General features: G+C 39.1%; 2 protein-coding genes across 3 annotated transcripts in view; both read right to left on the bottom strand.

Annotated features, from left to right (window-relative positions):
* Window positions 1-30,704: 30,704 nt before the first annotated feature.
* plod2 (procollagen-lysine, 2-oxoglutarate 5-dioxygenase 2) lies at window positions 30,705-61,714 on the bottom strand. 2 transcript variants are annotated; one of them, XM_051410569.1, is made up of 20 exons: window positions 61,227-61,714; window positions 49,862-49,953; window positions 48,621-48,757; window positions 46,097-46,260; window positions 43,742-43,854; window positions 43,578-43,641; window positions 43,152-43,249; window positions 42,060-42,161; window positions 40,042-40,167; window positions 39,803-39,924; window positions 39,006-39,110; window positions 37,962-38,087; window positions 36,586-36,727; window positions 35,759-35,821; window positions 34,361-34,474; window positions 33,993-34,058; window positions 33,685-33,789; window positions 32,223-32,369; window positions 31,864-31,989; window positions 30,705-31,732 (listed from the first exon to the last, which is right to left on the bottom strand). In XM_051410569.1, exons 1-20 carry the CDS (start codon window positions 61,327-61,329, stop codon window positions 31,577-31,579), a joined length of 2,271 nt encoding a protein of 756 aa, XP_051266529.1. In that variant the 5' UTR covers window positions 61,330-61,714; the 3' UTR covers window positions 30,705-31,576. The 2 variants fall into 2 exon arrangements, with proteins under 2 accessions (XP_051266529.1, XP_051266530.1); XM_051410570.1 differs by lacking the exon at window positions 35,759-35,821.
* A 7,599-nt stretch (window positions 61,715-69,313) lies between these two features.
* si:ch73-206p6.1 (phospholipid scramblase 1) overlaps window positions 69,314-72,089 on the bottom strand; it is a 5,905-nt gene continuing 3,129 nt past the window's right edge. Inside the window, exons 5-6 of the mRNA XM_051410603.1 lie at window positions 71,900-72,061; window positions 69,314-71,432 (exon numbers count right to left, since the gene is read on the bottom strand). Of these exons, the coding sequence (XP_051266563.1) occupies window positions 71,403-71,432; window positions 71,900-72,061 (192 nt within the window). The 3' untranslated portion in view covers window positions 69,314-71,402. The remainder of the gene's footprint in view (window positions 71,433-71,899; window positions 72,062-72,089) is intronic.

Genomic DNA, 72,089 nt, shown 5'->3' with positions numbered 1-72,089 from the left:
ATGCAGTCATAATACCAACCCAGTTTTTGGGATCAGTTGTCACTCTTGTTTATGTTTCCTATCTTGATCACGGCAGCCCGGGAGAATTACTTGAAGAATTGCTTGAAACCGTGAACAAAGAGAAGTTATTGTCATAGTTTTATATCAGGAAGCACTTTGGCAACAAATCTTCTTGGTATAACAGTCTTGTTAACAAACCCACTTTCAGCATGTGATTTTCTAATTATAAATTTGAAACCTGTAGCCTGTTAGCTTAAGGTAGTTCAAATTATTTTACCTGATTAAAGTGTGAGGACAGAAACACCATTTAGAACACAATACAAGTGTTTGACAGTGTGTGTGAATGGAACCTGACTACCAAGCTACTCAAATCCCATGAGGCCTATTTATATAGCCTAATTTAGGGCCCTCTGGTTCTCATTTAGTTCTTAGTTCTCATTAGGAGTATTTAGTATAGTTTTATGTATATAGTCATAAAGCCACAGGGGCTATTGGAACTTGGAAACCTATGCAGGAATCAGTGGTTATAAGGATCTGAAAATGCTGATTTGATTCCAATAAAGAGCATGTTATTATCCCAATTCAGCTCTGACAGAATAACAGTACAAATATGTAGCTCTGTAACATTTTTCTTATTAAATCATAATACGTCTTCAGCCATCTGTCAGTGTCACATTACCTCAGAAGAAGAAGCAAGTGTCACAACCCCCTTCTGTCTAGATGCTCCTGCTAGGTAGTAAAAACTGGTTTCTCTTATCCTTTTTCAAGTCCAGTTTCAAAATTCCTCCCTTGCGTCATTATCATAACATGAAATTCTGAGTGTCTGCATAGAGAATACGTCCAGGGTTTGTCACCTTCCTAATTGGCCAAATCAACGTGCAGTACATGCCCGTGGATATGCTTTATTAGCCTAATCAGGTCTCTAGAGGCAAGACCCCCAGCATAAGACCCTTCTCAAGTAGTTAATAAGGTGCTTGGTTGAGATCAGGTTGTAGCACTATAGCATGCCAACAATATAACTGTGGGGAGAAGGGTGGTGAACACTGTATGTCTTTCAGAGAGGATTAGGGATTTTATGTGTGAATGGTAAGCAAGTAATATATGCAAGAGCATTCAGCAGTGCTGACGCTTTTTTGTACAGACGACTTAGCTGAGCTCAGCCTCAGGTTGAAAAAGACCATTACATTAGAAATGTACACTCAAGGCTGCAGCAAGGGCCCTGGACAATAGCTGTGTGGAATCGCTCCTCTGCTATCCACAATAAGAGCTCGTGCACTGAATCACTATTTACTGGTTTAGTCCCAAGCTAATGCAAATGGTTGGCTATAAAACAACAAAACACAATTAATGCTATATTGTCAGCTAGGAACTCCGAATTAATGGATGTCTGCATAAATGTTTCACCCTTTCCTTTAGCACAGGGCGATGTAGAAGGACGTAATGGCGGCACCCTTCTTTAATGTTTGGCACAAAAAAAGCTTGTCCTTAATGCTGACTGGTATCCACCTCACTGAAAAGCCTCCAAATAAAATACAATGAATGCCTCTTTTCAGCTGCAGTAGCTTGAATACCTCTAAATAGCCTACAATTTTTTTTTGACTCTGTGCCCTCTCTGAAGCTAAATCAGAGTATATCACACTAAATTGCAAAGCTCACTAAATGCTAAGAGCATGCCTATATTCCAGAAAGCCTTCACTGCTATTGTAACTAATGGTTGTCAAGTGTGTCCACACAGCGATGGCAAAATTCAGCACCATGGACAGTGATTTATGCTGCATCTGTGCAAAAGGCCACGGACAAATCAAGAACATCACTGCAGGAGGGAACACTTAAGTACCCTGCTTCTTTGTCCACCGTTTCTGGCCTTCACAATCTTTAGAATACCAATCGCTTACTCCAAAACTGCACTGTTTTAGTGCACAATTTTTACAGCTGCCTACGCTTAGAAAATGAAAATGCACCTTAGTTGAACCACTTGGTTCATAGTTTTCCAACACAAAATGGTATTCTTTGTCAGATTTTCACAAAGGAATTTCATAACTTTAATTCTTAAAAGGTCATTATTCTTCAAACTTTAAATTTAACTCCAAGTATGCCTAATATGTCTTTCATCTATTGTATTCCAATGCTTTAACTGCCTCTTCTAGTAGTTTTGATTGCTGCTGGTGGAGTCCACCTTTCGTGCACGTAATTTAGATTGTCAAGCCTTCTTTATTTAAACAACATGGTATTATGGGTAAGAACCATGTTGTAAACAGATGCACATCTTGCTTTTGCATTTCTGACAGAGGAGTTACTCAAGGAATGTTTGCTGCACTATTTCTAATTACTCTAATTAGTACTCTAAGTGTAATAAGTATTCGTTTTTGTCTTGTACTGTCAAATAATTTGTCCTTTAACATTGCAAGTCTTTTTCTAGTATGCTTGCAGTCTAGTTGTGGTTTTCACTGAACAGGGACTCCGCACCATGACATAGGCATGGCTTATGGCTCAGACTGGCCCCATGTCACTGCTCTGCCTGTTTGCTGCCCGCCCGCTGGCTTGTGCCTTTCCCTGCCATATGCAGCTGTCTCGCACGCCTCCTAGCAACAGCTCGTCTCAGGCCCCAGCTGCTTTATAAAAACCCCAATACAGGCAGACAGACACACATGTGCACAGACACAAGCTTACTAGTATACACTCTTCTCTTTAACACCATATTCATATCCATTAACACTCTCAATCATGAAAAACTTGTTTGTTGTTTGTTTGGTACAGACCCCCAAAATTTTCACATCATCAAGATTTTTTGATCATTCCCACATAATCGTGAAACACAGTCTGTCAAAATAATCTCAACATGATGTTTATACCATATCCAGCAGTCCTAAAATATACACACACACATATAGGCCTAGATACAGTATAATGTATATATTAAATCCAGTCTCCCTGCTAATGGTCCTGTATTTATAAATGAAAGCATATGCCAGGGTCTTATCTATCTATCTAGCTATCTAGCTAGCTATCTATCTATCTGCCAGGTAGACGTGAAGGATAGATGCAGGTAAACCTCGCACTGCCCTGCTGTGATTGAAATGTCTCTATAATGATCTAACCATACTGACCCAAACCTCTATTTACTTGAATCCCACGCATGGTCAGCCAGTCTGCTCGTGTCTCTGTGTGGTGATTGACAGTTCAGTCCACCACAGCAGCTATTCTCAGGGTATCGGGATTTCCCGTGTGCTCACACTTATATATTTTTTTTCTTTTGGCTGTCTCATATTGACAAAATGCACTAGATTTTGACGTGCATCAATATTCAATGCTTGAGTAGCAAACAAGGAAAAATGAGCTGCTCGGGTGCCAAGGGGGGGCCTCGTTGTTCAGCGGTACAAAAAGCACAGAAACAGAAGTAACAACAGGAGCACAAAAAAACAACAACCTGCTGCATCCCAAACCTATTGTCAGGTGTACATCATCTATTTCATATAAATATGCTTCAGTTTAAATATTAAAGATAAATTCATAGATACTGTGAAGTCTTTGACATGTAATACAGCAGCTATTGCAGCATTTGACCAGAATAGCACAAAAAATAGCCACTGCTCTTCTGACATGTTAATAGTTTTATCAGATGAGATGTATTTAAGCACAAAGATGCCAAACAATTATTCTCCAATGACGGCCTCAGATGTCTGACAAGTGTGATATTTGTCTTTGTCTACAAGCAACCAGAAAAAAAAAAAAAAAAAAAAAGAAAAATTATTTTTGCTTCAATTACTAAAAACCTCATTTGGCTGATTACTGGTGTAGAATGAGTCAATTCTGAAAGCACACTTGGCTTCAATACCTGTCATGATGTCACTGAGCAAGTTGAAAGACGTGCTACTTGGAAGTGGCAGTGTGGAGTTGCATTTAATAAGCATTAAGCCATAGTAGTCTGGTTGATGAACTACTTGTATAAAACAATAATTTAGCCTGTTGTTGATCATTGCCAGAGGGATAACAGTCATATCAAAATGTCATCAAATTTACTGCAACCTTTAAAGACAAACAAATCAATCATTAGAAACAAATTATGACATGCCCACTGGAGGCTCATCAATATTTTACGTAATATATATTTTTTTTTATTCTGATTAATTTATTTTCATTATTTCTATGCAGGGAGGCTGGTTGGATTATCCGCAAAAATCCAAAGGATATGACGTTTATGTGCATTCTCGAGTGTCTTTTCTCTCCACTACACTACAGTGTCAACAGATAACGGCTCATATTAGCTTATAAATGGAGGGTTACACAACCAGTTCTGGAGCCACATGCCCCAGTCTTGGTGGAAAATAGAGAATTTAATAATACTGTCAGCTAGGATAACGTTATTCAGTGTGGCTGAAAATGGCATGCTGACCTTAACCCTAGTTATTGCGAGCAAAATACTATCGGAGTAGATATGTTAGTTGGCGTTGGCTTGCAAAATTACTTCCCCAGTTAACGTGATCCATGATACTAACTTATGTTTTATAACAAACTGCAAACAATTGCTTTCTACTAGCCAAGAGTGATGCAAGGCAAGGTCTTCCAACTAACTGCAAATAAGCCTAAGGTTGCACATTGTGGGTCTGGTGTTGCTTGCTTCACGGTGTTGGCTGATGAGCTGATTTGTAAATGGCAAGCTAGTTAGTAGCATGGAGTCAGCTGTTCTTTTTGGAGTCATCTGTAGCCTTGATATTTTACTCGCATCACACCAGTGTTGCTAACCTGTGGCTGACAGCTGAATACAGGAACTCAAAAGAAAAGGCAATTTGTGTAGAACAACCATTTTCCAGGCAGTAATTTGGTCCGCATATGAGGTCAGTGCTTTTACAGGCTAGCACCAGTAAATTGGCCACACTAGCTGTACTCTTAAACATGTTGTTAGGCATAATGCATTCTTTTATCTATGGTAGAGAAAAATATTACGAGGTTACATGCTTTAGTAAATGACGTGCAGTGATGCCACAGTGCAAAGGGACCTTTTCACTCTGTTTAATGACAATACTTGTGTTTGTGAAACAGACTTCTTTCTTCCTCTGTTTCGGTCTTTCCTTCACCATCTTTGAGCTTATTTCATGCTTTGAATTTAATATAATTCACCTCAACGGTGTATAAACACGGACACATAATGTCCCACTTGCAGTCTTTTTCTTTTGACGTCAATCATGTGGCACAGATTGCAGCTTTGTCCTTCTTTTCTGCAGAACGATGTATCTTGATGACCACTGAATTGAAGCCACAGTAGTTATGATTCTTCCACCGTGCTGTCACCACACAAACACTAGTCCTGCATCCTGCAGCGTGTGATGCTAGTAATCAACCAACCAGTGGGTTAGATAGACACCAATCAGCCATGGACTCTGTCTCACCCAGCATGACTGCCCATATCAGAGATGGTCGGTACCACCCACAGGGTGCCATCTGCTCTACATTTCATCTCAAAGTGCCTTTACCATCTTTCTGCTCGCTTGGTGCACACTTGAAGTACTCTTTGAGGAATCAGAGTTGCAGCTGGATTGTGACGTTCTGTGGCTTTAGTGTGGAGCTTTTGTGTCATTTATACTGCCCTAAACGAAGTTGCATCAATACACTGTCAATCCACCTCATTCAAGGAATGATCACTTCACGATTCACTCACTTCATGATGTAAAAATTGCACCATACACTGATGGAAATGGACAAAGTGTCACCGTTAGTTAGGGAATAAGCCTAACATTATATTTCGTATTGTCAACAAATCTTATAAAAAAGACCAAAACCAACAACGTGTTAGTCTTGTAATTGTAGTCTATAATTGTAGTGTGTTTCTCAGTACAACTTCCCTGCCTGTTGAACTCAATAACAATCCCATTTATTCCTACTGAAAACACAAATCTTTAGGTCACAAATATATTATTTCAGTAATTTCCTAAAACAGCTGGGAACTACAGCAGGGTTTCCACGTGTCCTGAAAAACCTGGAAATTTAGATGCTAGTCATGCAAACACCTGGAAATTGATTAAGATGGCCTGGAAATATTGAATTGTATTTTAGCCCCTCACTCAAATTGCCTATAAAAATCTAGGTGCCTATTTTGTTTGAATCTCAAATGTTGGTATGATAAGCAGTGTGGTATGACACTTCAAAGCGGGTTTACCAGATGCGAAGTGGAATGGACTCTTTCTGCCGTCCAGTCTGTTTTTTTCCCAGTGCCACAGGCAGAACTCAGCCCAGTGACAATGCTGTAGACGGTCATATCTACATGTGTACAGCCTATTAATGATCACATTTACAATGGTGTTATGGTTGATAAATGCATGCACAGCAATGTTACTATGTGCAACAAATCCTTTTTAGTGTGTCTAGATTAATTTTAATTTTAAAATACGTATAAATATGAATAAATAAACTGTAATTTGCAGGAGTTCACTAATGGTTTTGGAATTAGTTGACATTAAAAACATCACAGGATGTCCCCATAGTATTCTTTGAGCTCAGTGAATTTGCATCCACACTAAAACATATAAAGACTTTGGTCAAAGATGTATAATCACAAAATACGGGCCGAAGAGGAAAGAGGATGTCCTGTCTTTGTACTAAGCACCGTCCTTTTCAGAAGCGCCCTATTTGGTCTTTTAATTTTTAGCCACCAGCCTGATTGATTCTGTTGTGGCCTGGTATTGACATCATTTACCTTTTGAAATGTCAAACATCCGCACTCTCTTTTGAATGTTCCAACACTGAAGAGTTCAAACCAGAGTCAGTTTTCAAACTTCAAAGACGGCATCCACTGACTTACAAAAAAAACACAGTTTGGATCCAGAATCAAAATTAATAGTATGCTTCTATCCATATTATACACTCCAGGGGGCCGGCTCATTGAAAGGTAGCTTATAAAAAAATATTTCAAACCCCAGTAGCATGTGTTTGCGTGTGTTCCTATACTTGAGGAAGATAAGTGATTTTATTTTTTTTCCCGTAACTGCACATTCGACACAACATACTATACACTGACATTCATTCTCATCTGTGTCATTCCAACTGAGGATTATTTTGTGCAAACCAGATCCAATCAGCATGCCGAAACAATAGTAACATTGTCTGCTGCACTCCATTGTACTGAAGATTATATTATTCCTTGCCAAAACTACAGCAGCACAGGAATACCTCAGAGTCTGCTGGCGGCCTTGACACAGGAACCCTTAGATCCATCATGCCATATCTTTGTCTTACGGTGCTTTGTTACATTTTAGGGGCCTGCTCTTGGGTGAAGATAAATGCTGTAAACACTGCTTTATGAATGAATAAATTCCCCTCGCGCCGACACTGCTCCATGGCCCACCGTTAATAAACTGATTCATGGCGTAATCCACTCTCTCAAGCGTTCACAGCCCCTTTTTATACCCCCTATTTATGTTTGCTGTTATTTCAGAGAGTCAGCTGAAAGGAACCGCAAGAGGAAGAAGATAAATCACATTTCCCTGCTTTAATTTATGGAGGTGAGCGGGTGTTATATGAGCAAATTCCATCCCACAACACCACTGGTGAAGATCAGTGGAGGGAAACCTGAAAGGGGAAGTCCGAGTCGGGCACAGCATCTTTCTCAATAACCTGCGAGCAGGAAAAGTGTGCGAGTTCATTACAAACCTCATTGTCCGTAACCATGACAGAAAAGAAAAGTTAGTCCAAAAGCGAAGAATATATTGCACTTCAGCCCCTAGAAAGAGCATGTCTTTCATCATTGTTATCCACAGTCATGAAAAATTGAGGGCCTTTTTTCACAGAAGTGAAATCATTTTGCAGAAATGCTGACAGAAGCATCATAATTTTTAGAGCTAGTTCCTGGGGAAATATTTATGGCTTTAACAAATTTGTCAGAACAAATGATCGTTCTGTTAAACCTCTTACTTTTGGCAAATGTAGTATGTCAGTTACATTTCTCATTTCACAGTGGATGGAAAAATACTGTTTTGATAAGGTTAATCATGTTTCACCAGAGGAGTGCAGCTTATTTTGACATGACCTTGCCATTCTGACCCTAGCTCGGAGAGCACAGTGCAACATTTAGTGAAGAACAAAATCACCGAATCACTGTGTACCGATACCAATGTAAACCAGTGTCAACATACAAAAAAAAACCCTTGGATCTGAGACTTTATCCCTACTGGTATAGTTACTGTACAAACCACTGAACCACAATGCCTCCTGTGGGGAATTATTTTTCAATTAATACCTGTATTTATACATCTGACACTCTATACATAGACACAAAATACACCAAGTGCTCTTTGAGGATGAGTGAAACATGTGAGGGCAAGCTGAGCGACTCCTGCTCAGAGAGTGATTTGATATGCAAATAATGTTGACCCGTGGTCCAGGTCTGACAGAGTAGCCATCTGTTAGCAAGCCACAGAGAGGCTGGTGGATGAGACCTCCAGCAGCAATCTCTCTGCCTTCAGCCCTCCACAAATAACCTACCTTCCATGTTTGTTGTTCTATTAATGCAGCAATAATAATGCAAATGCGTTTTGCACACTCAAGTTTTTGCTGTTTGTTTTCCGTGTGTGTGGACTGTTACAACATATATCAGTACGTGTTCAGGGGCCACTTTCAAAAATACACACATATTGATTATGGCACAGATTCTTCACTGCCATGACACTTTATGCATATGCACTGCAGTATATGGCCCTCTGCAGAATCTGAATTGAATTGGCACATTACTGTGTGTGCATTGTTTATATTATTAGTTTCTCATCTCACTGAAGCAAAGGGAATAAAACATTGTATGCACTTGACCCTTGTAGACGGTGAACAATATCTGCGGCCAACAACAATTAATTATTCATAAGGATCATTCCTGCCGCCATCACCTCTGGAGAATGTATTATGAAACTTGAAAAGCAGTGAACACACTGAGAGTGCATGCCGAATATTCTCACAAATAGCAGGATGATTGTGTTTTTTTCATGAAAACAGTAGGAACAGGCCTTGAAGTCTTTCTATAATGCATCCCTGTGCTTTAGTATTTAAATATGAAGTGCACTAAGATGTGCAGAATACACCTGATATAAGATCTGACAGTTTGAAGCTCAGAAGCAGAGGCTGAAAAAGGAGGCAAAGGTATGAATAGTTCTCCAAAACTACGCCACACTGTAAATATATACCACACAGTTTAGGCAAACGTAAACACATTAAATACATTCTATAGAAAACGAATTGGCTAATCCTTTTTAGTGTGTAAACTGTAACTATGAAGAGCCACAGTACAACAGTTAGACGCAATCATAGAAACCTGGAACATGAAGAACAATAATTACGCCATAGACCAAAGTCAGGTCAGCTGCATGGATATTGATTACAGACTAGAAGCTGCACAGCTGAACACAATCAGGCTAATTAGCTATTCCATTACAACCACTGATTGGCCATGTCTTCCGGACTCAAGACGAGTGCCAACTTGGATGAAATGAGGACCTAACCATGTCTGACCATCTACGGTAGCTCACAAAAAAATCCTTTTCAGAAGAGAGGATTTAAGTACCGGGGAAGCTTTGTTAAAACGAACCCAAAGAGCTGCCATGGACATTTGAAACACCATTATTACTGAATTGGGCCTAACATTATATTTCAAAGGACCAAGTAAAATAATATTGTATAATATGTCTGAGAGGTCATAACACAAGAAATGGAAATAATGAACCTTTAGGTTAATTAGCATTTATTTATCTTTGTTTTAAGTCTGTAAAACTGTTACAGAGATACAGTTCACTATATAGAAAGCAGGATGTTTGTGCTGGAGGTTATACTGGGGCGGGGGTCATTGGTTTGTAGCGTAATGATTTGTAGTGGGTGTCTGCCACTGAAATCCACAGCTGAAGTGAGAGCACAGTGAATGTTCTCTGCACCAGATCTGTCCAAGGCATACAGTAACTTGATATGAGAACTGAGCTCTAAGGTGCAAAAAAAGAAGAAAATTTAATGTTTTCCATCTACTCTGCTACCAAAGAAAAACCTTATGCCCCTCATTTTCCGCATTGTGAAAGGCAGAAATAATGATTTCCTATTTGGTATGCATTTTTCCGCTTCTCTCTGGTGGAATGTTGATTCTCGGGGAGGAGAAAGGCAGTGTGGTGCCAGTGCCTTATTAAAAGTCAGCTCTGTGTTCGGTATCTTATCAAATACAGAGACAAAAATTACGAAAACAGCCCACCATGTTAGATTGTCTGGCTGAATGGTAAATATCAGGTGAATAATTAGCTTTCCCTGTCGCTGTTTTCCTCTTTTGTAATGTAAAGTGGTTTAGCACCTCTGAGAGAAGGGTACTGTGTTGCTTCTGTAAACATCATTTCCTCCATTGCTCATGTCCCTGGGACAACCAGTCTCTGTGCGGCATAAAAAGTAAACTGCATCTTCAATAAACCCAATTATGAGAAAAGTTCGATCAGCTGATCCTGGCCTTGTTGAATAACCTATGCATCTTATTCCCAAGGAGGGAAATACTGACTACGGCAGAAACTAAAGCAGATTAGGCTGTGTGCCTCTACCTTGTTGGCTGTGGATAATTACAATCTAACTTCGTTTGTTACACTTTAATTAACAAACCTGATATGAATCACCGATAATAAAAAATAAAAACGTGCAAGAAGCAAGTGGAAACCATCATAAACATTTGTAACATTAGTGCAAGCGACAGTTGAAAGTGTACATTGATTTATAATTAAATATAAAAACCAATTTATTTTTCATACTGATGTATTGATCATCAATATCTAATGTGACATATACAGTTAGTGTTTGCATATATTAAACGTGTAAATACTTTAAGACATATGTATGTAGTGTATGTGATGTCTAAATATGATTTGTACCACTGATCCTACTCTGAACCTGAATTTTTTAGCCAGGAAGAAATATTGACAGCAAATAATTCAAGTACCTCTGGTTAATTCATCATAAACACTGTTTTGGTGAGGCCCACATGTAACAAAGACTCATTGTTTGCATCATGGACAACAAACTTGCTGACGGCTTTTTGAGCCTCAAAATATTAAAAAAAAATCTTTTAGAATCTTTTGAACCCTGCATTATTTACATCTGTTTGAGGTCGTTGCGTAGAGACCCATTGACTTGTTGAAAACTTAAGGTACTCAGTAACTAGCTACAATAAACTATAAAAACGCATAATCGGTTATGGCTATTTTTGCTATGAGACAATAGAAAGTATATATAAATATATATAGCACATCTTTGTACGAGCCTTTCTAAAGTGTAGATACTCCTCCTCTTCATTCTACAAAAGTGAATACAAGGGAGTATTAACGCAGTCCCGCTTTACAGATATAAAAATACATAAATAGGAAGTGACTGGAAGAATTCCTGTGCTCACACCATTAGATATGCCAGGATTATGATTGCAAGTGCTACTTATTAAGACATTTACTGTACTTGGCAGACTGAATCCGTTACTGTCTACCACTGAGCCACAGGCAGTATGTCTTCTGAGAGGTGAAAAATTGTGTACATTTATCAGATTACAGATCACATTAAGCTACGTTGTAATACTTTAAATAATATTTTTTTTTAAATGACACATAAAGAAGGCTTTAACATTTGACCAACTGATACTTTGTATTCACATTAATGCTTTTTCATGAATTTCCAGACTCTTTATTTATGATTTATCCAACCAATAAATTGTATTTACATGGATTTTATGACAACACATACAAACAGGTTCACTTTTATCAGCATAAAACTATTTATAGTCAGCCTAAGGTCTAAAGTCTGAATGCATGTTAAGATTTGCCCTTCTAAATGAAAGGACATCCTCTTCCCCTTCTCCTCACCATGCTCAGTTGCCTAACAACAGTGTAACATATTAACTCATAGCTCTCCTTGCTGTTTTTTTGTGTTTTTTTGGGTCTGTGTTTCTGTTTTCTGCAGTATTTTCCTCGTTTTGTTTCTTTGTAAATAATACAGACTCTTCCATTTGATTGAACACTATTTTATTTTATTATTATTATTTTACTCTGTATTTATGAAGTTTCTTTGTTTATAAACCATTTCAATTCATTCATGCTCATAAACTTACATCACCACCACAGTTTACAGTGTAGACTGCAATAATTAGATATATATGTATACAAAGAATGAGGCTGGTTAGAGGTTTTGCCCACAGCACTGTTGACTCTTCCCTCTTTTTGAATAGCACGACATGTTTTAATGATTTTGAAGTAAAGGTAATATACAGCAGGGGTAAAATACTGTGTCCCTCTCCCTCCTCTCCAGCCCCATTTATGTTTCCCTAGGCTCCTCAATTGCTTTTTTCCTTCCATCCACCAGGTGCCTCATGTGGTTGTCGTAGTCTGTGTAACAGTTTTTAAAATCCTCACACAGGTAAAGCAACTCCTATGAAAGATTTAATGTCAGACTAAGTTGGTCATTTATCTCGTCACTTGCCTTTGTGGAAAATCATATGCTTGAAAGACAACTAAAGCGCTGAAACATTGCTGAACATAGATCACTATTAGATGCATTACCTTGCAGCAGCCCATTGTGTAGAAGTCTATCACACTTTTTTTTCTGGTTCTTTTGTCTTTTGAAAGTCATCATTTGAATAAAAGCGAAATGCATATGGAGCCATACTGTGAAACACTTTTTTTCCTACTCTAAAGTCTACTTCCACACACCTCACTATCACTATTGACTTGTTGTCAGTTACTTTTCCATATTATACGTTTTGCATGAACCCATAAACCTTTTTTTTCCAAAGACCGTCTTCTGTACATCATGCAAGTATACAACATTCTCATATTTGAATGCCCAACTGTTTATAAAACCATAAAATCTAAATGAATCCCTAACATATTCACAAGATTAAAAAAATGTTTTGTAGATTACCATCGCTAGTATGTGCAGCACCAGTATCTTCACATTCAGTTGCTCTTTTCTTAAATTTTAGTTTCCTGCTAACAAACTCGAGGCCTGTTTGCTGTCCTGTGAAATTAGTCCATCAATGTCACAGTCATCAAGGGCTTCCTGAGATTTTAAAGAAAACATACCCAGCTCTTAGAGCAATATGAGGGATTTTCAGCCCATGATTTGTATTTCCTTTGAAATGTCAGTGACAAGACTCATGCTATATGTTACAAACAAGAGACCATCTTGGTTTTTCTAGCAAGAAAGCCACAATCAAGCAGGTTAGTAACCTTGAAAAACGACCGTACATTTTAAAATGATAATATGACGTTGTTTCTCTAGTGTGGCAGTTTGGCCCGAAAAACAGTATATAACAAAATGTTGTTATAATTGATAATTCAGTTTTAGACAGGAGAAAATTTAATATGAGCACAGACTACTACATTAGTAACAGAGACTGAAACATATTATAATAAACATATGTACTATGAAATATTACAGTGCTTGTTTACAGAATGGCGGTGTAAGTATTAACTCATAAAAAAAGCTGATACATTGTTTGAAATGCATCATAAATACAGCATTTAGTATTTATCGTGTGAAGGGTTTACTTCTAGTCCATAATTAGTGTCCCTTTTAGTTTATGTCGGTGTGTGCAGTGCTTTGGTTGTAAAATGAAGATGGTACTCTCCATCAAAGACCTTTCTCCTCTGGTCATTATTACGGTGTGCTTTCCATGAAGGCCAAACAGTTTAACACTTATATCACTTTGTGACGTCACTTCAGTTAGCCTTGCAGAATTCATGTCTCAATAATTCAGTATTACTGAAAAGGCTACTACTATATGAGGTTAACATCCATTTTTTGTTAGTTTTATTAATGATTCACCCATGGTAGAGACTGATTTTCACATTTAAGACTCTCTTAGGGCAGTTATGCTTATATGCTCCTCCTGTTTCCTTTTTAATAACACCCACCAATCTTACAAATGTGTCCCATTGTGTGCTCTTGGACTGTACACTACATTATCTTCATTAGCTGCAAAACGGATGTAATTGAAAATCTCAATTACAACAATATCAACACAGGCCTCACATCAGCAATATGTTCCCAACACACAATAACAAGTTTATCATGGCATTTATATCCTTGACAGCAATAGAAACCTAGTAAATTGCACTGCGAAGTCTCATCATCTTGATAGCTTTTGTACTTGTGCATCTCTCTGTTTTGCCTCCTCTGGCTGAGATTAATTGCTCCTGCACCCAGCAGTGACAACAGCGTTTATGGAGGGAGGGCTACAGATATGGGATTCCTGTATTTCAGGTTCTCTCCCTCTCTTGCGTTTTTAAATTCTCCCTCCGTGATTCAGCAGAAGAAAAATGCAGAAGGAGCATGTAATGGGAATATGGTTTATATGGCACTACAGGTGACCGCCTGCAGAGGTAGAGGAGAGGTGATGTCTCAATTTATGATTCACCTCCCTCATTTTTCTTAAATTCGTCACCCAGATACCACCTGCTGCCCTTCTGCCACTACTGATGCCTTTGTCACCTACGCAAGTACATTGACTATAATAGTCTAGAGAACCGGTTAGATGCCAACATTGCAGCGTTCTTACTGAGAAGTACAGAAAGTAGTAAAGTGCATAAGATTTCAGCAGCCGAAATGTTTGCATTTCCCAACCCACAAAATTTAAATAAGAGCTGAAAGGTCATAGAAATAAGTTGGGATTCTCAAGACTGTGCCATTGACCTCATCTTCCTGACAGGATGGTGGGAAATCAGATTTTCACTTTTTGGACGCAGTGGACAGAGAGTAGAACCGACTGTTAATAATTCATCTATCTTTCCCACATGTGGGACTTCATCCGAGACATTGAAAGGTGTCTTTGGACCTGAAAAGGTTTTATTCTCAGCTGAATTAATTCACCTTGTGCATTGTCCTGTTGTATGGTTCTTGAGAGGGTCTCGGGGGGATGAGCACTCTAAGATGCTTTAGGAATTCAATGCGCTTCAACATTGAGATACTAGCATAATGTGGGGGAGTTGCTATTGAATTGCGTGTTACAAGATGACTTAATGGACAAGGCCTTAACTGAATTGACCCTCACCGACTGCCAGCTAGCAGCCATTGACAAACTTTCCTCTGCACTGGAACAGTCTGTAGACTCCTTTCCAACCTTATTTTATAAGTTTGTTTTTTCATACATTTTAGAAAGCTCTTGAGGGCAGGCGGTAATTATAATGCTAATAATAACAAATTGATAAAGAAGAGCTGCAATTATAGTTATTCTTACTTTTTTATTTATTACGTTTCTATAGATTGATCAGTCTATAACAAATAGTGAAATATGACCATCAAAAGCTGAAGAGAGCTGAAACCATAATAATAATGAACTTTATTTACATAAAACTTCTCAAAACAGTGAAGGGCTTTACATGGTTGAACCAGGTCAGTAGGTTCAGGACTGCGAAACAAATGTGTGAAAGAAAATACAATCAGACAGTTAAAAATAATAAGAAAATGAAATGGAATAAAACACCTAAAAATATTTCAAGACAAAAACAATAAAACAGATAAGACATGGTGGAAATAAAACAGTGTGCTTATATTAATACAAAGCTCAAAAGATCCATTTTGAAGGGATTTATAAAAATGTCACTGATTCTGCAAGCCTCAGATCTTCAGGCAGTTCCAGAGCTGAGCTCTGGCCCATAGGGGAGCAGGACTTCAGCAGTATAACTGGGGGCTAAATGATGAAGCACTTTAAAGGTAATCAGTAAAACCTTAAAATCAATTCTGAACGTACTAGCAACCATTGAAGAGAGGCTAAAATATGGCTGATATGATCTTGTATTCTAGTTTTTGTTAAAAGCCAAGTAGCAGCATCTTGTACAAGCTGAAGGTGTGAGTATATATATATATATATATATATATATATATATATACACACAAATACACAAATATATTTATAAATTTATATATTTGGCTTAACCCCCGAATACAGTGATTTACAATAATCTAGCCAAGCTGATATGAAAGCATGTATGACCTTTTCGAAGTCAGGCTGAGATTGAAAAGACCTGATTTTTGAGATGCTCCTCAGTTGATAAAAACATGATTGAACGACTTTTGTTACGTGTTTTTCAAATGAAAGGTCACTGTCAAATATTACACCTACCTTTCTGGCTGCAGGTTTGACATTTGTAGATGGAGCCAAGATGTTTTTGTAAAATTGGCATAGAATTTGGAGGACCAAAAAGTATAATTTCAGATTTGTTTTTAGTTAGCTGGAGAACATTTCGGGACATCCAACACTTTATTTAAAAAAAAATACCTTCTTCACTGTTTTTTAATGGGACATAACTTTGCGTGTCATCTGCATAACAATGGTACTGAATAATGTTTATGTATGCTATGTCCCAGTAGCACCTTGTATACACAGAACGACAAGGGGGCCAACAATTGAGCCTTGGGGAAAAACACAGGTCAGTAGGTCTAACAGATGAGCAGAAGACGTCACAGACCACTACAGAAAAAGTTAGCAAGTTTTCAATAAGGTTAGCAGTATCCCTGATGCAAACTCACTTTTCAAAACAATGCAATAAAATGTGATGATCAAATGGGTCAAATGCTGAGCTGACATCAAGAAGAATTACAGTTGAACTATTTCTAGCATCAGCTGTAAGTAAAAGATTGTTTGTTACTTTAATGTTCACTTTTTGTGCTATGACATGGAAACCTGATTGAAATGTATCGAAGATATTATAATTATTCATAAAATAAATCAACTTCAAGTAAACTTTATCTAAATAAAAATGGTAGTTTAAAAATGGTGCTCTACTTCTAGCTTGAGGCACAGCCAGTGGCCAGAACTATTTACAATGTCAATGCCAGTTAACTGATTAGTAGATTAGACAATTAAAAGAAAATGCTGGTTTCAGCCTTTTAAATGTGAAGATGGTCTGTTTTTCTTTGTCTTATATCATCGTAAAGTGAATAAATTGGTTTAGAACTGTTGTTTGGATAGAACAAACATTTTAAGGAAGTCATCTTTGGCTCTGGGAACTTGTGTCTGCAAGTTTTATGTATATTATATTCTACATGTTTGACATGTTTTCTTGATAAATGACAATTATCAAAATTGGTGAAAAGGTTTCTCGGGGACTGACTGAACACTTAATCATCGTTTCTTACTCAGAATATGAGTGTGGCTCATGTTTGCTTTTAGCATTCACGACTGTCTTTGATATGAGTCAGTCCCAGCGATTTGCAAGCTGATTCAATAATGTGAGAGAACAGTGCTCATGGTTCCGTCATTTATCAGACACAAAGAGCAGGATGAGAGCCAATTCCATTCCTGTGCCACCTGATGTTGTCTCTCAGGACCGCAATTTTGGTAGATAAGTGTCCTTATCCTTGGGTGATACGGGACCCACCTTGAGAAGAATCCCTCACATTCTATTATGCCTCTGCAATACAGACAACACCTAGAGTCACAGTTACTACAGACATCCATCATATCTCCCTGGACACAAATGCAGAGAAGATAAACCAAGCCTCCTCAATGACCATTCATCTCTTCTTCTGCTTGTGCAGTCTCCTCTGATCTTCTATAAAGCAGGATGGACTGAATAACAATTCTCTTCGACATCACTTCCCAACTATTCCCTCTCTCTGCTTCTGAAAATACTGACACCAATATGTTTGAATATTCAAGGGGAAATATGTCGCAGATTTAAATTTATTACAAAAGATATGGGCCATTCAATTTGTTTATGAGAAGAGAGCGGAGAATAAAAGCATATCATTTTTTATGCTTTTGTCAAAGACATCAGTGATTCCCAAATTGTCACTGTGCCTCCATAAAAACATTTACTTATACTTTGCAGATGAAGCTCATCTCTGATCACAAATTCACTGAAGGCACAGAAATGTGCCAGGCAGCCACATTAAGCCAGCGAATGTGCACTGCTATTTACCCCCCGCTCCCCATCCTCACCCACCCCCCACCCCGACCCGCTTTCAAGCCCCAGTGGCATTCTTCTATTCAGCTGATGAAAGAGATTGCTTGGGTCTTGCACTAATGAATTGGCATTATTATTAAATGATGTTTGTAAATTATGACCCAGTTTGCTCCCAATGAATGGCGCAGAAACTCAAAACCCACATCGTCAATTAGGAGCTCCCAGCCACTGCGAGCAGTTAGTTCTGGAGTTAAACTGGATTTTTGATGCAGGTTGGAGTTTGGAAATTCCATGTGCAGCTCACTGGCGCTGCCTTGTGGTCTGAAGACAAACATCCTAACTTTTCCCCATTAAATAAATGCTGCAATGTATCAAATTAAACATTATTATTTGTTGTTTTTAGAAATGATTTTGATAGTTAAACTGTCAATAAAACAGCAGTTTTTATGTAACAAAAAATTATTAAGTACACAGAAATCAAATTTCATGGGAACATTTTCCTGGCTAAAGGATCTAAAGGCAAGGATTAACACGTTTGAAAAAACGTGCATGAAATTCTTACAGTGACTCCTTCATTAGGACTGATTTTGTGTCCCATCCTCAGCCACAAGGGGGAAGAAGAGTGGAAAAGATTCAAGCTTCTCATCTCAGTGATCAAATATTTCTTTTTCATTTGAAATTCTACTTTGTTGTTAATGATGTTGACAACAACTTCAATCAACTTTTGATAACTGATGAATGAGCATTTGACAAATGCAAATGAGCAAATGTTAATCAGACTTTTGATCCAAATGGTTTTCAGAAGCATATTTTGAAAAATCTATCCCTGTAATATGTTCATTATCTTGCATAAGAATGGTGACATTTTCTACTTGCAGCACATCTGCTGAAGGTCATTCTCACAGTGACACCTGGTGGAGGTTGGCTGACATGTTCAAACTCAAGTGCATCCAAACTTTGAATTGTATTATAAGATAACATTTGAAACATGATTTAAGTCTCATACGGTAGTATACTGTTACTGCTGTTGTTATTTCACTCAAGATGTTAACATATAAGCTCTTAAGAGTTCTTTGGTGATTGTTCTATCACAGAACATAGTATCTTTAGCCATTTTGTGGTTTCAGTAATGTCTTTTAAGTATCTAAAAATAGCATTAAAATGTTTCGGTAAAGCTGTTTGTTTAATGTGGAATTGACCCCATGACTTAAACTGACCCCAAACAACCACAAGTATGAACACACACGTACTGTAGGTGTCCAATTTTACTGTGTTTAAAGTACACATGCCACTACGTCTGTCTTTTCACTTTCCTTCCTTTGGCTTGGACAGCTGTGTTGACATTTTGCACTAAAATTAGTATAGGGCTGAGCTGATGTGACGGGACCCGCAACAGACATTAAGAAATAAAATACGATCTAAATGCTCTTATGAGATGCATTTAAGAAACTTAAATAAAGTGTGAACTGGATCAAGACAATTTGGATTGATCTGGATCAGCAGGGGTGAAGAAACTAAGGTCCACCTGTGTTTCTTCTCTGGGTGAGTTAATTTGATTTATATTAAGCAACTGTCACTTTGTGCTGTACGAGTCTCCCAGTATCAAAACAACATCAGGACCATTAAGTCATCATGAACAGACCCCCTGTGTGTACATAGATGAGGATGCTGCTCTTCTTTCAGACAATTTGAGATCAGACAATATAACAAGACCATGTATTTGTGACATAAACTTGACTAAAATTTAAATTACGATAATTATCTCTGTCTACCATGGATTTCAGAAACACCAAACCTCCTGCAAATGAAGGTTTAGTCTTACAGTGTTGCATGATACGTTCTACTCCCATACTTTACTGACCAGATGTCTGTCCCACGCAGAGTTGGAGTGCTTCCAGCCATAATGTATGACTGTTCACAGAGCTCTTCTTTCTGCATAATTTGAGAGAATTTATCCATCTTTATCAGTACTGAGTCACAATATCAGTGCAGGGGAGGGGAAGTAACTCTGGGGAAAAAGACTCAGAAATTCTTAGGAATCTTTTTGGCCTCTCTGTGAATACATATCTCCCCAATCTCCCCAAATAATTTCACTCATATTATCATATTCATATTTGGTTCTGCAACTGCGACACGGCCCCATTTAAATTCAACAGTATTTCATCACATCGCAATAATAACACCATTCAATTTGGCATTTAGCTTTATTTTCCACCCATGCCCGGAACATAATGGAAGAAAAACTCACTTAATGCCTATTTTTTGTGGCACAACCCTGCAATTTGACGAGGCTGGATTACAGCGCATCTCTGTAAATAGCAGTCGGGAAAATATCCGTCATTTTAGGGCTCTTATTATTTTCTTTATGCTGCTTAAAGTGCCTCAAGTGAAATTATATTATCATAGTGCCTCCTCATTTGTGCATCCCCATGAGTTGCAGTGTTGCTGCTTGTGTCATATTTGACTTTCGCTCAGAGGTCTAGATGTCAGTGAACCCTGACTGTCTTCGCTGTAGATTAATTTCACAGCTCTGTCAAATCCAGACATAGCAGGAGTGGGGGCTGGTGGGAGGGTGAGGAGGGTGGGGGTCACATTCCACAGCCACTGAGGCTAAAAGGAAATGATGTCAACCTTGCCCAGACTACCATGACTCATTAGTTTCAGCTTGTGCTTTAATGTTGCCCTACATTTGGACCTCTGGCAGTTACAACTGTCTTGGCAGGGCCATGGCAACTCTATGAGGAAAAAAACACCTTACCTATTACATTTCTCTCTCAACACCCATTGTCATGTTTTTCCCTTCCGTAAAAAACAAGCCAGAGTTTTGGTTGTGCTAGTCTAGGGTACAGTATATAGTTCTCTCTCACAGCTTTCTTATTGAGCACATTTTAGTCATTTTTTGTCTTTTTTTAATTTATTTTTTTTACTTCTTGTGATGTATGCCTCTCTGTAACAGGGTGGTGCAAATTATGAGCAATCTATGCAAGATTTTGGGTTTGGCACAGGAAGCATTCTTGCAAGTTAAATGTTTTTTTCATACCATTATGGCACACTTGAGAGCCATTTGAGATCATTATTGCTAATGTACATATCATTTTCTTGCAAAATCTCTGGATATTATCATTCTGATTTTTTTGCAGTGCTAAGCTTAAGTGATATGCATACCAAACATAACAAAGGAATAAATAGAGCAGAAAACCACTAAACCTGCACAACATACATGCAGCAATAAGGAAATTCCTTGAATTGCGGAGGTAGACTGTGAGATTTCAGTAGCAGAATAAGCACATTGTGGGTGGGACAGAAGGCAGTCAACACACCCAGTGCTGGGTGGCCATATGTGTACATTTAACCAGCTTCCTGTGTAAGTGAAAATTATAGGAAATTGTGTGTGAATATGCACATAGGCAAACAGACAGCAACCACTTATTGAGCCCAGTTATTTCAGACTAAATCAAATGTGTGGCTTGAAATAGTGTGTGTACGTGAGTAGATGAGTGTGTGTAGTGTAGTACTGCCTGTGCTCAGCACATTCTTCCAGCAAATTTTGGTTTGGGTCTGACATTTTGTACGCATGAATTGTTAAAGCTTCAGGAGATTAAAACAAACTGCTTCGTATTAGTTTATCTTTGTAACTCTGGGGTTGAAATGTTGTTATTAAAGTAGTGTTTTACCCATGAATACTTGAACAAAGTCCTTTTGTCTTGCTCATTTACACATAAGCTGATCTTTAATAATGGCAGCTACACTCTATTTTTAATAAAGTTGAAAATACAGACCAGTACACACTCCCAAATGATGTGAGTGCTCATGGGAAACCTCTCCAATGGTATGTTCCTACAAGACATATGTATGAGGTTAAGGTGCCTGGTAAAGACATATCTGTTTGGAGTTTGGGGTACATTTTTAGATGACTGATGTTCCAGATCACCTTTCAGTTCAAGTCTGGAGCATAAACTCAGAAAGAGGTGCCTAACCTGAAGAGATGAGTTTCCCATATACAACATACAGTACTCCAGCTGTTTTATGAGTATTTATACAGTAAGCATGCAAATATAAAAACAAGAATGAATGAATTCATCATGAATTATGAGGCTATCTCAAGTACTCAGTACACATAAATGTATGAAACTTAAGGGTTTAATAAAAAGGGAGCTTTCAGGTTAAGTCCTCCTTTCTTGCTAGCACTACTAGAAGTGATAGTGTCTTGCTAATGCTGCCAAGTTCAAGGGTACATTTCTGAAATTATCAAGCCCCTAGCAACAGCTTGTTGAGAGCTACAGTGTCCATGATCTGAGGTTAGGAGGCCTGTATGTCAGTAAAGCTAAATGTACAAAAGTGGAAACATATGTATGCCTATAGTGTGCACATTTCCTGCAATAAATCACAGATATTGTGGAATTTTGCCACATGAATGACCTCACTAGTTACTCCCAAGCCACATTGCAGAACATATCAAAAACATGCTATTACTATTTTTAACATTTTTAATCAGTGGTCACAAATGCTTTTACAGTTTAAGAAGAGAAAGTGGTGGAGAAGGAAGAAGCAAGTTAAAGTAGGAGATCTGAGAGAGAACTTTTGACCTGGTGATCCAGTCTCGGGTTTTGCATTCCTGGAGGTTGTGTTGCTCTATAGAGCTGTGTGATTTCCAGCTTTCACAACTCCCCTTGGTTTCTAACCTCTGTCTTTATGTGCGCATTGAGAGAAGATGGGAGGGGGAGAGTGTGGGGGTGGGGCTCCCATATGGGCTCCATAATGACCACCACTTGACTTTGGCATTGTGCTCAGCACTCGTTTATCAACCAACCTTAACCCTGACCTTCAAGGATTAAATTTACTCGGCCATCTTACAGACAGGACCCACTGCTAAGTCCAGTTTACCCTGTAATTGTACCAAACCAACCCTAATATTATACACAGTAGCACCTGAAACATATAGCAGCAATGTAGTTCATCTCCTGCCACCACAAACAATATAAAATAACTAACATAAGACAAGGCATTTTCGGATAGGGAGAAAATACGTTTTTCACTGCAGTTTTAAGATGGAGTTATTTACTATAATCCAAGTGTACTGCACTGAGAAAGTTCAGACCTGGCAAGCACATTTCCATTTTGTGGTTCATTTTGATATGTTTACAAAATTATCTGCAAAGATACATTAGACTTGGTTTTTGTTTTTTTTATTCCCTCTTGTTTGCATGTGTTTGGACTGTTTGCATTGAAAGATGTGGCTAAGATTGGTAAAAATGGAAAAGACAAAAGGAACCCTTTAAATGGGCCGCCAGTCGGTCCTCCACTTCAGACTTTGTTAATTGGAATCTTATCAAGTATTATATTGTCCCGGATTTACCCCTGATACAGTAATATGCAATATATAGTACATTATAGGAGGCTTGTTGCTGTTGCTCTTTTGCTGTCCTTGGCAATGGCTATGCCAATCTGTTGGTTGGTCCAGCAATGTTGTCTAGACTGAAATATTGTTATTCTATTTGATTAAGCTTTGACCTGCTACTGACGCTAGATGTAAAGTCAGTGGATTACCAAGGTTTTTCACTTATCCAGTGAAATATCTCAACATGTACTGGATGGATTAACACAGCATTTAGCACATTGATGGTTCACAGAGGATGTATACTTTAAGGCTTTCTTAATTCTTAATTAAGGATTTCCCTAGTCGTTAGAAAAAGTCAGTAGTTGACTGGCAACCAGTAAGGACACCAATTAGTTAATTTATTGCAACACAGTATAACATTACACAAGTCCTGTTGTTCAAAACACAGAATAAATAACTTCCAACTACTCACAAAATGTTCAAATTACAGTTGAACTCTCCTGTCACTGCCTGAACTCCCCGTGTCTTCTCCCCCCCCCATAGTCATCATCCTGTTAAGAGCCAGCTGGCCTCCATTGGTCCGCCCTCTCTCGTTCTGTCATTTCATTTCGGGTCTGCTCTTTGGCAGTATTCCCCGCTGGGTCCCCTGTTTCTACGCTTGTAAAATAATTGTCCTCAGAGCTTTGAGTCCAGGTACAGACAGCTAATAGGACCGCTGACTGTCTTGTGGCAGCAGCTAGTACAGTTAGCATATTTAACAGCGCACCGGTAAGTGACTCCCTGTCTTACAAGAGAAATGGTTTGCGTGGTACAATTCCTTGATACTTTATCCCGGTGACAGAGCAGCTCCCGAACAGTTTGACATTGTTTTTGTTTTTCTGCGACTATCCGACTCATGTAAAGTGGGTCGACTAACACTCTTCTCAGCGACTAACGGTTAAGTCGACTATTAGGGGGCAGCCCTAGTGTACTAAGGACTTTGGTGATCCCCTGAGTTTTCTTCTTGCCCCACCATGAGGTTGACATTTGTGATTTGGAGTGAAATTCCTCAGCAGCAGGCTGACGTCTGCATTCAGTTCAGAACAGCCTCACACAGCTGGTAGCGTGTCTGTCGACTCTAAGACTAGTTCATTTATTAATCTTGGGAGTTTGATCAAGCTTTAACTACAACCTGCTCTGATTTCACTTCTGTCTTCAACATTTTATGGTGGAAACCTGAAACCACTCTGTGGTTGATATCAGCTTTCCTGCTCTATTTATGGGATTTTTGTATGCATCTATTTTTAAAATCTGGGGTGAAACTGGCAATAAAGGAAAACTTATTTATTAAATTGTTTTATGGAAACTCATTCACTCATACAGTATTTGTATGCATGGTGTATTCCTTTTTAAGCATTGCATGGCTAGTTACACTTGACCCAGATCATAAATTATCCCTCTACGTTAACTTGTGAAAGTCAAAACAAAAAGAGGGTAATGGCAGGGTGCCCAGACGGAGGCAGAATGCCACAATGAGCTACAGACCACAATGTCCAGTGTGGAAGATTTCCTTTGTACATGCACCAGAGGTATCCAAGGGGGGAAAAAAAACCTCACTTGTGGTTGGTCTTTTAAGTTGGAGCCAGAGAGCCAATTAAAAGGATTAGGGTGGATCACCACTGGTTTTGTCTTGATGTGCTGTGGTCACCAGATTGCCAGTCTGCTGCTGTATTGCTTCTCGCTCTTCAGAGGGCAACAGGTTCACATGGATGGCTCAAAACAAACACGCCCCTCCCGAGGGATTTTTTGTCTTCAGTATCTGATAGAATTTGAAGAAGAAGTGCTAACTACAAATCCAACAAGAGCCACACAACTGAGAGCATACAATTATGTCCCACCAATGGATAGACAGGCAATTGGAGAAAGCTTTCTATGGCATGAGGTCAGGAGCAATGGTGGGAATGCTCTCATGTCACGAATACCGCTAGGACCCGGTTATTTTTGTCTTTCTCAGTGAATGAAGTGCTCATCCTCAAAAAAAAAAGTGAGTTTAGAAGTGGCATAAATATATACTATAATCATATAATATATAAAAATGAATGTGGTGGATTTATTATGTGTTCTTGGATTAACCTTGCTTATGCCTATGTGGTACATTCAGATGAGTGTGATATTTAACTCGCAGTATGTGTTGTTGAAACCCACTGACTGCATCAGTCAGTAAGGTGTAACAATCTGACCTTCCATACTCTTTAGACAGCTCAAACACACAGCTGCACCACTTACTCAAATCTCTTGCTATAGATGGTTATGGTAAGGGGGTAGGATTTTCTAACCTACTATAGTAAAGATGATAAATATTCATAGTCTGAGGAAAAACGAAAACAAAAAACTTGCAAGGTTTAATTCAGCAATGAAGTCAGAATAAACCCTGAAGGGACTGAATATGTTGGTGAGCTTGGCAGCCTTTATGACCATTTCATGCTAAAACATCTGGTAGATTTCCATTTATGACTCATAACCTACATAGAATCCTTCCTTCTATCACAGACACTAAATTAAAAGTATCAAACAGTGATATATATAGTACAATTTGAACTATGTGTCCCCAAACACCAGATTCTTGTTATGTATCATGAACATTGTGAGTGTGGGTGGCCATCTCCAACACTGTGCCAAACATCACAAACTAACACTGAAGAAAGTAGCAAGGAAATTGAGGGCATGTAAACAAACAGACAGATTTTCGACAGACGTCAACAAACATTGTAGCATCCTCTGATGTCTGGACTATTTCACAGCCTGTCTAAAACGAAGAAACGTCAGGACAGACATTACATCGTCTTTTATGGGACTGCCAAAGGGCAACATTTCACCAATTTCAAGGTCATATTTCCCAATTTCTTAAGTGTGAACACTTTACCAGATGATATTATCAATGTGCAACAGTCTCTCACGAACTGTGAACTGTATGATTTAAAAGCCTACATAGGCACAGGCAGTGAGACAAGATATTGTCTTTTTTCCTTTGCCCTTTCTGACATGGATGTTGAAGTTACCTGTGGTGAAATGAGGAAACAAGAAGAGTTAGTGTCATTGTTGCAACAATCATTGTGGATCAGTAGAAATAGTATTTTATTTGACACAATAGCCTAACAACAACCCGACAAGACAGAATTTCAGTTTTACTTGCAGTTTAATTGCTTCCAAAGGACCCATATGCATGTATTCAGTCTTCATTACATCACAACTTGCACTTTTCATAAAAACATTTATCCGTTGTGATACATCTGGTAAGCAGGACCTCTTCTGACCGTGATACCGCATCTAGACTATTCACTCCGCTGTGACAAACTGTTTGACATCCACCTTAGCAATGGCACAGACAGTCTGTACCCACATGGGGGCTCTGGGGGTCTGAACACCGGCCTCACATTACTCCTCCCTCTATACCCGTATTGACCTAAGACACGTAGCCTCCACATACACTGTGGCACACACACCTTGACACCAGAATACTCTACACTCCCATTCTTTCACCGTCTGTTCAACTCGCAAAGTACCGATTGAAGGAGCAAAACCAGACTAAACACACCGAAGGATCATTGAGAAGACCCCAGAATAGCTCATAAAAGGCACTTTGTATGACTTTTATTTTTCTTTGCTTACTATAAACTGAGCTTCTGTGGCTTTCGTCAACTCTTCATCCTCCACCCGTTTTCCATTCCACTTTTGTCTTTTCCATAAATCAATATCTGTCAGGGAGTGTGGGGCTGCTGATTGTTTTTACAGAGCGTTGCTGTGTAATTTGGCTAAATAGTACTTGCACCCAGTTTACTCTGAGATGGTAAACAGTCTGGCTGGTAAAAAGGGAGTATGCCGATAGTCTCAAAGCATACAATCAGCCATAATTGGTATTGTGGACTGTGGACATATTTGATTACTTACCTGGGAAATAGGCATGATGGTATGATGGCAGGCTCGTAATAATAAGCAGGATTTTGGTTAAATTATACAATATGGATCACGTTCACTACATCACATTTTACGTGACATGCCTGAATCCACCTTCACATTGTTATACAGTATCACGTACTGTGTAATAATCGGTATGAGAGAGAACAACGAACGAGGACTTACACATACACGTGGCCATTTTTAAAGGCCAATAAAGTTTACTTAAAGAAAAAAAAACTTTTATAATGTGTTAGAGCTGCTTCAGTTGCCAGGGTCCGTGGTTTTAAGTTGTTAAAATTAAAGTTTTAAAGGCTCCTTCTCTTCAACTGGCAAAGCACTTAAACTCACCATATGATGATAGAATCAAAAACAAATTCATACATATTCTGGTTAAATGTGGATTCTTCTAATGTATCTGCAATCAGAACGGTTTTGTAGTTTATATTTTTAACAGAAAAAGTTGAAAATAAGTTAATTGTATCTATCATGCTTTGCACTATTGCAAATGTGATGATAATAAACAAGCACCAAAAGGTCCCCGATATGCAAGTGTAGTTGATCATAAAGAACCAGGTTAATCTTTATGAGCCTGTAATGGTGGAACTTAATGACATTGTGCAAGTGTTGCCCCACCTTTTTGTTTTATGCATATTTATTTAATTCTCAATTTCCTTGAACAAGTCTCAAAACAACAGTAGACCTCATACTTCATCATCCCCAATTTGCAAGGAATGTTAAAAATGGAGAAGCTTGGCAAGGCCTCAAACTGCCAAGTAGCAAATTACACAGAGGGGTGTCTTGTTTCAAGCTTTCAGACATTACTCGATTTAATGTATCTTGCTCACACGCAAAGTCTCTAGAATGTTTTGTTCCCTGAAGTCCCATTTGTATGAAATGTAAAATTTAATCAAAAAGAATGGACACAAACTCACTCACACACACTCTCACAGTTGCATCTGTGCTTGAGCTGTATTGAACATTTCCTCACTGTATTCATCTTCTATCCCAGTACTTTTCCACTAATGTCTGACTCACAATTGCACTGTGTCTGAACCCAGAGACCCTCCCGCCCCTCTGCCATCCCCTCCAAACATAATTTGAGAAATTCACTGAGACTAAGCCACACTGTACATTGTATATATCACACACACAGTTGGCCAGCTTCATATGATGCTTCTTGGATCAACAAGTTGTATAGCTTCCTGCGCAGATGGCTGGTCCCTCGGGAATGGCTGTATGTTGATTTAAACTAGATTGTAAAAGAGTCCTTTTTTTTGTACACAGTATTTTATAGTGGTTTAAAATGATTGCATACAAAGAACAATGAATGAGTTAAAGGTTAAAGCTGATGATATTTTTGCGGTCTACAAATTCCAAGATAAAAACCAACATAAATCCTACTAATCTGCCTGCATAGCTCTTATATGTCTGTTCCATAAAACCAATCAATGAACTACATTATTGCATTTAGTGACACATATCTTTTTATTATGATTAACACAAGCAGTGTTGTTCATTTTGAGACATACGCATACGGCAACTTGCTGCCAGAAATACTCCGTACAATTGTTGGGAACTATTTTCAGCTGTGCATCGATACACCTTTAGTGCACTGCTAGTTTCTTTTTGTGCCCAGCGGGTTTAGGTAATTAAAAAAGGAAACAAATAAAATTAAAATAAAGCAAATTAGAATTAAGTAAACTGCAACATAGAAGTTAATTATTTGTGACTCATTTGTATTCATTTATGGGTTCTTTAGGAACGAATGGGCTTGTGGCAGTGATACTTTGTTAAACCAGGACAGTACCTCATGTTTTCACCATCTTAGACAGTATCTATGGTGAGGCAAAAGAAAGCGAGAAGCTAATGAAAAAATAAATAGTAGTGAATTAAAAGCGAGTGGGGAATATGTGAGAAAAAGAAGAAAGGGGTGTAGGATAGACAGTATTCTCCAAAACCTTGGGCACCAGATATGACCACACATTTGGCTGGCCTCGTGCACTTGCATTCTCACATCATTGCAAACACTTAATTTAAATGCTTTGTTTAGTCAGGACCAGAGTGAATGCCGCAGTAATGGCTAAACCACTGTATGTTGCTGGGCACCCTGCAGTTAGTGGCACACTTGATTTTACTTTGGTATAGGATCACATTTCCGAACTCTAGAGCCACTGACCTTAAGCACGGGTATATAAACAGTGAGTTACGGCCTCCTGGGGTGTTCAGCTTTTACTGTAGAAACGTGCACTCCAGAGCTGAGTCTTCTATAATTCAGAGGCGGAAAGGGATCTGAAACAACCTGCCTTGGCATTTGAAATAGCCAGTCTGCTTTATTCTCCTTCTGACTTCAGAAATAAAGCAGGCTTAAAACATTTTCCTCCACTTCTGCCTTTTGATAAAGCCATTCCTGTGAGAACCTGCTAGTTTAGTAGGTATGCAAGTTTTCCTGCACGCCTGCCTGGGATCAATGTCACCTTTCAGAGTGTCTGAACACAAGGCAGGGCAGGGGAAATGATGGCCACAAAGGGCTCTTTCAGCAGGAGCCTTTCCTCCCATGCTGACCTAAATCGCCTCCTTCTCCCCCCCCCTCTCCTCTGCCTCATAGCAGCTACTCAGACATTCAGCCTTCATCCAGGCTTCACAGCCAGCAGAAACGTGCACCTAGTCAGGGAGTCAACCCTGCAGGGTAAAAACACGGGCCTCAAGGGGGGTGGGGAGTCTCCAGAGGCTGTGGGTGCTAAAAAGTAATAAGATTTGATAGCACGGTGAGACCTTAGATGATGTTTCATAAGTGATGCACTGATCTAAGGTTGAGATTGTATTTTGTTTCTAGCCGATGCACTTTTAGAAGCTTGTACCTGCTCACATTTCTCTTGTTTGTTTCCTTTACTCTGCAGTTGGTTAGATTTCATCAGTTAGTCTCAGTTGTTTCATCCAACTGGCAGATTAAAATGGCAACGAGATATAAATAAAAGAGCACTGATGTTCCTTTCTGAAAAATGACTTTTCTGTAGACCCCACCCTCCATACTTCCCCCCTCTGTTCTGTCATCAGTCTTACAACCCCCATCTGTACAACTTTCATAAGGTTACGAGTACATGTTTACACTTGGCCCCTAAGGTAAACTGAACTACATTTGCACTGGTGTACATCATCACACCACACCCCAAACACTTCAGTCCTGATCCCCGCAGCAGAGCAGTACTCCAGGCCAGACCACGCCTGATTGTTTCTACGTGTAATGCGTTCAGTGGAGAATAACTTGACAGATTCTGAAGATGAATCGATACACTGATAACACAATGGAAGGCTGTCTACAGCGCCGAGTGATCACTTCCAGACATTGCTTTGGTTTTTGCCAGAAGAATCAGCAGAGGGGACTGGATTTTTTGATGTTGGATTGCTGAGTATCTGAGGTTACTATTGGCTGGGCTTGTAGAAAAAACTCTATAAAGGAGTATTGCGTGCTTCAAATACAAAATAACGAATAATACAAGAATGTTTCAGTGATGCAGATGATCAGAATAATGAATAAGAAAATATTAAATTTTTTTATAAAGACTTTTATTACATTTTGACAATAAGTTAAACAACTTTAATCTTTTTGTTTCAAAATCCATTCACACACATCTCAGAAAATATTGCAGAGATGTTTTCAGGAGAGCAAATGAATGTTCCAATAAAGAAGAAAGAAAAACCTTTCAAGTAAAACAGAATATTGAACTTCATTCATACAGAGTTCATATTGAATTCTGTGCTCTTGTTTTTCTGGTGTGCAAAATTCCAAAAATAGATTTATTTTTTCACTGTGCACATATAAAACTTTAATTTAATTGAAATCAGGGTTGGAAAACTCCACTCCACTTGCACTCCACCAAATATTGACTTAAATCTCTAATGCAGAAACATTGTTTGTTAAGCACCAGTAGTCATTTTGAAGCAATGACAAGTTTTTACAGTATAAATGCTTTCAGTGACATTTGACCTGAAATACAAACACAACAGCCGTCTGCGTGCTAGCAAAGCTGCCAGTGTGTATTAATGATGGTTACCATGACAATGATGAATCAGTATTGTAAAAATCTACAGTAAGTTACAGTACCAATCATTTCTGATAGAATATTGGTTTTGAATGTAAAACTAAATGGATAAAATAACTGTAAAAGTGACAGCATATTTTTCTTTTGTGTATCTAAATCTGAATTACTTTTGCCACATCCCTTTCCATTCTACACTCTGTTTGACAGAGATTCCTTTAATGCAATTATTAATCCTTTTAAAAGCAATTGCTTTGAAATAGAATTGCATCGGCAAAACATCTGGGGCACAACACGTCGAATGACAGAACAAAACAAACATGACAGAAAAAGAGCATAGCAAGGTCAAAAGACTAATTACAGTATGATTGGAGAGTTCAAGGGTCGATGAAGGAAACTGCAATGTAGCGGGTGCCGTTGGTGGTGGGCAGGCCTTCGTGTAGGTGGGTCAGTCTTCCTGGGTGCATGAAGCTCCAGCCTTTCCGTGGTGAATTTATGGAACAGTTATACCGATGGAAACGGCAACCCCCACCCTAAAGCAAGAAAAGGAAGTAACAAATGGTTAAGATTTTAAAAATTGAATTAATAAAAAAAATAACCAAATTTCTTTCATTCAGACGTTTCACATCAGCATGACTCAGCTCCCTTAATACAAACTCCTTACTTGAAAGTCTGTGTCTTTGTTATTGAGAGCGATGTTGATGGTGAAGGTGGAGGAGTCGTGATGGGGCCTCAAGTACGCCTGCCTCTCAGGAGTGTATTTTACCACAAAATTCATTACAGCGTAACCCTGATGAAGGTGCAGAAATACATCAAGTAAGCTGACAGTCAGCGCATCTTTGAACTTATCATTCAATGGAAGAACTGTCACCACTGTTAAAGCTCACATTTCATACTAAAAGAATGTCTCATGCTGTACATGTGAAAACAGGTTGTGTGAAAAGAGAAAGTTTTAGGTTTTGGGCAAGGCAGGCAGGATTCACTGTTTGTCTTTCTTTTACTTCTCCATGAGGTCATTCTAACCTTAGTGTAGTAGCCAGAGAAAACTTTTAGTGTGACGGGTGATATGAACTCTCGGATAAAGTGTAGCCACTCTTTGTCAAAGCCGATTTGCTTCATATGAATGTCATCTGTCGGCACCGTCTCATAGCCTCCGGCGATCCGCTTGTCCTGAGCAAAAGGAGAGAAAATAAAACACATTGTAGTGTGATTAACGACGGAACAAATGACCCACCATTCTGTGTGTGTGTGTGTGTGTGTGTGTGTGTGTGTGTGTGTGTGTGTGTGTGACCACAACTTTCAAAGTGATGATGATGATTATGTTTCCGTGAGTGTGTGTGTGCGCGCATGTGTCTTTGAAACCGCAGGCTGTTGTCTGTCTGCATGAAGCTTAATGACCCATCCAGCTTCAGCCTTTTCCCGAACAGAGTTAGTCAAAGTATCTGTGCACATTTAGTCTTCCAGGCAAACTTTTAGACACATTAATTACCAATTTCAAACTACATAAAACAGGCCACATGGATTAGACAGCTGAAACATAAAACACAACATCACAACCTTTGTTTGGCTATATTTAAATGACAGACGTGGAGAAGATGGTCATAAAATTAGGCATGTGTGTACAAGTACCCTGAACACCCATCATGTGTCTCTGTGTGAGATTGTGCGTGTCCTAACAAATAGATGACAAAATTCAATGAAAAAAGTAGCTAAAGAAGAATATTAAACTTACTACTCCCCACATCTGGCTAATTTGACCCCCCCCCCACAAAAGGGTATGAAAGGCAGCTTGAAAGTAATGGCTCACCCAGCCATCAAAGACAACAGAGACATGGCTGTGAGAATAAAGTTTATCAGACAACATGAGGGATTATTTCCTTATGTCCATGTGTTTCTATTGCTGTCAGGGTTTGATTAATTACACACACACACACACACACACACACACACACACACACACACACACACACACACACACACACACTTACCCACAATGAGACACTGAAAGGCTTATCTTCATGATAATTATCCAACTCAGGCAATTTAAAAGTGGTGAGTTTTTTTATGCATGCTGAATAAACTACAGCAAATGGCTTCTTTTGAAGGTTAGAAAATAAGCCTTTGTGTTTCCAACTGTGCTGACTGTGTGACGCCATTGCTGGAAATGATGTCAACCTATTGTCACAAACTTTTGGTGGGGTTATTTACTGTTAAAATAATTCTATTATTCTATTATTACTTGAATCCCTTTACAATTTTTAACCATGTTAACAGTGTTAGCACATCCCTAAAGCACATGGGCTTCCACACTAAACTAAGATGGCGAACACGGTACACATTATACCTACTAAACATCAACATGTTAGCATTTAGCTCCGAGCACCTAGAAATAGTAATAATAAAATGGCACAACTACATTATTCACACATTCTTGTACTTATAAAGATGAATGAACATAACCACAGCAGGGGCTAACAGTACTGACCATATGTCTGCCTCCAGACCAGGTACCGTAATGCTCCATCTCTCCAACTATTTCATCACAGGCCTTCTCTGAAAATACTGGGAACCAGAACACATCTGGACAAGGCTGCAACACACACACATGCACAGTAAGACTTCTGAGAATAGACTTGAGTCACACCTTCACCTTGAGCTGTAGTTACTGTAATGTAATACACACATATGATTAAAACAGATGTTGGGATTTCTGTGCGGTATTATGTCATTCTCTTTCACTGTCTCTGTCTCTGTCTCGAACACATGCATACACACAGACACATAAACACACACCTCCTCCATGTAGTTCTCAGTGAAAATTTTAGAGTAGTTTTTGTGGATGTATTTCTCCTTCCAGTCCTGCAAAGAGAGAGAATTTCAGATTAGTGGCCTTTTTTTTGGTCTGACCTGCATTCCTCACAGAGATAATCCCCTCTCCCACGGGGCAGGTCCCAGCGTGCCAGATACAGAAATAAATCACAAAGCCTTATCAGTCAGGAGTCTTATCACACTGGAGTCATTACTACAAAATTGTCTCACATCTGCAATCCTTCCATTATGGCTAATAACCTTTACAGGTGGCTGGTGTTTATCTCAGCTATTCCGAAAAATTTCTTTTTTTTTTCCTGCTTGAAGAATAATGAGAGATCATAATGACTTACCACGGGGTTTTCATATATCTGCCACAAGTCATTGTTATAATGGGAAATGTTATAATTGGCTGTGGAAATGAGCCTCCCAAAGTCGTGCCGGTTTGTTATGTACATGAAGACTCCCTGCAGCAAACAAGAAAAAGTTCAATCAGTTTCACAAACTTAAGAGTTGAAATGTCTGTAATGTCTCACAGGAAGCATTCATAACAGATCCATACCTCACACACATACACATTTACATTACATAAGCACTATAACACTGCAGGTTATAATTACACTAACTGTTTATGACTCGAACACCCCTCAATGGTTAGCACTGGCATAAAAAACTGACAAACGTACTTGTGGCAAACTACTTCAAAGCTTCATTTGCAACAAAATGAAAATAAAGTCTGATTCAAGTATGTTTTAACACACTGAAATCAATTGTGTTTGACTGAGATAGAGACACAGATGCCATATAAATAATCTTAGATTATTTATGGGTGGTGGGCTGCAGGATGTTGGTGGGTTGGGAACAGGATAGGGTGGGGCAGTGAAGTGAGAAGGGTGGGAGAACAGGAACAGAGGGGTGCTGGGCAGCTTGGGACAAAGCAAATTCAGGAATGATATTCCCTCTACTGTACAGTGAAGCATGGGGTTGGCGTTGTGTAGGGGTGGATTTGGACTCACTATCAGACTAGGCTTTGTGTAGGACAAGAGATGAATGAAGATTATAAATTAAGAATGGTTTTGCAATATCCTGGTGTGAGTTTCCAAATTGCTAATGCAAAATAATGATCTTGTGAAAGCTGTGATTTGTACCAGGTGGTTTACATGAGTGAAAATGAATATTGTTTGAGCCTAGTCTGAGATCAGTCAAGTGTGTTTAGAGGGAGCAGCTGGTTACATGTGTTTTCTGTAAGGTTTGGCTGTTCGAAGTAAAGCATCAGGACAGGGGACTTGCATGTGAACTGACTCTCTGACCGTCTTTCTCCTCCTTGATCTCCTCTTGGAAGGCATTATAAAAAAAAACAGGACAGAAAACAGTGTCTTTCTAGCTTAGACAGATATCTGCTTTTGAACCTAAAATCAAGCAAAATGTCAACATCAATTTCCAAAGAGCTGCCAGACATGCTGATATCTTACGAGAGGATGAAGGCAGCAACATCAAGAGAGAGCAACTCAATATTAAAATTGTGTTTTCTATAAATCTGAAAAAAATAATTGATAATATGGAATTTCAGTGTTTTGCTTTACACATTTACTCAGCAATGCCAAGAAATCCTCAATCAAATAAGCTACAAGTCTTTTGCATGTGAAAAAGATTCTGCCTATGAAATGAGCCAAAGCTCGGAATGGTTTCTGAGCGCTAACCCATTGGAAATGGATGTTTCAGAAAGCAGAATAATCAAAACAAATGGAAACCTTTGGGGGCCTGAGCATATGGAATGATTCCGGAGAAGGGGAGTCTTTTTCTCTGTGACTGGTCTAAAATAAAGGAGAAGCATCATGTAAATAGGATAACATAAAGTATTGTTTCACAATAAGAGACAGTGTGACAGTTGCAATATACATAGCAACTCAGGAGGAGAGGAAATGCGCCTGCATGAAAAAGGAGCAAGGTTCCCTCTGAAGCTGATGTTTTTTGGTTTTTTGTGGGTTAATATGGGAGGTAATGCATGCTGGGGGAAAAGCTAAGCAATCCAAAAATATACAGAGTTTGGATCAGGCATGATAGTTGTTTAGTACAGAGCACAGGTGACGGGACTGTGACATAGAACACAGCTGGACGAAGGGTTTACAGGAGGAAGGAAAAACACATAACAGACAAGACAATTCTTGTCAACTAGCCAGCCAGGCACTGTAACAGGTTGCACTCTCTGTGGTCATATGACAACAAGGACAAAAGAAAGTGAAGGATGACTGGATACAAGTGGAGCAAAGAACCTTAAAGCACCATAGAGCAACCATAAACAGAGGAGGTTCATGCCTTGATGACAGACAGACATTTCAAACCGCTTGTACTTGCCAGTCATTGGATTCCGTTGAGCTGTTGACTTGTGTTAGGGTTAACATTCATTGTATTTTTTTTAACTCTACTGAACCCTTTCTATATGTAAATACAGAATTTAAATTTCTAACATAAGTATCCCTTACAGTGGCTATGCCGTGACGTTTGTATAGATGCTACACGGTGCAGACTACAACAGTATCTTCACTATATGTTTACAATACTAACACATGATTCTTACCATTTCTCTGGCATTTCTACACAAAGACATATCTGGGTCTAGTTTCTCCAGAACAAAGTAGTTCCTCTCTTTCAGTTCATTCCTCAAAGTACTGCCCTTGACCATGTATACATGTGCCATGTAAGGAATGTTCCACACGCCCCTAGAAACAAGAAGACATGAACAAGAGAGAGTAAGTAAACATGACTGTGTGTTGTAGGAGGTGTTGGAAAATGTATTGGTGATCTTTATGGCGCAAAAAAAGAAGAGTGTCAAGAGTGTCAAACGTGGTAGAAGATTCAGAATCTTTTTTATCTGTTAAGTAACAGTCAGCCCCTACCCTGTCCGCCCACACACCCTGACCAACCACTAGGAGTTGCTAATGCAGCGACAAGGTAAGGCTGCTCAATTAATCGAAATTTGATCATGATTACGATTTTGGGGCCAAACAATCTCAAAACTAATAAAATCGGAGGGAAACGATTTTTTTTTTTCATTTTCTGTTGTGCAACGTTATATAGAAAAAAGCTGAGCCCCTGAATTGGGACACAGCCACAGTCTGCGTATTTCGCGCATGTGTATTTCCCGTCCCTCCCCCGCAGCAAGCACTGCACGTCATGCACTCGGTATACTCGCCGTTCCCGACCTGTCGCGCGACAATGTGAAGTCACGGGAGCGCCGTAACTATTTATACTTGCGTCTGTGGTTGCGACACTAGTTGCCGTCTTCTCCTGTCACGTTGTTTTCGTTTGAACAGGTAACCGGAGACTTACAAATGTTTATGGGGAAAGGGGAAAGGAAAGTGTAACTGAGGACTTCCTTGCAAAGTGTTTTTGACAAATGTCCAATAAATGCAGCATGTTTCTGAAGTTTAAAAAAATAATCGTTTGAATAATCGTGATTTCAATTTTGACCCAAATAATCGTGATTATGCATTTTTCCATAATCGAGCAGCCCTACGACAAGGACATAATCCCTCACTGTCTTCCTCCCCACAGGTCCACAGGATTTTTAGTGTGGTGGGTGAATGTTAATTCCTTTTGTGCCATCTGGTTGCTATTTCAACTTATTTTTAAACACATAAAAAAGGGAGTCAGTCAGAGAGAAGAAGTGAATTTGACTACCATTTTTTCACGACTCAGGCCTTGCTGCTCAGCGCTAAATCACTGCTCATGTTGATTGTGGCTTTAATGTTCATGTGTGTATTCTAGGATGTAGCTCATAATAAAGGCATTTCATGGGTCTGGTTGTTTATAGCTAAACATGGATGAGAACTGTTTTAGCACAATGGGAAAAGATTTATTTTAGTCGTGGACTAGAGTTCCAACACTGGCATGTGTGAACCATAAAAGTGCAAGGCCGTTGATGTTTGTACCCTTGATGCACTTGTCACTTACACACGTTTTTTCTGCACAATGTCGACATAATCTTCAGAGCGAGCATAATAACCATCCAGGCTCAAGGCTCCCCAGAAGTTGGACCACAGCTTGCTATGACGAGTGACAAGGGGACCAATTATTTTCCTGTAGGAAGCAAGAGGCAGAATGGAGAGATGGTAATTCTGTCAAAGCAGATAAAACTCAGTGACATCTCACAGACAGTCAACCACCTAATGCACTGGGACTCTAAGTTGTAAAACCAGCATGCTGCATCAAGGAGATCAACCTCTCACTAGATAGATATGATCACTGCCAAATCACTAACAGATCGTTGAAGCGTGTAATACAAACCAGACCTGTAAATCATTATGAACTGGGTTCAGATAAGTGTAACTGCTTGCTGCAGGAGTCTGTTTATATAAACCCTGAATCTGGTCTATTCCTTAGAACTTTCATGAAATAGAGTAACAGGATTTTTCCACTGCTGCTCTTTTAGTCTTACAAAACCAAACCACAATGAAAGGGATTTTTTCTATTATATGAAATAAATAGGGCAGACTGGTAGATATTGATGCACTACAGTACTGTATACTAATGCAAAATTTTCTTGGTTAAGATAGATTGACATTTTCCTCCCGCAACCAGAGTGCCAGCAGAAAATTTCTCATGCTGTCTTTAAATATCCCAGAAGAGGCTTTTACTTTGCATGCCTCCAGCAGGTCACAATACCATGCCACTGCCACAATGACATCTAGTTTACGGGAAGGTTTCTTCGAATTCATGAGCTGCAGAAGGGAAAAGGGTTTGCATGTTTGTTTTTTGTATAATGCAAAGTGGCATTTCGGGGTTAGTGCAATTGACTCTTTCACTGTTTCCATGTGGCCAGGCAAAAACAGGAAGCCTGAGCGGCTTATTTTTAAACTTTCATTCAGTCGGCTATAATGTTCCTGTGGTTTTGCCACTTGAGGGATAAATTAAATGGTTCAACAATCACAACAACTACCAGGGACACTCACTGAACGGGTTCCACTTTGGCTTTTATTCTAGTTACCATATGATTACCTGTTCTGCTCAATGAGGAGCTTCAGTGTCTGTCTGTTGGTGAGCATCACATCTGAATCAATGCTGAAGTAGTAGGCACATGTGGTATCTTTACGGCAAAGATCCCTAATGAAATAAAAAATACAGACATGGCAGAGAAAGTAGTGATTATTCAATTCAGAGCTTACTACAGTCAAATACTTGGAAGTAATCATGGAGAGTCAGGCTCTCACTGACTATCTTTAAGCTTCCAGTGGATAATCTTAGGAAGATTAGAGACTGCTAATAAACCTAAGACTTCTTCATTATAGGGCTGTCCTGACCAATGCTTTTAGCGTGCTGTGCTTTTGATAGGATCTCTGTGATGAGGCGTCACAGATTGAATTATCACCGTGACAACAGACTTACTTAACACTGAGAAATGAGAGAGATGGCCCATATAGGATGAATCAGTACAGTATATCACATGCACAATTCTAAATGTTCTGAATCAAGAAGGGACACGTTATCGGTAATCTGAAGAGCTAACTATTGAGTTGATAATATTTCAGCTACATTACATACTGTATACATGCATAACACTTTTAGTTTGAAAAGAACACCTGGGGGGCAAGAAGCATTAACATAGTTCTGCAACATAAGTGGACTGTTTGATGATAAAATAGAAATCATGCAAGTATAATTTAGAGGTTTTAAAGTAACAGGAAAGTTTTCCTTTAGGCTATGATTAATCGGGGGCCCAGGCCAAAAGCACCATCATCTGGTTTCATCGATTTTGTACTTTAAACCACAGTTTCTGAGAGATGAAGCACACATACATGCCCATGTTCCTGGCCTCTCCTTGGCTCAAATTTTCTTCTGGTCCCACAACCTTGAAACTGTTGAACACATTCCTGTTCTCTTCCCAGAACTTCTGGATGTGCTTCTCGTGGTAAACCTCCTGAGCAGGGAGCCAATATTAATGGATTAGAAGCTACATGTATGGAGCCATGCATGGTAAAGATCTACTGTGAAACAAAACGTAACAGCAGCTGCAGTTGCAGCTGTGTACACTCACATTGTTGTGGACAAAAACTTTGAGTTTATCCTTTGGATAATCCAAGGTCAGCAGCCGCTGGAAGAATTCGGGAAGAAATGGAGTGGGCTGCTCAATGAATACGCCAACCAACACATTTGGATACTCCTGTTTAGATTAGAGGAGAGACAAATTACTAGTATTTCAAACAAAACGGCCTAGTTACGGAAAAGTGTTTAACATTAATCAGTCGTGAGTTTGACATTTTATGTCAGATATAAACAGCGAAGCTGCTACAGACTTTTCACTTTAATGTTACTTACTTGCTCTTAATTACCTGATCTGATCTCTGCAGTGTTCTGTTACATTTAAAATTTAAATTTAAAATAAATAACCACTGCTTACATTTATGATTAGCACAATCTGTATAAACAGCAAAAATGATTGGACATCTCTATGCACTGCTTGACAGGTATTTTAACTTCTGACTTCAGATTGCCACGTCAGAGGACAGCCCTTCTACAAAATTATTTCTCAGACAGTTGGGACAAGGAAGATCTAAAGAGAAATAAAGCAAGAGACGCAGAGAAGAGAGTAGGAAACATTTTCCCATGACACTCAGCCCACACAGCTCAGTCTGGATTCTTGATCCTCTTGACCAGTTCACAGCAAAGGTCTGGCCCAGGGATGAAAAGAGGTCGGCGCAGAACCGTCTAATTTGCGAGTTCTGCAATGACTGTGTTTCAGGCACAAGAGTAGAACGCATGCATCTTGCCAATGTGAGCTTAAACTGTTACGGACATACAGTGTACAAGCAGCAACAGGAAATGAGTGGCAAAAAGGTCAGAGAAAAGTGTAGCTAAGCCTTTATTAAAGCAGACAGAAGCAACACCTCTGGCTAGCTCAGTATAGGGCTTTGGTAGTATAACACTTACAGTGTCTTTGCAAGACCTAAGCTGATTCCCAAAACCAAAGAACACAAAGAACCAAGCTAGACTGCCAGTGACCTGGGTTAACCACAGTATGACCAGTGTTTCCAAATGACCTGATCTCCCAGAAGTCTCTGTCCCAAACACACACAGTGGCACAGTGGAATGAAATATCTTTTCTAACTTACCTATTATTGAGATGCAGTGTTTTTCTGCATTCATTATGGAAGGTCATTGAGAGCAACTTTCACAGAGATGCCTTTCATGTAGCTAGGTTTGTATTGAATCAGCTCCAGTTAAAGTACTAAAGCCTACAGGCTCATGGAGCCTACGGGATTGCAGTAAATTTTAAGGAATTCAGGTCTCAGTATTACATTCATTACATAACGTTGATGTTAGTTTATTTCAAGTACACATTTTGTTGCACTTTTAAACAGTTTCCACCAAACTAATTTTCTGAAACAAAGATTAAAACAAAGATAATAGAATAAATTAACTGGGATCTTGTCTATGCTTCAGTAATATTCCCACAAAGAGAGAAGTAAAGTTTGAGAACACTGCTGACAGATGTAACCACACAGCTAGAGACATTTCCTAGTGCCTGCCATTCCTTCTGTCTATAGGTTGCCAGCCTTGGCTGAACTCTGACAAATTTTCGGCATAACCGCTATAACTTACTATTGTGGATAAAACCCATACTAAGAAGCCCACTAAAAGGCAGGCTGGTCGACAGTGACACCCCTTTAAATGAGCCCTTCTGCAAACCCCAGAAGCCATATCCTGCACCACAGCAGTGCAGTGCTTCCTCTTCCCCAAGTATTTTCCCTGGCACTTAGGCTCTTTTAAAAGGGTCCAAAAGGACCAACGGGCACATAGCCTATTATTGTTGGAAAGGGAGTGTGGGCCGCACCAACAGTCTTGCTTATCTGTTGAAATAGGACAATCTGGGCCCCACTCCTACTGTCTAGACGGACACTGATGGATGGTTCATGCTGTAGGACTAGGCAATGGTTCATCTTTTCCTATGTCCACAGGGAGGTAACTTAATACAAACCTTCCACTGCGGCACTTTAAAAATGGACTAAAGAGGACAGAAAATAGAAGTAAAATGGCTTAATTTGAAGTACTTACTTTTAACTGAGACAAGTCCACAACATCATCATCGCAGTGGCTACACCCATGTTCATAGTTCCATGTATTGGGGACATAGTTGGCCATGTAGTTCAAGTACATCTGTAACGGAAAGAATTTAGAGCAGGTGAATGCGTTTGGAATATGAGTATGTAAGAATTTGGGATAAAAAAAGATCACCAGGCAGAATCACTTGTTAGACTGAAGACCACCAGGGTATAAATGTCTCTTTTAGTGAAATTGAGACTTAACAGTCTGGTGTAATTATTCCTTTTTTTTTTAGTTCTCTTCATAAATGCCAACTTGTTGTGATCATAATTATGTCTGCTCTGTATTTAGTGTGCACAAAAAGTACAACTTTATGGGGAACGTAGTAGTTTCAGTGCACCAATGTTTACACATTTTTTTATCGTAGACATTAACATTGTGATCATGTATTTGTAATCACACTGAGTTTGGTGTAATAACTGGAAAAAATAAACTAATGGTCCACAAATCCAGCTAGGCAGCTCCAAATGGTAGAAACCACTGCTAGGACAGGGTTCTGTGATCTACTATTTAAAGCTTTTCCTCCAGATGTTGAGGCCTTCCCTCTGGGAAGAATGACTCAACAGTTTGGTAGATTTAGTTCATTACCAAGGTAGACCAGAGACAGGCAGCTGGTGGTGGAGCGAGACTTGTGAAGAAATGGAGGAAGGAATAAGACCAGAAAAAGAACCCTCCAGAATGATGACGGTATTAAACAGACATCCTGCTTTACAGCTGGCTGAGCCAGCCACTATCATATACTGAAAGTAATGCCGACAATGAAAATGGGGGTCACATTTTGGCCAGGCTTCTTCCCTCTACTGAATAATGAGCTTGTTTTTATAGCCAGGGTTACTGGCAAGTACCATAGGAACAGTATGTAAATTTCTCGAAAGTGTGGGAATTTATGCACTGAAATGCAAGGCAAGGGCCAACTCATCTCCAAATGGAAAAGTTAAATAACTCAACCCAAAGCTAGTGTCCTAAATGAAAATGATTAAGCATCTATGCTGTGCCATTAGTGTACTATGTTAGGCGTGCCTGAGGGCATCATTTCCCACTCACTTTGGTGTTTCCGTTGCCATGGACAACCACTGGCAGAGAGTCGTACACTGTGTTTCTAACTCTTACGCGGTCTGTTCCAAACTTGAGGAGCACTTCATCTGCCAAAAAGAGGAACAAGAGATACTTCAGGCCAGGTTATGAAAATTGACTTACCACATGGCCAAGAGCTGTGAAGGTTTATAACTTGCAGGTTAAATTGCCAAGCCAACAAGTTCTGTGTAAATATGCAATCTATCACACAGGGTGGGAGAAAAGCATTACAATTTGATTTACATTAGTGCAGCAGATTATTTAATGCCCTGGTTTTTTTTTTTTACTTCCAGCAAAAACTGGGGTTTTAAATAACTGGGTTTTAAATATTTGACAAATGATATGTAGATTAGCTGGAAATTGACTTATGGAATTCAGTTTCTGTGATATTCTCACCGACGGCTCCATTCAGGTTCTGGAAAATCTGGCACTTGTGGTCCAAAGTCATGTTGAGAGTTTCCTTAAAACATGAAAACATGGTGAGTATCTTAGCCATCCGAGATATGCTCTCTATGGATATATTTTTACTTTAAGTGCTGGTGTTTACACAAGATACTTACTCTCCGTAAAGGATCCAAGTATATTTTAGTGTAGAAGAGCTGGTCATCATCATTGTCATGGAGGTTCCATTGTGAAACAACTCTGTTTATGTATGGGGCGTAGCCGATTATACCTGCAAGTAATAAACAGTGTGACACACAGATCCAGCGGTAAAGTATAGGGTTGAGAGGCGTTTACAAGGTCATATACAACTGGCAGACTGTTGGTGACAATTAAACTTTATCTGCTGGCTCCTTGGCCTAACAGCTTCACTCTAGGAAGCCTGAACGCCTTACACAAAGTGTGATTTTTGGCAATAATCCAAAACAAACAAGAAATGGGCAGAGACTTTCTCTTCCCACAGTCTGTGGATAGAAAGGAGTGCGGTAATGGGTAGTAAGAAAGCTGTAATCTATACGTTATAACTGTCTCACAAAACTCACTGGGCTTCTGGAGCAGTGTGTGCTAGTAGCTTTCACACCCTCTCTAAATGTACATTCTCATGGCAATCTCAACTCGAGTTTTCCCCTGTCTCCTCTTTTTCCTTCTCTTGCTGAAGGACACATTGACCACAGTAACAGATTGCAGGGTTTGGCTGTGTTGCTGGTGTCCGCCGTTTTGCATCCCATCATTTAAAAAAAGACTTAAACACTGTCAACAAGTTAAAGGATAGACATGACATAATCTACATGGCTGGGGCAAGAAAAAGTTTAAAAGGAAATCATGGGATTTTTTTGTAAAACGGTAGTTTATCCACACAATGATGGTCTAAAATAAACAGATCCCAGAAAGTGTTGGGAGTTGCATGCCTTTCAAAAAAAAAAAAAAAAACTGTTTTGCACTGCTTTGCTGGAAAATGCAGTATACAATATACTCACTGCAAAGTTGCGAGAAAGGACAACATGGATTGAACAACAAAACTTGTTATTATGATATATGTCTATTTTGACAGACTGTAAACTGAACAGACTGAACATTTAAGGTTTCAGGTTCCTGGTTTGAATTATTATTAGTTTTGTTAGTAGATTAAGTAGATTTAATAGACTTAAATAAACACACATTGCCACACACAAACACTACCCAATCTTGATTCCATCCTGGAAACACTGTACACTCAGTGACACAGTGGTGTGTGTCCAGATGCCATAAAACATTTCCCAATGGTCATTTGGGCGGTAGCCGTAGGAACACAAACAAAACCTGCAATTTTACACAAACTGCGGCACATTCTGGGGGCCAAGACAAATCCACATGTCATGTCAATGACAATGAATGCTAAAAACAGTCTGTGATCAGTCTGGGGCAGTTAGGCTCCAATATGGGAGGTCAGACCAGGCTGATGACCATAGGGAAAGTAGTAATTCTATGTCCTGACTGGCAGGATGCAGCTGGCTATGCCATGTGGAATATGAATGAGAACATACGGTTACTGTTCCTTCGTTTAAAAATGTCTGAACGTCTGCAGCATCTTTTGTGAGCTTGATGTCACGTTATGTCTAAACATCTTCATATGTATTGTCTGCCAATGCAAACTTGAGGAGGGTGCCTCAAAAGGGTAGAAAAGGGACAAAGTATGCAGTTTATATTTGCATGAATGGGCTTCTGTCACCTCCTGTCCACTTGGACAGGAAATACCTCAAGGAGCTAGTTTACAGGGAAAATATACTTCTATTTTATAGAAAGAGATAATAATAAAAGTCCCGTGGTTTTAGATTTTAAAACTAACTTCAGTCTGTTGTCATTCCTTGAACTCGCAACACCAGTCTTTAAACCAACAACACTGTGGGTGCACTGCTGTTTAGCCCCCTGAATTCCAACTAGGCCTGCAAATCTTCAAAGTTTGACAGCTGATGAAGGAATGTAAACCAATGTGCACACATAGAAGTTATGGGTTTACAGCAAGGTTGTTCAAACACTAGACTACCCCAACATGCAATTTATGTTGACATAACACAAATACAAAAAATGCTTCTTTTTTTTTTGCATTGTTCTATATTGACCCACCCACCCACTGAATTGGTATTATTTATTTGCCAGAGATGAATCTATGGGTTATTGTTAATATTCCGGCTTATGCTAGACATAGTGTCTAGTGGTTAGGGTTAAACTTTGCGGTGAGGGATACACACGCCCACACAGGAGGTGTATCGCAGCAGAGCAGCAGCAGCTGTGTCTACACATGATGCATTCAGTACTTGGTGTAAGTCACCCACGTTTTGGTGGTTCACAGAGCCCAAGACACAACTCAACTCACTGTAGTTACACGTGTAAAACAAAAGAGAATACACAGAATTTGGCTCAGTCATGACAAAGATGATTCAACAGGTCAAAACATTTCATCATTTCGATCATATTTAGACATTTTTGGAACCCACCTCCAGAGTTGAGGTAGCGTTTGCCACTGCGGATTGAGGGGTACTTGTCAGCTAGCCGCTTGTCCGGCCATATCAGTCCCTCTGCAGCAAAAAGCACTTTGTGATTGGCTTGCTGGAACTTCCTGAGAATCTCCTCTGGCCCCCCAGCAAAGATAAGATCATAGCTAAAATGGAGGAGTGAAGATAAAATACAACAGATCATTATCAATCTATCTTTCCCTTTAGGGGCAGTCTGACAGTTTTCTTAAACAAGTATGTTTTATCTTGCATCTGACACACAAGATAGGCTTCTACTTGCTTGAGATTGATAGACATCTAAATGTAAACAGTGTACATTCTTAAAGAGTGGGCATTTGTACAGGCAAGCATGTCTGCATTGTACTTCAAGGTATTTCCAAAAGAGTCATGCTTTGACAGACATTAACACACAAACTGCACTGATGCATGCATTACCGATGGCGTAGTGTGACAGAGAGGGAAAAAAATGACATTACATGGGCTGGTGGTGACTTGTTTATAAGCATGCTATTATTCAAAGGGCAGATATTTTAGGATGTGGAAACTCTTAATGTTTTCGGTGGTTTTACTTTGAGGTGTAATGTCATAACACTAAAAGAGCCGATTTATTTTGGTGATACTATTTCCACAGACTCACTGACTATAAAACACCCCCTTCTAGATGTGACTTTGATTCAGGACACACTTGTCTAAAACTGTTCAATCCCCCAAAATCCTGTAATATAAATACACCAGTTTTTGTAAGGTGGCAGGCATGCAATGAGAGGAAACGAAATCGTAGGTGAGGAAACCCGTATGTTCTACAGTATTCACATCTGGCCGACACATGTTCATACAAATCCCCTCTGTCCCTTGTTAAGTCATCAATCATAGTTATTGCTGAAGTATAAAAGGACCTGTAGTCCATGACCAAACATTAATAATAATGTATAAAAATATAATACAAGACTCGCCAGGCCTGGGGTCTGAATGGGTCTGTTTTACATTCCCTTTGTGGGTGTTGCCTATTTTTATCATCGAAGATATTTAATTAACTGTCACTGTATCAAGATAGTAAACTGCAGAACTAGGAGGTGCAAACCGCAGTGCGACTTGATATTTATACTAAAATACAATGTAAGATCAGTCTTTTTCCACACTTAGTACTCAGAACCCGTTTAATTAGAATCTGATCTACACCCAAGGAACCAGGTGAATTCAATCGATAAGGGTAGGTAGAAACCAAACACACAATACACTTTATGTTGTGTTTGTGTTGTGCTTATATACTGTATGTCACCGTTCCATTGGGTTTTTACCATTGATATAGTGGCTTTTTAACCCTAGTCACATCCATCCAACAGGAGAAAACTTAACTGAAAGTGTCAAGAGAAACATACAGTACCCAATAAATTTAAAAGTAGGAGCCACCACCATTTTATGATGATTTTTGGAAATAAGGTTACCTCACTAGCTGGTGGTCTTCACATTACAGCCCATAATTCATTACTATACACACGACAAATTTCTGTCAATTCAAATGAGCGACCTATGTATAGCCATCTCAGGCAAAATGTTCTGGCTGTGAATGGCAATTGTGGTCTCCATTTATAGTGTATGATTATGAATGCAATCATTTTCTTTTAACTTTGGGCATTCAGCCCACGCTCAAAAGCTTTACAACACCAGTGAATGAATCTGAATGTCACTTACATCTGAGTAGGTGAATTACATATAAGACAAAATGTAAAACTGTGATTAAAGCAGAAACAGAAACAGTCATAACAACCCAGGTGGGCCAGCCAGATTATATATTTTAAAATACATTTGAATGGCTCATAATCTTCTGTGAAATGCAGATGCAGTTTCTTACACTACAATCATTTCATCTAAAAAAAAAGAAAAATAAAACAAAAAAAACCCATTGCAATTACCTGTTTCAAGGGTGTGACAACTTTGCACAGCAATTATAGCGAACATTATTCATATGACATGGTGCAGTAAGTATCATCATCTTCTGCTCTATTTGAGGAAATATGGCCTCCAAAGCTGTTATTATTCTAAACCACTCACATTATCTCAGGAAAACTTTCCATTGGCTTTGAAAACTCATAATTCAGCTACCTGCATGTGAAAATTACTCTCCTCATACATTTGGCAATGCTCTATAATAATGCCTTTACGTAAATGAGTAGAGGGTGGTTTAGCACTACTTAAATGTGGAGTAACGCCTTTCACTGTGGAGGCATCACTTTCAAAGCAATCACCAACAGTCTGTGATTGTGAAAATTTGTTTAATTTCTAATTGATAGACCTACATATCAATTAAATGGAATTGTATCCCTTTCTTGTGATTGAAACATTTGGGTAGAAACTGAACATCTAAGAAAAGTAACACACAAAAAATTAGATTACTACTATTAGACTACAAAGGAAAGATTGCATTAATCTGAAGTTACCATATTATAATAGTGTATATGTCAAATAATAGTAAATGTCAAGTAAAACTAAATAAAAGAGAACAAACCTGTCCACGGAAAGGACAACAAGATCTTCCTGGTCCGCCAACGCCTCCATGGCCTCCTTCAGTAGTCTGACTTTTTGACCCCCACCGATAGAACGACCAACATCTCCACCCTTCCATGCTTCTCCCATTCCCAACACCTGAGACAGAACATATGACAAGTTTTAGAGCCCAACATGATCTGGCTTGACACCAAACGTCACCAGTAGGCCGCCCAGCAGCACTGTAAAAAAATCCATCTTCACCATTCATTCATTTTATGTCACTCAATTTTTGAAATGTCTCAAAACCAGGTAGGATTTCTGCCAGTGAGAGCAAAAATTGTCTTACAATATGCAAAACATTTCCAAGAACTTTGCTCAAATAGGCAGTAAGCTAAGTAAGATGGGTTCACAAATATCAAGAAAATTACACTTGATTCAAGAAAATGACCTCCCTTTGAAAAAAAAAAGGCAATTATGTTAACCCTGTTGGCAGACTTTCCACTGGTAGCTACAATGGCGCATTCTATAAACTCCTGTGTGCAGCCAGGGTGCCCTTCCCCACAATCTCACGGGTTTTCAATACAGCTGTGAATGAAAAAAAAAGCACAAAGCTGTAATGATGAAGATATGAGTGTGAGCCTCGCAGCTTAAGGCAGCCTAGTAGAGAAAATCCACATGGGCTGAGTTACCTGCGGTGCTGAGTTACCTGCGGTATTGAGGTGACAGCAGTCCAATTGTCAGGTCGCTGTTATTCAGTATTTTCTAATGTAGTCTTATTGGGTTTGCTGTACAGAGATGGATGCAAAGAATAACAGGCAAAGGCAGAGTATTGCGCAAATGCTTGTGGTGCACTAACTTTCAAAGCAAAAAATAAATAAAATAACTATATTTTTTCACAGCTGGCTTCAACCACAGAGGGGAATTCTGGACCCACATTGAAGAGTGCCCCTTTAAGATGGATGTTTTTACAGCTTGCTGCACTTCATTGTTTCCCTTAACAGGCCTAATTAATCAAGTGTGTGGTTAAAACCTTTGGCTATTTTGTGTGTGTGTGTGTGTGTGTGTGTGTGTGTGTGTGTGTGTGTGTGTGTGTGTGTCTGTGTGTGTGTGTGTGTGTGTGTGTGTGTCTGTGTGTGTTGTGTGTGTGTGTGTGTGTGTGTGTGTGTGTGTGTGTGTGTGTGTGTCTGTGTGGGGTACCATGAGCTGGGACAAACTGCACATTTGTGGACCAAATTTTAGACTATGGGAAGACAATCTTACCTTCACAGTGTAGTTGAAATAGCGTGCAGACTGCATAAAGCGGTGGAAGCCATCTGTTTCCTCTGTTGCAACAGTTAGAACGAGCAATTTTTCTGAAAAAGAAAGACAAACAAATTTCCACAACCTTACTTATGTTTACCTATAAAGTCATCACATATGTTCTGGCTAGCAAATTATAGGGATGTGGGGGATGTATTCTTGCAGCTGAAAATTGTGACGCTTCAAGTTGAGAATTTAGAGGTTTTTGCTGCAATTTTTATTGTTTAGGATATCCACAGATGTATGTATATTGTTTGATGCTTTTAAGTATTGAGACTCCCACTTCTGTGAACCATATTCGTTGTAAACCTCAGACCTATGTCAACAAACTGCTAACTATTTGGTTTAGCAGCCTAAACCTACATCTCAAAATAGCAACATCTACAGTAGTTTTGATCTGAGTTAAAAACGTATATTTTGCGTATTTTTAAGCATATCTTGAAACATGCACTCAATAATTTCTTTCTTCCTGGGTTAAAAGAACTCCCACAAACCTCCAGGACATTTCCAGTGGCTGTGAGTGCTGAAGTCTGAGGTTTGTGAAAGGGTTAGACCAAATACAAATTAGCACCATAGCCTCATGTGAAGCTAGAGAGGCAGACTAAACCCACTAAGCTAGTTTGCACTTGTTCTGTTATGGGTTGTAAAACCGACTAGGGGTGTCTCTGATTGGAAAGACCGCCATCTGTGATTGTGAGATAAGGAAAGAAGTCCCCTGATATCTAGATCTGGTTAATCAAAGTCTATTATTGCATGACGGGGAGTACTCCTTCATTTCCAGCTTACAAAAGATCATTTCAGAATGTGCAACATGTTATTCTGTGTTAGTAGGAAGACATCCCAACAAAAATGTAATGACACTTTAGTATCGTTTTATAAGAACACTTGAATACTAATCCTACTTTTCATGTTTTAAGAGCCAATCTGCCTTCTATTTAATATACTGTACAATGTCCTACTAAATCCCCTGTAAATGATTTATTGGGCCTATGCAAGTAGGGAACACATGTGAGCACATTCTGCCCCAAAATAAAGTTAAAGAGCTGAAAACACATATTTGTAATATAACGATTAACAGGTCTTCATTGTTTCAATTTTCTGACTGTTTTCTATTGGCCTGAGTTTAATTATTTGTTGCGTTGAGCCTTTTCTGAAGAATTATTTTTCAGCAAAATCTCACCCACCTCCCATCCACTTATCCTAACTGAAGTACATCAAAAGCAGCCTCCTTGCAGCTCTTTTCCATCCATTTCCTGTCAATGTGACTTAGCCATTCTCTCATCCCAGTCTAGCCTGTGGCCCTGTCATCGCTTTAATAGCCATTCCAGTACGCCTCTGACACAGAGGTTCTGTTACAGGTTGGAAATAGTTCCCTGTCTGCCTCCAACCTAAAAATCATCAGATGACATATTGCAAAGAACTAGACAGAGACACAGGTATGTTCCTGTTCTTGTTCTTGGCTTTAGGATAGAGGGCGATCAAGCATAGAGCATGGAGGGGAGGGTGTCTCCCACATTTGGGAAGCACATTTTCCAGGCAGCTCAGTAAAACAATTGATTTTAATGGTTACAGGAGAGGTTTATATGCTTCCTATTATCCTAAAAAGGGTTTTCAATAACTCAGACCAGACACTGTCTTCTCCTCTGCTGTGTGAAACACATTTTGGGTAAAGCTATGAGCTTTTTATAATATTATTTAAATCTTAATATTGAGTGATTAATTGATATTGATTTGGAGACACAGTTTCAGACAGTCTCTCATCACCAGCAGCTTTGTTTGTGTATGTGCAACGGAAGTCAGCGTCTAGCTACGTTGTGATCCCTGCTCTCTTATTTATTTTCATTTCCTAAATACTAAACTTTTGAAAACAGAACAATTGGCTTGCCTGTGATTTCAGGGAGATATTTCCCATCAGAAAGAAACAGGCTGACAGCTTACACCAATTAACCCCTCTGTGACTTTGCCCTGACCTTACGGAACCACACACTTTCCCCTCGTCGTAAACATGCAGGCCACATGAGTGCATCCCAACAAGCAAGCTCCCAGTTAAGTATAGCCTGGGGATGTAAACCATCTTTTGATTTAAAATAGATGAGACAGACACTTTTATTTCCTACATTAAACGTGTTATTTAAACACATTTGCAAGTCTCTTTCATCGCTTTTCCATACACAATTCCTGGTGGAAAAAATTCCCTTAGGATTACCAGTGGCCTCATGTGAACTATGGCTGGAAACCTTGGCTGGCTATCATGATATTGTCTCCAAATACAACACAAAGTGCAATAGGAAGAAGTGTGATCTGCCAGCATTGTTAAATTATATGTCTATGGATCACAAGCTAAAAGTGACCAACCTTGCATACTTAATGTGTCGATGTAACGATTTTAGAGTAGAATACTGTCACCCATACCTTGTAACATCAAACAGCTAAAAGTTTCCTTGTTCATATGTTCACCATGAGTAACCCCAGTCTTAAATCACGTCCTTTTGAACACCTACAAAATATGTAAAGGGATCATTCTTTGAAATGTTGTCTGAAATAGAGGATTGATTGTGCAACATAATGGGGGATGAGGAGTGTACAGTTAATTAAAGGACCAGTGTTTAGGATTTAGTGGCATCTAGCAGTGAAGCCTTCCAACTGTGTAGTAAACAATAGTGACTGCAAAACTTGTGGAAAAAAATGTGGAAGGCACTCCTATAATATATTATTATATTACAATAGTATTATTTTTTTAATACACTAATGAAAAATAAATATTATATCCCATTTCTGCCAATAGATGTAATGTTTAATAATTGTTAATGTTAAATACACTGGACCTTTCACCTTTCATGGCTCAATTAAGTGGTCACTACATCTAGAAAATACAAAAGTCTCTTGGGAACAGTTTGGGGTATTTTTGGCCACTTCAACAGATTGCTCACCTGGTCAACAACCTGGAAATTCCTCTTTTCACTATATGCATATTTAAAATATTACCAGCACAGGCTTTTATAACATTAACAAAATTTGGTTAAGATACGGCATTGTCTTATTGAGTTAGCTCATTATTCCTTGACTGTGCTGGTTAGTTCTTTGCTTTTAGCCCTAACAATAAAAACTGGCATCTAGCTGGCTCACTTGATTTATATTCAAATTGTATTTGCCTTTTTCATGCAACATTCAGTCTTATTTTCTGCCAGTAAGGATGGCTTGTCCCATATTTCTTTGACATTCAAACTAGTCCCCATGGATAGATAGCAATAATTGTCTACATACAACAGACGTACAAATCTAACTTCCAATCTAACTACAAAATTGAATCCTGGCCCAATTGCCCAGTCCTTTTGATGTGTTTTTTAATATAAACACCATAATCACACTAATAATGAAGCATAACTGAAAGACAGATGGCAGCAGTCAAAAGGAGAGGTTTTTGAGACAGCCCGGGATGAGTGTCTAGTCAGAGTAAATACAGCACACTCTCATGTCAGTTCTGTAAGAAAGGAGAGGAAGGAGGAGAGGAATGTAGCTCATACAGTGTTGCTGTAACTCTTCTCCAAGAAAGGCATGGATGCCAAGTGGTCTTTCTCTCTCACTCTTTCTCTGTACCACATGGGGCTCAGCCGTCTAGGTAAACTTTCACACTTCGGTGAGCAAAAGTTCTGACTCATCGACTGGGGCTAAGCTTAAGTAAGCATTTCTTGCAGAACGGAAAGCGGTATCATGGGAATGGGCCCTGGCCTTGAACATAAGGATAACAGAATCTTTCCTCTTTGACGAGAGACAGTTCTGGCCAGTGAACACAAACCCCTGTTCTTTCTATTTTGGTCATCCAAGTAAATAAACAGTGTTTACAGTGTTTTAACTAAAAGGCTCATAAGTGTCAGGCATAGGAAAGTGCAAGTAGTTCAGTCCATAGCCAACATTCCTTTGTGCTTGTATTTATTTGACTGAGCCTACCTTTAATCTCCAGGTAAAGCAGGAAACTATGAGATGGGGGGTGGGGGGCTGTGCAGTGACGCTGCTCGGTATACTCGCCGTTACCGACTTGTCGTGCGACAATGTGACGTCACGGGAGCGCCATAACTATTTTACTTGCGCATGGTGGTCGCGACACTAGTTGCAGTCTTCTCCTGAATAGAGGTGTCGCTACTGAGGAAAGGCTACCGACTTTGCTATTTCTAGGCACTAGAAGAAGAAGAAAAAGTTTTTTTTTTTTTTTAGTTTCCAAATCGGTCACGGAGGTTCTTCCAAATTTTCCAGCATATGGCCTCCTCTTTTCCAACATTCATGGCGATTTCATGCCATAAATTCTGGCACCTCTTGGCATCTCTGTGTTCCTTCATTGAAGGATCGTACAGATCGTCCATCTTCCTGTTTCCGCTTTGGCGCGCTCAGCTGAAAAACAAAAAAATGGGGTGCGACCTGGCCAAAATCCTGGCGTGCCAGCGAGATCTACGTCATTTTGACGTCACGTTGTCGTGCGAACGGTGAGTATACACGAGCCTTAAGTCACCTTGTGCCATCCTGAACCTGGAGATTGGCCTGAGAAGCCACCTCTTATCATATGAAATGTGAATTTAACTTAACTCCAGTCAGCCTGTGTGTTCCTTTCCTGCAGCTGAAATAATGAAAGTAGACGTCAATATGAAGGTAGATGGAGAGTGATAAGAAATTGTTTTAACTTGCTGAGTATTACAGCCTTCCAGGCATTTACTTTTCATGGGTGGGCCTTGGGCTTTGAGCTGTGCCAGTAATGTGCACTGCCAGGTTGTACAACTAAAACCCCTCACTGTATTATAGTACACCTTTTCCATCCTGGCAGCAAGTATCTCTAAAAGGGAATGTTGTGGTAACATTTGGAGCCAGGTTACATAAGAACAAATTCATAGGGATTAACAACAGTATTCTGTTGGTATGTGAGGCACAGTTGGCCAAAGCTCATCTTTGCTATGTTTTCAGGGTCTAAACGAGGCCTGCTGAAGGTGACATGCAGAGAGAAATGAAAAGGCAAATAAATCGGTGGCCTCTTTTTTTACTACAGCAAAAGGAAGACAGAAGCATTTTGAATAAGTCAGTGTGTAAACAAAGATACATCCACAAGCCATATTGTGGACGCTGTGGACTCCATATTGAACAGGCTAAGTCGGAGCAGAGACAGCACTTATCTCTGTCCACAGAGACCTGCATAACATTCCTCAGTGTCATTTAGATCCATATTGCAAAAGATGAAAGGGAAAGTGTCATGTGCTGTGAAGGTTACTGTAATTCTTGCACTTCTTATCCTCATTATGAATTTAAATCCTCAAAAAAAGTTTTATTGCTTAGTTTTATTGTGGACCTTAGTAAAAACAAATAATCACATGAAAATGGTGCTGCTGATGGGACACTGGGTCACAGCTGGAACCAGGAATGTGTTAATCTGACCATCAGTGCAAACATGCTTCCAGCTGTAACATGACTACTCATCTCTGGACTTCATCAAATAGTTGTGGGGTAGTTCAGATTCAGGCATTGTGCCATTATTAAGTGATTTTTCTTTTTGCCCCTTGGGAGCAACGGAAACTGCTTGTGAACACACTGACATAACAGCTTTAAATTGGTACAGTGAACAGTTGCTTGGTATACATCCAGCAGTTATGGAGCAACACTATCGTTCATTAGGCCAACTGGCTAATCTAAGTCCAAGATACTCTTTCATCTCTGTTTTTTGGCCTTACAAAAACCTGAGGGAAATATCTAGTATAGTATAGTATAGGTGTGAATGTTGAGAAATGGCCTTCAATTCTGACATTGGAAAAGTGTGTGGGGACGGGGTTGTCAAAGATATCTCACCATCCAAAAAGCAGTTTTGATGAAGAATCCTCCCAACTTAAAACTGAGATTCGCACAGAGACTTCTTGAACATATCTGTAGCTGTAGCAGATCGTCCATCTTCCTGTTTCCGCGCTCAGCTGATAAACAAAAAAATGGGGTGCGACCTGGCCAAAATCCTGGTGTGCCAGTGAGATCTACGTCATTTTGACGTCACGTTGTCGTGCGAACGGTGAGTATACACGAGCCTTAAGTCACCTTGTGCCATCCTGGACCTGGAGATTGGCCTGAGAAGCCACCTCTTATCATATGAAATGTGAATTTAACTTAACTCCAGTCAGCCTGTGTGTTCCTTTCCTGCAGCTGAAATAATGAAAGTAGACGTCAATATGAAGGTAGATGGAGAGTGATAAGAAATTGTTTTAACTTGCTGAGTATTACAGCCTTCCAGGCATTTACTTTTCATGGGTGTATAGTATAGTATAGGTGTAAATGTTGAGAAATGGCCTTCAATTCTGACATTGGAAAAGTGTGTGGGGACGGGGTTGTCATCCAAAAAGCAGTTTTGATGAAGAATCCTCCCAACTTAAAAACTGAGATTTGCACAAAGACTTCTTGAACATATCTGTAGCCTCTGTGTGTGGGACTGAATATATATATATATATATATATATATATATATATATATATATATATATATTTAACAAGGTTAAATTGACTCAATTTATCTCATTTGTTAGACTAATACATGTCTTTAACTGTTAAGTCCTCACCTATATAACTCTTCCATCCATTCATTTCATAGAAGCATGATGCCCAGCCTACGGTAACTAAGATTTTCCACCTTTAGAATTTTAATGCAACTACAAGTAGCTTTGGCACATAAGTAGCACTTTTGATGTCTAAAACCCAGGAGCCCCGAGACATGCAGACATTCCTTTTGCCTAAAAAATACCACTTCCTAGGTGAGTACTCCATGTGTTTGTAATTAGCCGTAGTCGCCAAATTTGAGGGGTGGATACCCAAAAGACTAAAAACCCCAGTGCTCACAGATTGGTTAGTGGGCATTAATTCAACAGTCCACAACTAAAATAGAGTTTATTTTCTAGCCTTTTCTATGTTTCAGAGCCACCATAATTGATAAAACACACCATATCCATAATACAAGAGCCCTGTAGTGCATCCGCAGAAAAACGCTGTGTTTTCAATTACACATGTCAAACCACAGGCACTTCAGCCTTAGGATGTGGCATGATGTCACCAGCATTGGGCCGGGAAACTATTTTGTAGTCCCGTCACACGTCATCTTGAATCAAGAATTGCTTATTTATTTTACTGTACAAAACAACTATATTGTAGAAAAAACAACAACTAATTTAACGTGGTTTAAGTTGCACACTGCTCTTGTCAGTGGTAATGATTACAGTTAGGACAGTCATTTCCTCTGTTGGCCGCAGTCTGTTGTCACTGTAGAGTTTAGGTCCTTCATTGTTAACAGGAACACATTTCATTTCGGTCAACAAAATGCATTTAGAGGTCAGCAATTTAATTAATATTCTTATGCTGAAATTTCTGTAAGGGGAAAGCAGAAACACAATTTTATGATCTGAGCTATTATGGTTTGATAATATTTGCTGCAAAGGGGATATGGGGCCAAGCATTGTAATCACATTTTAACCACATGCTGTTTCATTGAAACGGCTCCTGTTTCTCTACATGGAAAGTGAATTGAATATGCTTTAAAGATAAGCAGTGAGCTGCCCAAGTGCATGATTTCGTTTCATGCATGTTCTTTTCATCTCGCAGGTTTGGTTTAACAGGCTTCAATGGTTATTAAATATAAACTGATGTCACTGGTTCATAAAAAGACAGAAAAAATGCTATACTTTGTAAATTTGCAACTGGAATACCTATTTTGCAAGTGTATCAGTTACATAAACAATCACGTAAAGTAATAACCTAGAACACTTTCCTAAAAGTCATGTCTTTGTTGTTTTCTCTCCAGTATGAATGTATTATAGTTGTGATTTGACCAAGGGCGTCTCCCAGTAAAAAGCTGTGACTCTCCTGTCCTGCCTACTCCTGAGAATTGTACAATGATATGTTACTGTCATGATCTCATTTTCCTGTAGCCAAATCACATTGGTATGTCACAGTAAATATATAAATATGACAGCCTTACTATCTTTAATATCTTTACAACTACTAATGATTACAGTTTAAATACATGGAAAATTACCCAAGATCAACTTCAGCTCAATTCCCACTTACAGCCATCATTTTTAAAATTACTTGCTACAGTAGGTGGAACATTGGGATATTTGTACTGTTGCCAAAGTCTTGATAACAACATAGCTGAAATATCAGCTGTTTTCAGGACTGCTTGAGAGGAAAACTTTGTATCATGGGAACTGTCAGCTTGATAGCCGACTGTTATGTTTTTGATACTTAGCAGAAAACACCGCAGACAGAGTTAAGAGAAAAGACGCAGGCTGAAAAAGCAGACAACGCAACGCATATTTGGCTGAAAATGAGCCACGGAATCAACCTTGTGGTGATATAGTGACAATGTTCTAAGACATGATTACAGGCTTGGCCTGCCAACAGGGTTTGTTAGTTTGTTAGACTGGAATTACGGGCAATAGAGCGCGCTATTATACAGCATATAAGGCATGGACAACTTTAGGTGGAGTTTCCTTTTCTTCTCTATAAAATGCTGCCTGCTGACACGTCAGTAATGTCTGGGAAAGGTCTAATCTAAAGATGCCTGTTCCTTTGGACAGTGGAGAAAACCAGGTCATACTGAGTAATGGTGTTTATCTTAGTCTCCCACACACTGACCAAGAAATATGTCCCAGTAACTGTCAGGAATACAAAATGTCCAAGTATATAATATCAACACCAATTTTTTAATAGTTGATTTGGTAGTTGATTGATAGTTGGAATGGTTGTATGAAACTTGTTTGTTTTACTTATTGGGAAATTATATTGCGAAATGACTCATTGTAAAAGCAACATCATCATTTGTGTCGTAGCAAACTATTCAGCCTTGGACTGGGTAAAGGAGGCATGCACAGAGATATGGAGTGGCTCAGATTCACAAGAACTACATGTTAAATTCTCCAAAACCGACAAACCAACAGCCGCGTTCGCTGTTCACAGTGACCAGCCAGGTACACATAGGTGAGAAATGGGCAGAAGTCTGCATTCCTATTTCTTCCAGTCTCATTCACAATCACATTGTTTATATATGTGCAGCATTAAGTCTGAACCAACAGAGAGACACTCTACCTGCTTCTCTACTGGCACAGCTGGCATTCAACACAAATCAGGAAATATAAATACCTGTATGCCACCTGTAAACGCACTATTTTTTCAGTAGCTTTATTATTTTATTAATACTAACCAATATCTCTGCTTTGTAAAACCCCGTCACCATGACGACCAGTGTCTTGCCCCATCTAAAAGGAAAGTAACTCTAAAACAGTATGTGCAACTTGTTCTCCTTGACGTGGTGGACGACGTGTCACCTGACCTTTCCCGAAAAAAGGAAAATAGGCCTTGGTTACTTGCTTCTCTTTTCCCAACAACATCTTGCATCCTTCTTTCTTCCGGACAGGAAAGGAAAAAAGTATTTGACTGGGAACTTGGTTGGAAAAACACATGCACTCTGTTAACACATCATATAAGAGATGCAATACAAATGTGTTTCTGACGTTATGACCCAGACGGGTCCCAAAATGGCTGATAACTAGTGGACTAGGGTTTTATAGCTACCAATCAAAGACAAGTTGTTCCTATTTGAATCAGGACAATGAGAGAAACAAAAGAACTTCTGTGTTACAACGCTGGCGTATAACGGGTAATTGCCTAATACAATGTGTTTTGGGTCAAGGGATTGTCTGTTTGGCTTGTGTTTCATAAAACCTTAGATACTTAAACACTGCCAACTATTCATGTTATACTGCATAACACAGTAACTGGGTCAGTAGAATTATTCATCAGTGCCTTGTTCAGTGCAAAAGTCTTAAAGAAAACTGCTAGTCAAGATCACATTTTGCTATTTTAAACCCTGAAGTTATTTGACGAAACTCCCAATTAAAATACTTTAATATAATCTCAGGTTAACCTCATTAAATGAATTGTTACTTGCATTCAGTTGGTATGGCCATATTTGGCGTGACAGATTTAATTTACAATAGCCCAAATTTACCTCAAATTCCATTCATGGTGAGATTTTGTGGATTTAGTGTGTGCATCCAAACAAGCTGTATCACTTGTGCTCTAACCCCTCCCAGTTGTGCTGACAAGGCTTTCATAAGCAAACATTTTAACCCTCATAAAGTTAATGTGGCTACTGTGTGAAAGACACCCAGTTAGTCCAAACCAGAGGACAAAACAAGCCTGTGGAGACTGAAGGCAGCTGTTGTGCCCTGAACTTAAGACTGCTTCCCAAAAAAAAGGAAAAAAAGCATCACTACAAAAGTAACAGATTTCCAGATTTATCTCCAACATAAACCTGCAGTACTTATAACACCAAGAATGGTATATATATAAAAACACATGTACCCACTTATGTTGTTGTTTGCAGTTTTTTTTTTTTTTTTTTTTTACAAGATGCCCTGTGAATGTTTTTAAAGGAGCTGTGTTTAACCTAAATGATTTTGGGGGCAATTTAGAGCAATTTAGCCACAGCAACATGCTAACAGGGGAAGAGCTTTTTAAACAAGTCAATAAAACTGTGACACATCTGGGGTGGGGAGTATAAACCTATACATGTACAGTATAAAGGTTTAACATGGGAGCACTGGAGCAGGTTGTACTTGGCTCTGCTCCATGGAACTTAATTATAACATTACAGCACATAATTGCTTGTTTGCTATTAAAATCAAATAGTAATGGATATTTTTTTTGCACATTCTGATGTATGGTAAATCACGGCTAACAGCTGTATGATTGCTCTGTTTTTTCAGTCAGGTCTAAAAATGTAAAGGGTAAAAAACTCCTGAAACCATCAAAGACACTCCAATTGGTTAGTTATTTCTCGCACTGACATTTTACAGCCTGGCATCTGCATATAAAAGCCGGGGCCGCACGCAGCCGAACAACATGAAATTAAAACAGGCTTGTGAGAAACCGCAGACAGTTTCTTTTGTGCAAGAGCCTCTTATCATGTAATTGTACGCTTCCAACATATGTAGCGCTATACCGGATTCACACACACATGCAGCCCCTGGCATGCAACCTGCACCTCATGTAGGCTACAGTAACATCATGTAGCCGGTGAATGAAGTCTTGGAGAATAGATATTTCCCTTTTTTTTTTTTTTTTTTTTCTGTCAAACTTGATATGACAGCTCTGAAATGAAATGCCCGTCAGAAGACGTGTGACTAAAACAGGTGGATCAAATGTGGAAGAGCAATAGAAAATATGATGCAGCTCCGTGCGTTATGAGAGTACATTATGCTGCATTTGAGGGTCGGGGATAACAATAGGAAAAAAAAAAAAAAAAAAGTTTGCTTACCTGTAGGAATGGGCGCTGGAGCTTGAGGTGTTTCGGTAGAGGAGAGAGAGTTTGCAAACTTCAGGCAACATGACAACAATAAACTAAACGTGAGGTACTCCATTGCTGTAGTGCGTGCTCCCGGTGACCGACTGGAATATTGCCTCCCAGTACGAAAAGCAGCGGTCGGGATCAGCCCTGGAGGGTCCTAAATCTGCGCTCTCGCGATAATAAAATAATAAAGACTGAAAAAAAAAAAAAGGAAATCCTCCGATGAATGTCAAGTTTTCTAAAAGAGTAGCTCTTGAGACTGCTCTTTTGCTCCAAGGGAAGGGGAAGTATATAAGTAGAGCAAATCAGGGGAATTAGAGAGCAACAGGCGTGGTTCCTTAATTGCAACTGCAGCCAGTCGGTGGAGTTGCAGCCCGTGGAAAGAAAGAGAGTGGAGGAGAGATAACTGTATTCACCCCTGACGCAGGGACGTCCTGCACGAAAGTGTGACAGCTGTATTTGACCCCCCACCCCTACTGCTTGACTGTTAAAACATCCCTCCCCTGGTCCCCTCCCCCTGAGCACCCAGCGTCTGTCTGTCCAACACTACTCCCCCTTCTACACCACCACTCAGAAGAGACTGCTCATTCAGCCTCATTAGAATAAACCGTGGAGTCAAAGTCACATTTAAAATACAGCAATGTTCGACATTCCTGTGCAAGGCTTTATTCAGAGATTTCTCAGTGCACCTTTTTTTTTTAAAAACATGATGCATGTGGTTAAAACGCATAAAAATAACTATCCAACAATATATCAAATTAAGCTTAAGTCTTTGGTCAGTCAATCAGTTGGTTGATTTTTCAATTATGATTAATATCAATTAATCAGTCCTGATTATACTTACACACTTTTACTTTTTGTAATACACTACATATACACTAATGTGTTGTATTAGTATTTAATGGATCAGAATACTTCCAAGAACATACCAATTGCTCATCGCTGATTATTTTCTTAAGGGACTGACATATTTTTGGTATTGAAAAGTGCCCAGATCCCGAGATGACATTTCCATATTGTTTTTTTTTAATGAATCAGCTTTCACATTTTCTGCAGAATACTTTTCTGCCAATCGCTTAATCAGCTAAAGACTTCAGCTCAACTTTCCATTGTTTCCCTACACAGTACAGTAGGTAACATCCTGGCCCTATCAAGCTTACTAGATTTTAGACACAAATTAGAGCTACTGCTGCTTCCCTACAGCAGTGGACACACACACACACACACACACACACACACACGGGGAGAAATGAAGAGAAAAGCAGGAACCAACTATTAAATCCTGCTTCCATTTACCGTCGGATTGTATCTGTGTCTCCAGTGTCTGGAATTGTTTCTTGCATTCAGTGTCTGGTGACCTTGAAACCAATGCTTTGTCTCATTTGGGTCTCTCTTTCTTTATTAGTAGCAACAGACTTGCCCCCCAAGCTAAAACCATTTCTGTCTGGCAAACTCTTTGAATATAGCAGTTGCAATGACTCCCACTGCCCAGATTGTTTTACTTAATGACATCACCAAGTTCATGGTTTTGAATGCAGAGGGAGTAGAAACCAAACTTTTTTTTATGAGTTAAATTACCATCCAGTGAGGCCCTGATAAACCCTAAAAATGTAGAGCCGTGCCAGAAAACTTTACATTCTTTTTGCTGTAGTTCAGCAAATGACACTTAAATGAGTGCTGGGCAGGATTAATGGAAATTAGTGTGTCATGAGAAAATTAACACTTCAAATCTCTCTGTTAGAAACGCATTCAACCAATAAAAAGTGAATCCTCCCTGCTGTGAATCTTGGACAAACACGAACCGACTTAAAACAACACAGCGTTAACCCAGATTTGCAAAGGCATCGGTCTTATTGCTTGCAATCATACGCTGCAATCAAACGACAAATATCTAACCCACAGGGATTTTTGCCCCGTGGGTTGGTGAGGCAACTCTCTGCAGCTGGAAAATATAAGTGTTTCTGGTACAGAACCTCATGCTGGCTCTTGGCAGCATGTGATAGGGAATGTGCTATGTCTCAGTTCAGTTCACTGGCTCAAGTCTAAACACCCACCAAACAATTGGAATACCCAGTGAAATGTCCTCTGGGTTTGATTACACACAGAAAAAAATGTCCACAAGTTATATTAGGGGTTTAATATCCCATCAGAGGCCTGTACTTGGAGATGTAAGATACTGTAGAGATACATGAAGCCATTCATACAGTAGTTTTTCACCTTTTTTAAGTCAGGATTTGCAGAAATGTGACACGGCATGTGCTCATGGTGGTGGCAGTGGCACTGATGATTAAATTTGGGATGCATGTGGTGTGTGAGAAAATTACATTTAATTACGCAAAACTAGGCGGATACAGAAGCTAGCAGACTGCTGTGGTAAGGACAGGGTAGGAAGCCAGGAGCTCATCAGGACAACACGGTACCTGCACGTAACTATCCCCACGTTACTGCCTGGGTATCAGTAGATGGTGGCTGACTTTGAAATGCAGCACACATAGATGTACAGCTAAATACAGTTGTTTATCAACCTTAAAGGGGAGTGCAGACTGTGTGGAACCTTTAAACAGCGCAGGTGGTGTGGTCTTGAGCCGGCTTTTTCATTTTGGCTTATTTCAGAGCCAAATAAAACACACAAGCCTCCAGCCGTCACTGTTCTTGCATTAGCAAAAGACTAAACAGCTTCCTGATGACGCTAGACCATCCTCTATTTTCAGCACTGTTGTGGAGACAGTGGGTTTAACGGCACTGTTTAAATGTAATCAAGCTGAAAGAAAAAACAGATGATTCATTAGCGAGGCAGACTGTAAAGGAGATGCCCAATAGTAAACATAAAACTAAAAATTCCCATGAGGAAAAAGGGAACTTGATGAGAATGCAGTGGAAATTATTCCTCCATCCCTACCCTTCAATATGTATATACAATGTCAGGCATATAAACTAAAAAACAATGTGTTGCCCATTGTATTTATGTCAACGTATTGCTTTAGGCAATATCTAAGCCAAAATCACACAACTGTCAGTGGTTGGGACACACCTTGGATTTCTTTCTACTTTCTACTCTATTTTTGACGTAACCCTCTTTTGGTGGTACAACCGGATGGTTTTGCAATTGCACTGGTGAGTCACTTGGTCCCCTAAACCCTGCAAGAGAACCCACAATTGCTCCATGATTGTAAAAGAATGGGTTTTATTTTTATCCCAAATGCTTTGATCACTCCACAGAAAGTTTAATTACTAGTCCAGATCAATGGAAAGGGCAGCCCTCCTTTCCCCCAGTCAGCTCGTCTTCATGAGAATTTGTCTTTACGTCATCCTTGGCTCAGTTCTGTCTACGTGGGTCCCACTTATGAGGCCACAGGGCACCCAGGGTGTGGTCCAGGGGTTGCTGGGAGAGGGGTGAGGGAAGGGGATTTCATCAACAACATAATTAATCCTAGACCAAAGAACTTTTAACAAGCACAGCAAGTACATTTTTAATGTCACCCCGGAGTCTGGCCGCAAAAGGGAAAGTGTTTCGACGTGGATTAATTCACTTTGATCATGGGCGGTCTTTCATCTATTGTCTCAGACTACAGACTGTCTGGGTATACCGTAAAAATTTGAGCAGCATATTAGAATAAATGCACAGCTGAAGATGGCTGCAATTTCCAGAAATGTGTGAATTTCCGTCCTATAAATTTGCATTTGTGCTGGATAGACTGGGGTGTCTGGGCAGTGTTCCTTCCAAATTACACATAATGAGATCTTTTGCTAGCCTTTCATTTGGATGTCATCATTAGGCTGCCATGTTAAAACCACAAGGCCTAAAAAAAACATTTCAGAAGTAGGTTAAGGAGAGGAGGATTCAACCTTGCATTAATCCTGTCCTTCCAGTGCCACCTTATTGCCTTAAGACAGTGCTTGGCAGCCATTTTGAAATTTGAATTCTTGTTATTCAGTGTGCCATATCAACATAAGATTAGCATTAAGTTGGATTATGCCTCCTCATCAATAATTTAATTTCCAGCAGGATCTGTAATTGTATTTCATCCATATAGGCAACGTGCATAGCAAAATTTAATAGTCCCATAATAAGACATTGTAATTATATACGAGAGCACTATACAAGAAGGCTGCCATCAATATGAAAATATCTAAGTTGAAATCATACAGCCATGAGGTGCTTTTATGAGACAGGCATTGCAACTGCCTATGGCTGCAAAAGAGGCAATTTGGCATGCGGATGAGAGGGCAGCATTTCCACAAAAATTCTTTTGCACACTTATTGCTAATGTGCCATTGGTTAAGCTACCGCTAACCCTAACCCTCCATTGGCACGGTGCCTAAGGTTGCTGAGCCCTGCCTTAAAAGATAAGTTTATACACTACTAATTTGCTATGCCAAATAGAGTTTTGAGGTAAATGTAATTGTTGCCTGGACTCCATTCGCTGACAACAGAAAAGTTACAGTCTAGGAAGTGTGACATCCTTATTTTGCTTGGTTAGATTTACCATACAAGGCTCGTACATATTCCCCACATGGTGTTAGGACTTACCACTGGTTAGGTTTTGGTTAAGTTCTGTAAAGAGTCGATGGGTCCTGTCTCATGCGTTAACCCTGTGTTGGCTTTCTCAATAACAAAAACTATGATCTTTCCCTAACCTTAACCAAGGTAGTTAAACATATAATTAATACACATGAATCATGCTATAATTGTCAAAGAGCATGTATTATTTGTAGGAAAACAAATGAAATGCTTTGTTTCCTTGTTACAGTATGTTGATACAAATTAGAATCTACAAAACATATTTACTAATGCAAATAAATTTTGTATGAGCACCACTTTTAGGAAACAGCGTTGGTGAGCTCTAAAATGTCTCCAGTCTTGGATTTGTTCTTAGGAATGCCAGTGTAAAAGTAAATAACCATCCCCCATTTTATATTTTACATCTGCTCTCTCTCCCCCAGTTCTGTGTACGTGGTGTTTTCTAAGCCTGCGTTTGCACAGATGTTGCCTTAGCCATTTGTTTGTCACTGTGGGTTTGAAACACAGATACCAGAAATTCCAGATACTATATGCTCTCTGTAGTGAGTCTTTGTTTAGTTCTCAGTGTGCATTGGGCTCCAATAGAAATCATAATAGCATATTTTTATTTTGGCCAGAAACAGAGTTTCCATTAAGACTTGGTTTCACTGATTTGTTATCTTAACTGTAACAGGCCATTCTTACACAAACAGACCCAAGCAGTCTTCAGGATCTCATTTAAAATGAATTTTAAGGTCTTTCAAAATCCCCAAAATGCGGCCAGTACTTCAACCCAGCAGTTCAAGGAAACAAACAATAGAAGAACCTCAGCCCACAGCTCCTGAATGTGTCAGTAGTGTAAACACATTACAACACATGGCTGGCTTGCCCCAACGGACATGTTTGCTTCCATCAACAAGGCAAGGCGTGTTAAAGTTGTTTGTATTGCTGTTTGTTTGCGTCTCCTGTCCTCCAGACTTCAAATCCACTCATGTAACTCATAGTATCCTTTTTAAAGGTCCAGTGTGTAGGATTTAGTGGCACCAAGCGGTGTAGTTACAGATTGCAACTCACTTTCCCTTTCCAAGCGTGAGGGAGAAACTATGGCGGCCGCGAAACGTGCAAAACATGCAAACAGCCCTATCCACAGCCAGTGTTTGGTCAGTCCGTTCTGGGTTACTGCAGAAACATGATGGTTCAACATGGCAGCCACCGTGGATGGTGGCCCACGGCATCTGTAGATAAAAACAGTTAATTCTAAGGAAAACAAAACTATTCTTATTTTCAAGTGATTATACACTAATGAAAACATTCTTATGAACATTATTTTCCATTTCTGCCATTGGAGCCTCCTAGATGTTACGCACTGGATGTTTACACACATGTAACACAAAATTATAACACATTTTATGGGCTGCAAAGCTATAATATGTGTTTAATTATAAGGGTAGTCAATTAAATTTGAATGTTGCACAAAACAGCACCCTGTACTGTAGCTGGAGAAAACATCTGTTTTTCCCAGTCTGGGACATCTCAGCCAGCAAATCACTGCTGCGGTGACATCATTGACATCACTGATGTGTGGTCTGCATGTTGGATTCATACCAAACCAATTCTTGGTATTATCTTCCAGCGAAATTCCCATGAACATGAACATTTTCTTACAAAGTACCCCTAGGGAGGGTAATTTCTCAGGAAATCTCTAAGTCCACTCAAAACAGAAGAAAGCACTGCAGAGTCAAAAAAAAAATGTATCAATTCAGACACAGCTGTTTCTGAACAGGCATTTAGTTGGAAGTCTCCAATGAAGTTAATAGAGATGTGGTGGTCACTAGGAGTTCAAAGGTCAGATACTTTATGGTACCAACCAAGCACCAAAATATATAGATACACAGGAAAACAAAATAAGATGCAGCTAAAAACCACGTTATATGTGACAGTTTATGTGGATCGTGGCTACAGTAGTAAAACAGCACAGTGTTATAAATGTACTTTTGACTGTGTTGTTTCTTTAGGAACTCAAAAAGTGGGCCGGGAAAAAGTGAATCGTTTTTGGTGTAAATCCAGGAATTTTAAACAAGACTGGACATTTTTTGCTGGATTCTCATGAACTTCTGCAGTTATTGGAATGAAAATCAAGCACATGTCCCTCGACTGTCTGTTAAAATGTGTATTTTAATGAACGCAGACCTGGATGCACATGAAAACATTTCTAAACATTTTCAGTTATCAAAAATGGAAAACTGTTTTCTTGAGATCACATGAATGATTAGAGGAAGCCATGATGATGCTAATATGCTGATGTTTAGCAGGTATAATGTTTACCACATTCACCATGTTGGTTTAGCATGTGGGCATGATACTCCCAAACACAAAGTATAGTTGAAGTTGAGTTAGGACATAAAATATTAGAATTTTGACATAATAACAGGTGATGATAGATAATAACCCGAAAGCAGTCCAACTGGCAGACCACCATTGACATCCCGAGAGCTGAGCTCCTTGTATGACTAAAAATTGTCTAATGATGACGAGGAAATTGAATAAGAAATCATCGTATATCTATGTCCACCCTGGCTCTCCATGTACATGTCTCCACAGTTCACATTGTTTTCCAACCACAGCATCATTAACTATAGCACTGCTGCGTCATATATTCCAGAAGACGATGCCAAGCAATGTGTAAAATCTATCATCGTCCCAAAATGTGGTTACCATGAGTCACCGAAATTCTGTTCTTCAGTAAGTTAGTACAATGTGAAAATTCAGATGTAAACTATGGCCTGAAATGTGTTGGACTATAAGAATTATCACTCAGCACCGCAGAATATTGACAATAACCATGGACACACTGACATCAGCCCCACTGAAATGTTGGAGAATATAGTAATTAAAAAAAATAATGAAAAAATGTAATCTATGCATGAAATGGTAATATTGTTCCTCAGACATAACAGTTTGGGGGAAAATACTGTATGAGCTGTTCCAAACTGCAACCTTGCTCTTTATGGAGCCCCAAAGTAGCTCTTTTCATTGATGTGTGATTAAAAAAAGCTTAAAAAGGCAGTTTTAAATGAGAGTTCTTTAGGTTACACTCAAGGTTAACAGCTTCAGGTTAATGGCTTACTTGAAAGGGGAGAAAATGAAATGTTCTCATTTCCCTTTTCATGTTATCCCTCAAGGACATCTATGTTTGACGGAATCGGTCCAGTCAATTACTCTGCAAGCAAGATTTTTTCAGCCCCAAAAAAATTACATTTACATATCACAAGCACAAGGACCGTTCAAGAAAATTGCTTAAAAAATGTGAAGGTGGCAATTACAGGAGGTAGAGAACTTGACTGATTAACAAGCAAGGTTCAGTGGTTTTACATGACCATTTACAAGGTCTGACCATTGTAACACTCATAGTTACAGACTGTATTCACTGTGGACTGTGGGTCCAGATAGTGAGTGCTAACGTTTTAAAAAATAATCTTTCTTTTGAGGATCAGTAGTTTTTAATGCTAAATGGATTTGCTGATAGAATAAACCAACATCAAAAGAACTGCACACATCACAATATAATTTTTTATTGAAGTGTTTCTATGGACTATTTGCACAATTTTAAGCTTAGCTCACAGAGTTTGTTTGCATTCATTGCATGACTAAATGATGTATTAGTTCACAGTATTAGTGCAAAAGTAGAAGAATAAGTACTTAAATAGTTTTTAATATATAACTTACTGGGAATAGCTAAAATCCCTTTGTATCACATTCTGACTTAAATTTTTGGCTTTTAAACACAATCAAAGAGCCTTCAGAGGATGTAGCACCAGCATCTTATACTATTAATGCTTTCAACCAAACAAGACATGCCAATGATCAGGCTAATCTTAATGGTAAGAATGAAATTCGAATTTACTTAAATGAGTAGTTTCTCAACAACCTCAGCCGTGAAAACAGAATAGACTGCAAAAAACATCCATCTAAAGTACTTGTTTTTAGTCTTAAAATCGAGTTGCTGCTCAGAAAAGGTGAAATAAATCCAGTTGTATCTCTACAAACAGTCAATATATTGAAGGCAGAATAAAACACTGTTAACACAATCACATTTAACTCTACTGGAAACATTATCTCTTAGCAGTTAATAATACTTTTTACAAAAATAAACGGCTCTAAACTTTTAAGACTTATATAAGTTAATAAACGACTAAAGATGGATGTTTTTTTTCCCAGTTTTCCAGAACCACAGATGACATACATGTGAAGGAAAAACACTTTTTTATCATGATGCTACAGAAGAGCACATAGATAATGTCCTTGCTACAACACTTTACTTTATACCATCCCAGATCAGACCGATGGCCATACTCATATTTGAATTTTACAGTTAAACATGGTGCGCAGCAGTATCAATGGTCATTTGATGGAAATCAGGGATTTATTTTGCATTTTTGACACACGTAGAGCTGTCACACCATGTGTAATGTAACAGTGAGAAAGATCACAATTCAAGTTCATACACCAGGAAATGTACATGAAATACTGATATTTAGATGATTGAATGTACAAAACCAAAATCATTATCTTTGTATTGATAGTATCAGGTGCAGGTGTGTAATTCCCGGAGCCAAAGTATCTAACACTATCATACAGTAGCATGCATTTCAACCTGAGTTTGTCCAAAAATATACAATGTCTTTAGACACTAATATTTGAATAAAAACCTATGGCATAAGCAGGTATTGAGTTTGTCCATTTGGGCAGTGTGTGGGGTTTTTTTTGTTTTTTTGTTAAATGAAAAGCTAGCTCCCTCTTGTGGACAAGACTGGGACACTACATCCAGCCATAACCCATCTGTTCCCAAGTAGACAACCTCTTCAGGCTTGACAATGCATAATCATTATGGCATCGAAAATATTCTTATTCGTATTATTATTACAAGGACACTCACAGCACACAGACGCACACAAAGCGGTGCACACACACACATTGCTCTATCTTGACAAATTGTTCAACAGACCAAAATATAACTCAATGAATAAGAGCATTGAATATCTGTACTACAAACTACTACATTACATGAGTCCTTCAGTTCTCACAGAATATAGCTACAAGCATACTTTTCTATATAAATTAACATCTTGACTATTAATATGACCACATTACAAGTGCCATGTGGCTGACCCCCTTTTGCATACTGACCATCATTTCTTTTACAAACTGTATAACAGCACTTGCCTGTAATGATATTCCCTTTTCATTTACTTGTATATGGATATTATCCTTCTATTCAAGTTTTTTTTTGTTTTTGATTTTTGTTTTTTTGTAGCAACTAAGGTTCTGGGCCCAGATGGGCTCAGCGACCATAATGTAAACACAAATGAAAACCTCCTTAATAACATTGTCTTAAAACACTGCACTGTGCACTCACAGCCTGGCAACGTGTTTTAACAACCAACCTGAGCAGCTAAGACAAAAACAAACTTTCTATTTCATTGTTCATGCAAAGTTAAAACATTAAGGTACCTTTTGTTACTTTAAAAAAGAACTATCTGTTTGAAGGTTGTTCTCTGTTAGGGCATTTGGGACTGATCATTATGGCTTTGTGGCCTTGTTCTTCCAGGAATGTTGTATGCTTACAAGGATATCCTGTTTGGCTCCTAGTTGGTAGTCTCAAAGAACATGAAATCCTGTATAGAAGCAAGAAGAAGACAAAAGTTAATAAAAAAGCAAAAGCAATACATTGACAGTTGAAATATATCAGCTAAGTTGTAGAATCTATTCACTGATATGTCACTGCCAAATTAACAGTGAACACATGCTGAGATTTTAGCACTTAAGCATTTTAGCAAATGGGACTTTAGCTACAACAGAAAGTTGCATTTCTGGTGATCGGGGTGGTTTCAGGTCACACTTCCCACAAAATGTAGGCTGGTGGTACATTAAGTGGTAGGTACATGAAATTTCCGACTACCAGTTCAGAGAAACACACGAGCAGGGTCATATGAGGCTACTGCATCTGTAACAGCCACATTTTGGCAATAGCTGCTCTTATTTTGCTCTGAGAGAATCCTATAAAAAGAAATATAACTTTATAATTAATCATGTTACTTTTTTGCTACTATAGACACATAGAAATGCTTATTACTTCACTTACAATGAGAAAACATGCACCGATCATTACAGCCTTCATTTTCACATCCAGATCCATGGGGAACTGGATGCCAAAGTTGTCTGAATCTGTGAACGCTTCCCGAAGAAGTCCTGTCCACTGCTTGCTGATTTTCCCGATCTTACTGACTTCATCCATTGTCAAAATCTGCAGAGAGAGTTACAGAACAGAGAAA

Source organism: Dicentrarchus labrax, unplaced genomic scaffold (assembly GCF_905237075.1).
Source record: "Dicentrarchus labrax unplaced genomic scaffold, dlabrax2021, whole genome shotgun sequence".
Taxonomy (NCBI): domain Eukaryota; kingdom Metazoa; phylum Chordata; class Actinopteri; family Moronidae; genus Dicentrarchus; species Dicentrarchus labrax.
Note: the sequence above shows the minus strand (reverse complement) of the source record. Positions and strands in the feature narration are given on the sequence as shown.

Bases quoted from the DNA above. Each gene is read 5' to 3' on its own strand.
- plod2 (XM_051410569.1), bottom strand. From the start codon at position 61,329: ATGGAGTACCTCACGTTTAGTTTATTGTTGTCATGTTGCCTGAAGTTT. The intron at 35,822-36,585 runs GTAAGAATCATG...CCTTTATTTTAG, and splicing joins GTAGAAATGCCAGAGAAATG to ACCAGTCACAGAGAAAAAGA. The intron at 32,370-33,684 runs GTCAGTACTGTT...CCTTTTGCTCAG, and splicing joins GGTCTGGAGGCAGACATATG to GACAAGCGGATCGCCGGAGG.